At 39.3% G+C, this 72089-nt stretch overlaps 2 protein-coding genes across 5 annotated transcripts; one reads left to right on the top strand and one right to left on the bottom strand.

Moving 5' to 3' along the window:
• Window positions 1-44150: 44150 nt before the first annotated feature.
• LOC108669083 (zinc finger protein 865) lies at window positions 44151-57823 on the top strand. 2 transcript variants are annotated; one of them, XM_018156366.2, is made up of 4 exons: window positions 44151-45258; window positions 48543-49552; window positions 49754-49864; window positions 50049-57823. In XM_018156366.2, exons 1-4 carry the CDS (start codon window positions 45228-45230, stop codon window positions 52011-52013), a joined length of 3117 nt encoding a protein of 1038 aa, XP_018011855.1. In that variant the 5' UTR covers window positions 44151-45227; the 3' UTR covers window positions 52014-57823. The 2 variants fall into 2 exon arrangements, with proteins under 2 accessions (XP_018011855.1, XP_047740905.1); XM_047884949.1 differs by having other exon boundaries at window positions 49754-49885.
• Window positions 57824-58844: 1021 nt separating this feature from the next.
• LOC108669084 (actin-related protein 2-like) lies at window positions 58845-71002 on the bottom strand. 3 transcript variants are annotated; one of them, XM_018156369.2, is made up of 9 exons: window positions 70815-71002; window positions 66578-66688; window positions 66140-66154; window positions 62593-62808; window positions 62172-62332; window positions 61520-61739; window positions 60714-60947; window positions 60228-60452; window positions 58845-60180 (listed from the first exon to the last, which is right to left on the bottom strand). In XM_018156369.2, the coding sequence occupies exons 1-8, from the start codon at window positions 70860-70862 to the stop codon at window positions 60255-60257; spliced, it is 1203 nt and encodes a 400-aa protein (XP_018011858.1). In that variant the 5' UTR covers window positions 70863-71002; the 3' UTR covers window positions 58845-60180; window positions 60228-60254. The 3 variants fall into 3 exon arrangements, with proteins under 3 accessions (XP_018011858.1, XP_018011857.1, XP_018011859.1); XM_018156368.2 differs by lacking the exon at window positions 66140-66154 and adding an exon at window positions 64902-64919; XM_018156370.2 differs by lacking the exon at window positions 66140-66154 and having other exon boundaries at window positions 70815-71001.
• Window positions 71003-72089: the final 1087 nt, after the last annotated feature.

Here is a 72089-nt window from a genome sequence, read left to right as displayed (position 1 = left end):
TGACGCAGGATATTCAGTGAACGCTGACGAGCTCGCCAACTCCTGACGCCACTTGTTTCTCAGGGGTAATGTCAAACTTTTTCGCGTACACATACACATCAAACTTTTCGCGTAGGTGAACTTTTTCGCGTATGTGATACTCATCAAATGGGTATTGTACTTACGTTCTATGAGATTGAAAGTCGAGAGTCAAAATAATTCGAAAAGACATGAGATAAATGCTAACGGCGAAATCGGGACACTTTTATTGGTACACTTTTGTCTAATTTTCAGCAAGCAGCTAGTGACACTTAATTTCGAGGTTTCCTAACTCATTTATTCAACAAGTTTCAGAGTTTTTCATATAATTAATAATAATTTCATTTCTCTTATACCGTAATTTCTTTCGTAAATGTTCAAATTTTGGATTGTCGGTGGGCTTGTGAAAATATTGGGTGCCGTTGAGAACGTGAAAGGGATACTGCTCGATCTTAGATACATGTTGATCCTCATCTCAAAAGGTATAGAATAAAGTAAGTTTCTAGTAGGCGTTGCCAATACTTGCAAATCGCGATAATCCACACACAGCTTGGAGGTCAATTTTTGGTAGGTCTGTGTCCGTCCCTCGCATTTTTTTCATCAATCGCCTTCGCGTTCCAGTCCAAGCCAGTATGTTAAGCTCGTAGGTTCAGCAGACCTGAATCTACACGTGCCAGAGCACAAGGGCAAGCTTGTATATGCCATTCCCGAGTCTGTCTCTGTCTCTTCTACAGAAACTCTATACCTGCGCTGGCCTCACGAAAATGCTTTCCAATTTTACGGGGATTGTCTCCATGGCCTTAAAGAAAGACGTTCACATGCTGAGCAAACACTTAGCTCGGTCGATCCGTAGACCTCCTGCATTGATAGTCAAGCCAGGCCATATCCATCGGATTCATTGCAATGCGCACTCAGCCCGCCTCTATACTCCTCCCTCTCTGTACATAACTGCAAATCTTTCGTGGGTTTCATCCGGCGAATGTCAGCTTTTGAGAGGCCATCGATTAACCAAACGACATTTAAACGAGTAGGTGTCGTGGCATACGCGCTTCACACCGCTTTAGAGAGTAGTTCTTGCGCCGAGGCCGTAAACGTGCACCAAACGCGTCGATCTTACATGATAAAAATAGCAATTCTGTGTGTGGTCCTTGGGTGAATTTCATCATCATCGTGTAAACCAAGTGAAATTATTCAGTTTTTGCTAGATTGCCTTGCTTGACATCAAACTCAAGGGAATTATATTAATTTGTAAGCAAAAATTACTTGCGCTAGACCGTTGTAATTTTGATGTGAACAAAATCAAATGGACCTTAAAATTTCAGTTCTCACTCTATAAGTAGTCCTACGAGTCTGAAACACGTTAGATAGAAAATTAATTAATCTTTTTGAAATACACGTTTCTGATAACTTCAACTCCGTAACGTATTTACACAAGTTAAATAACGTGGCTTTTGTTTTCAAGTTTTTCTTCCAGATTGATTATCTGAGCGTTCATAAATGAATTGTTTACGAACTAAAATGCATTAGTTAAAACGTATCTTTAAATTACGATTCCCAACTCATTTCATTTAAAGTATTTTCTTCTTTATTTATGAAGATTTAGGTTTTCGTTATCGTTGCTTAGTTACCTGTTACCTGTAATGTATGTACATGGATTACCTAGTAATACTTTAGTTCATTGAATATCATCAACGCATATAATCAATGTCATGTTTCCATGCTATAAATCGATCTGCAGTGGATGAATTTAAGTTTCAGAAAATTTTTCGCATGGAAATGAATTCGTGTTATCGCCTCTTCGACGGCAGAAATGGACGTTAAGTGTCATTGTTCATAGAAACTGCGCACGCAAAATAAGAGTCAATAGATTTTCAATAAAAGAATGGATATATATGAATAACTCTTACCTTGAGGCTTGAAGTCAAATCTATACAGTAAGCGTGTATTTTTACAGTAAATCGAGAACGCTACAAGGCTTCTCAGATGCCAATACTTGAGCGCAGAACAAATATGTTTATATATGAACTTAAGACAAATAAAATTGATCAAGTTATCGTCCTATGTTTAGATTGAACAACAGGTTGGGCCCGTTCACGAATGAATTTACAGTTTCATTTGATCGTAATTGACTTGCGTAATTGACTGCCTTCCTAACCATGAGTTACTACACCTTGTACGTAGGAAAGTATTATTTTTCCTACTTAATGACTGGCTTTCTTTCCCTATCAGGGAGAGTGATCTCTTCAAGACTGAAGTTGGGGCGAGTAATTAGTAAGCAGACTTATGAGTGTTAGTATGTCATTTGCTTCATCTTGACGTCGAAATCATCCTCCATTGACAATTCTATTCCGCTTAAAGCATTCGTCCCATTGTTATTTTATACAAGTTCTACAAGTATGAAGCGACAAAAATGGGCAAAAAATATCCACAATTGTGTCTCAAAGACGTTGATTAACACTCAAGTTGCTGCGATGGTTAACATAAGCAACTGCGCTAACCATCGCATCTAAGAAGTTCCACAAATATGTCGTGCCATTATTATGCTCTCTGGAATTGTGCTGAAGTATTGTTAATATGACGGTAGGAAAGAGTACATTTTTATGAAACTTCTATCGCGGTTTAGCTATTGCGTCAATGTACAGAATTGATATGAATCGACTACGTCTCCTCGTTTTCGTGGGAATAGCAATGACGTTGGCAATGATCGGTTGCTTTCAAATTTTTTTAGAGTAGATCAGGCTGGCGGTTAAATAGCGGTCTTTTATTGAGTCCTGGTGATCATTGAAGCACAGCTAGGATGGGCTCTTCGAATAGCTTTGTTGAGTTTGTTTGGGGAATCGTTGATGAAGCTGAACTGCCTAGCTGGCAAGCCTTGGAAATGGTGCAAGCGAGACACAATTGCCTGGGTCAGGACAAGATCTAAGGTTTCACTGAGCCTCTATTGTTTGCAATCAATCCCGACTGCTCAGAGCTGAAAACCAGTTCTGTTTGATAATTAACTATGACACGACTAGCTAACTAGAACGTGGCGGGTGGATGGCGAAACTGACAGCCAAGACTAATATCACCTGCCTATATAAATTTCTAGTACGCACTAATTAGTTCGACACGGCTACTTCTTTGTTCCTTAGCCTAAGCCTTCCTTAGTTTTCATCCGTTAAAGAATCTACTTCTAACATGAAATGGCAAATCTGCTTACATTCTGAGTAGATTACAAACTTCTTGACAACACTCTTCGATATACTGTTTTGGGATGTTCAATTCGTGGAATTTTGAAATATGATAGAAAATACAAAATTAAAAAAATCAATGATTCAGAAAATGTTTTCGAAATCTAATTTTTTTATTTCTAAATATCCTTATTCTCTCTCTCAAGTTTGTGACTTCATAGCTCCGTTTGCGGCTCTCAAATTCTCGCGTTAAGTAATAAAATATCATATAGCGGGTTCGATTCATGCAAGCAGATGCTCCAGGTAACTTTATTTGAAGAATGCATGATCGATCGAAACCAAGTAGCAACTAACGTACCCAGCTCATTTATAACGCGTATCAGGTACTAAGTCAATACCTCGTGATATATAACTCATTAAATCCGCCTTCAAACATATCTTTACTACGCAACGCAACGGACATCGTATCAGAATTGTTTTTCACAACCTAGTTTGAACAGACAGAAAACAATTAAAACTGTCCTTTTTAGCCACAAAAATATTATAAATTACTATAATTTTCGCTCTGCGTTGCTCGGGATAGAGTATCATAATGAACATTAAAATAGTAAATCGAAACTAGTAACGAGCATCTATAGGTTCCTGCAGGAATTATGATTTTGATTGAAAAAATCTACTCACCATAGATCTGGACAGTTCAATTAAAATATACATAATACATTCCGGATACAATTCACGTAAACACTTCAAATTTTAAGTTCAATTGGTTCCCGCAGATTGAAATAAAAAAAATCACTTATTTTTGTGCACCGGTTCGCCAATCTTTGGAGCAGATCGAGATCGTTTGACGGCGCTGAAGATGCGCTTGATCCCTCGATGGAGTCCGGGTGACGGTGCACTATTTCGAGCTTGGCAGAAGGTCCGCGCGGTGGACCAATTGTGGCGGCTGAGCTCATGAAGCGTGGGCTTCAGTTCGAGGCAATCGAGGTGCGGGTGGCCGTGAGGAAGCATAAGTTTAGGCATCATTTATCCGGGATTCTAAGTAGCAGAGTTCATAGATTTGAGTGCAAATCTGATGGTAGTCTTAAAATGTTTACAACAACCTTGGATCTCATCTAATTTAATATAGAAATGAGGAGAGTGCATTTTGTACTATGCAAGGATCATTTCTTTACTATAATTTGAAAGAAAATGAAGGCAACTAGCACGTCGGGAGCAATATTCAAGATGTATGAACTCTTAGCAATAAAGGTGCTTGTAATATTAAGAAATATTTCCATTTGATAGGCTGTTATTTATTGCGACAGCTTCTATGAATGAAAATTTCCATAAAACTTTCAGGGTTGCAGTAAATGGTACATTAAGCAGTGAGAGAGGAAGCCTTGAACATAAAGCATGATAGACACCAGTAAGAATTATCTGTATCATCATATCATGAACATATATAAAGGAAGTATAACAGATTAGTGACATATTACATGGTGTGCAAGAATAATAATCGGAGGAGGAAGACGTCCTGCAAGTCTGCCGCAACGAGAGCACGGAGGCCTGCTGTCAGCCTGCTCTGCATGGAGCAAAAGGAGCGAGCAAGAGAGAGAGAGAGAGAGGGTGGGTGTCTCCGTTAGTCCACACAAGGGCGCGGGGCCGTGGAGGGCACGGGTCATCACCCCCAGCGTGGCCGCCCAGCCGTTGCTCGGGACCTCAGCGAGAAAGTCGCCACTTGAAGACAAAGGAAGCTACATATAGGGAGAGAGGGTGCGGCGGCGAGCAGGCCGGCATAGCCATGAGTGTAGTAGGTAAGTAGGATCAGGCAACACGAGAGCAAGAGAGAGAGGCAGGCCGAGCCATGCAGGCCCCTGCAACACGTAGGGCGGTGCTGCTAGATCCCCTCCTCCTTCTATGCCCGCTAAAAAAAATAAATACCAACCATGACTCGGAGCCAGCCACTCGATCTAAGGCGGGCGCAAAACATTCCCCGAGCAACACAAAGGAATCCAACTAATAGCTGCTAAAATATGTTGCATGCATAACGGGCCGAGCATCGTTTGCCGGGAATAGCATTCGTAGCGACCTCATAATGCGTTCTCAGTTGTGCGTAATTATGCACCTTGCTGTCTTCTTCAGAACGTCTCCCGCTTTAGGCCTTGAAAGTTGCCTAACACATGGGCCAGCTACCGTACCTTATCTCGATGTAGTCCACACTTGTGCGTCGTTTTCTCTAGTAAAAATGAGCAGCCGTATAAACTCTTAGAGTATTCCAGGCCAGAGCTGTGAAGCTTGCAAGTCCAGCAAGATCGATCTACATCATTTAGAAAAGATATGAAGAAAAGAGGCCTGTGCTGGCTAAAGTCGCCAGAGGTTGACAGGGTCAAGTCAAACGGCTTTTGGGCCTGATTACGATTCCACGCAGCGCCATATTCTCTTTGATGTCTAGTCAGCGAGCTTTACGATCCACCTGAATGTTAACGGCCACATAAAATGCCAGATTTGTGGTTCATCGATAGCAATTTGAGCTTATTCCGTTTAGAATGAACAGCATGTGAAGAGGTGTGATCCTTTCCCGTTTTAAAAGATGTTGTGGGTGGACGCGGGAGCGCATGGCTTAGGCCGAAGCTTTCTGAGACGCAACGCTGCTATATGCAACTGGTGATGTTTTGTGGTAGCCTGCGGGTTAGGCCCATTCTCTAATAAGCAAAAAATAAATAGATCAACAGTTCCAACTCCGCCGTTCTTCGAGTAGTATGATGGAAATATTTCTTTAGATTTGCCAAATAATTCCAAGCATTTATTCATGTTATCATTTATTAATGCCCTCTATGCTCACTTACAAATTTTACTTCACTGCCGAATAGAAGTTTGCGTAAGGAAAAATACTTTCGGTATTGCGCCGATGCGACTCGAATCATGAAGACGTGATTTGCTTGTCCACCGAGCTGGTCAAATGCCACCGCATGGGAGATCTCTTGCACAGCGGCAGTGCATCCGGTATAAATCAGAGCTATTCTGCAATACTGGTTTGGACGAGGCCACGCCTAGGAGATGTTGCTGGTGATGCCAAGGCTCTGAGATATGGGAAAGGGTTCGTCAGATCGGCCCGTCTTGCGGCCTAAAGTGAATACTTTATCTACTGAGAATAGCATCACTCTTGAACACACGCCTACATCGGCTTCACGATTTTAACTTTTTTGCAGCCAGAGACGTCAAACTTTAGTTAAGTGTACATTTTCCGACTCGAGGATGTGATTTTCAGAGACGAAACATTGAGCAACCTTTATAATTATCTCATTAGGCCACATTTTTAAATAGTGTAACTCATTGAATCGAGGTTATATCGAGGTTGCTGCGTGCGACGGCAACGCTGAAGAGTGTTGCCATCATTGCAAAGGTTCCTTTGTCTCAAGCAAGCCACCAGCACGCCGTTTCCCTTATCACCCCAGCCGCCGCTGCCGCCGCTGCGTGAGGGTGGCTGTTTCTGCCCTTCTTCTTACCTACTTCTCTAATAGCTGGTGGCTTAATCTCCGTTTCTGTCCAGCTTCTATGTATTCCGGGAAATAGTACGCTCTTTTACTCCTCTTTATACGTCTTTTTAACTCCTTATTTTAAAAATAGAGCAAGGTGAAAATTATTAAATTTCCGGCTTGCTCACTAAATTCGAGATATTCGTATAATTGTGCGTCAAAAGTTTTTGGTCTATTGCATTTGAGTCACTTTATAATCTCTACATTCTGAGAATTGAATGCCAAAAGGTAAAAATTGCAATTTTAAAACTTTTATTCCCGCGAATTATCATTATTAGAATTAATGACATTTTTTATCCTCATTTGCCTAATCCAAAACGAATTATTCTCTTAGACATTGTTGCATGAATCACTACCCGGGTTTGAATACTGAAAAATGCGACATCTCATTATTCAAGGCTGAGAATTGTCATGCACTGTGTTGGCCTCACCTGTAATCATGCAACACATTGAACCGAAGCGACTGATAAAAAAGAGATCGCTGTCCAAATCTGACAGATTTCATAACAGCGGTCGCCAGTTTTAATACGATCGAACTGAAGATTGAAGAAAACCATCAGATGATAACTACTATGTTTCACGCACAGCTAGCGATAAATTAAGCTGCGGACTGAATACATGAGAGCAGGAAGGTTGGCTAGCTAGTTAAATGTTTACATGTAGGCGTCGTAAAGCTTGCGTGTGCGTGTCAATGTTGCTCTGCCGCGTGTGTGTGACTGTGCGTGCGTGAGTGCGTTAGTGTCATGATGTTGCTCGAGTTTGGTGGAGGATGGCGGGTTGGGTTTAGTGTGTACTAGGCTCTCATGCAGTGTGGTGCGGCGCATGCCTGCACTCTGCCTTCACTCATGAGCCGATTGCACGTTTTGCTCCCACGTTTCGTGCTCCTTTCGTTATCCTTTGAAGAAACAACACCTAACTGATTGAGAGACCAATTATATGACATCTGGCGTAATGATGATTAGTAGAAAAGCAATTGTTAAAGAGTGATATAATTAAGTTGTTGCAGCGTGACACATACCTGCAATGTGACCCTGTGTGTTTTAGTTGTTAAGAAATCATGCATGAACCTTGTGAACTCTAGTCTAGGAACTGTTGCGTTCTTCTCATCACGGACTAAGTTTAGTTGTGCTTCGAAGTTCGATGAACCCCATTGGTGATATTGATAATTTCGAGCCACCGTGAATTTTCTTCAGTGTGCCAGGAATGCTTAAAAAACCGAAGGGTTTGTACCTAGTCGATTTTGTTGATATTGAGTGAATCTTCCTGGTTTACTAGGTTGTTGGCGTTTGCGTCATAATGTACCTACAATTTACAAAATCGGTCAGTATGCCTAGCTATATGCGTTCCGCTTGCGTATTAAAACATCAAGATATGGCCTAAAGTTTTTCCTGCTATGCGTTAGTAATTTCAGTGGAGAAATTTTTATTTTGAAGCTTGTGAACGGTCTAAAGCCGATTTGTGCTCCTTCAATTTCCGAGTGGTCGTGGGTTATCTGGCAAATGCAAGTATTTTTTTTAATATGTGATGGTAGTTTTGTGCTCTATCTCTTGTGCTTTCTGAACTATTTAATTAAGTATATCTTTCTCTGCATTTTATTCCATCAGAGATTTTCACTTGCTGCATTAATTTTTCGAGGGGCTGTTTCCACGAGCCTAACTAGTTTCGAGCCTATCTAGTTTCCACGAAACACTCGAATGTCAAGTTAATGCTGTTAATCGGTCGTGTGACTGTGTGAGTGCTGTAGCCGCGGGGAATACCTAAATTCACTATTGAGAGTCGTTGCAATTTTTAGATTTAGACTTCCGATAATATTAACTGAATTTTACCTTGATCGACTAACTTTTTGAAGTCACGTCACCTCGGTGGCTCAGTTCTCTGGCCCTGTCTTGGTCGTCAGTGGACGGTCAAATCAAGACCGCCTTTGCCCTTGGCGCTCATCTTTGGTCACGCACTCACGCTCTAAAACCTAACTGCCCAATGCCAAAATAATGGCTGAACGATACGTATTAATTTCTTCTGCACTTAAATTTGGTAGAATACTGGTGCTTAATTAGGCTATGCCATTTTCCACCATTAAAAAAACAACAACCGTGAATTGTGATGTGCTCGTCTACAAGCTAGATCGTGAATTGATACAATATTCAGAAACGTTAACCGAGGAATAAAATTTATTCTTCATTTAGCAACAATATACCTGAGAATATTCGTGTTATGTTCTTACTAAAACTCTCGTAATTAGATAGGGCATTGACTGTTTTCTGGCGCTGCACGCGAACGGCAGCAAGTCAGCAACGGTAGCCATCTAAGTCGATAATTTGCTCTCTACCACCTTGAATTTAGTCTCTAATAGTTTTCTAGCATCTATTTTAAACATAATTTTTAAAATCATCGCGCCAAAGTTCCCCTATCTATTACTCGTCTCCTTTCCCGTTCTCGACCAAATTATCGCAATTGCAATAACCTGCTCAGCCACTGACACGTCTAAGTCGGTAGCGATGCCGCGGTGGTTTCTGACCAAATCAAGTGAGAAGACTGGGGAGGCGGCCAAGCGTCTAAGCTGCGTTCTGATCTCCGTTTTTTAACCGTACGATATTGCTTTTTAAGGTACAGAATTCAACTCGTTGCTCTGAGCACTACGCAATATTGTATATGCAATTAAGTTTCGGAGAGAGGGATTCTTTTGCTTAAAACTAGGCTGTATGCGCTCTGTAAAGAAATATATACTCTATTTCATCAGTCGCACTCTACTTTGTATCGTAGGCAAACTTCGAGAATATGCAAAATCATTCAAATTCTCTGTCTTTCATTATGTCTTGAACTCAGCATCCTCTTTTTTTAGTAATAGTAATTCATTAACTCATTGAACTGAACTAAAAATGTAATCTGTTCGTTACAAACACGTAACAGATGTCTTATCCTTGACGAATATTGATTGCATTCCGAATTTCACATTTTGAGCGAAAATTTCATTTATATTAGGAAATAAATTCACAGTAAATTTTCGACCTTGAAACTCTTCCAAATTGACGGTGAATCGAATGAAATCTAAAAAAATATCATTCTTCACACAAAATAAATGTGACATTTAATTTTTTTATTTAAATTCAATTTAAATGCTATGATCAGGATATTCTTATGATTTTTATTTCGTTCTTGTCAATAAAAATTCCTATTAGTTTATCATTGAACAGAGAATCTGATTTATTGCAGATTTAGTAACGTCTCATTGGCCATTATTTTTTATGTAAAAACGAGGCGTGGATAAATCGTTTTTTGTTTGCGATCTTGCGACAACAACCATTTTTATTTTAGATGAAATAACCGACCGACCGGGGCGATTTTTTTATTTGATAACGGGTTAAGAAGGATAATTAATGTGGATTTAATGGCATGCCAAAAATTGTTACTAATGTTAGGGCCAAGAATTGTTGTTATTGTTGATGCAATACCGGGCCAAGAATCTTCGTTATGGTGATGGACTAACGGGCCAAAAATCGTCGTTATTGTTGATGCAATAACGGGCCAAGAATCGTCGTTATTGTGATGGACTAACGGGCCAAGAATCCTCTTAATTGTGATGCACTAACAGGCCAAGAATCATCATTACTGTAGATACACTAACGGGCCAAGAATAATCATTTCTGTAGATGCACTAACGGACCGAGAATCGTCATTACTGCAGATGCACTGACGGACCGGGAATCATCATTACTGTAGAATGTAGATGCACTAACGAGCCGAGAATCATTACTGTCGATGCACTAACGGGCCAAGAATCGTCATTATGGGGATGCACTAACGGGCCGAGAATCATTACTGTTGATGCACTATTGGGCCAAGAATCGTCATTATGGGGATGCACTAACGGGCCGAGAATCGCCTCTCTGTCGCCAGCTTGGCCAGTAAACAGTGAAAAAAATTCCTGCCACTCCTAAAATCCCCCCCACGCGGACGTGGGCACGGGGACGTGTCAAGGTGGGGGGGAAGGGGCCGCCCACTCATTGACAGATGCAGCATTATTTTTTATGAATTACTCCATTCCATGATTTCCCTTATACTTTGATGCTCCTTGATGTTCCTTAAGCTCCCAATTTAGAAGTTACTAGCTAAGGTAATTTTAAATAGGGATTACACAAATCTGTGAGAGCAATTGCACTGATCGAGTTTAGTTCATCCGTCCGTGTTAGAACTTTATTCGTCAGACACTTTTTATCTATTAGATTTCAATCAAATATAAATAAAAACTATTTTACATTGAAACTTTAAATTGAAATAGGGAGGGATGTGACGTTGTTAGCTGAAAATACGATGTGGTGGATTAATAATCGTATTTAATTTGTAATCTCCTACACGAGTAGTGCTTAGTCGTGCATTTTTTAATACATTGACAGACATTCTCTGAATAAATATGTTTATTCGCACCACATGCAATGTCGCATGACTTGGAAGATGCCGCGTCGCGTCTCGAGGCTCGGGCGGCTGGCGCGCTAAGGGATTTCAACTGGATGCAGGAAACACATGGTCGGCCTAAGGCGGCCTATACTGCCGCCTCGCTGGCCTCTTTTTGTGTAGGCGCGAGATCTGGTCTCAGCCAGAGCACGGCAAGCCGAGGGTCGCGACTGCCTGGTTTGATTTCGTCATCACGTCACTTATTAAGAAGAATAAATAGTTTGGTTCTTACGGATCTTATTAAAATTATTTGGCATTTTGGGAAACTTTCCTTTCATGAACCTATAGGGCGTGGCATGAGCAGCTGACATTAAATGTGATTACTGAAGCTCGTCCTCGATCGGCAGGTAAAAATTCCTGCATTTTTACAAGATTTCAGGTTACAGTTTAATTCAATCGCCTCACTTCTCCATCTTTGAGTGATTTTGCGTACCTACATAATTGTCTGCGTGGCAATGGAATCTTTTAGAATGAACGTAGCAATTTTTTCAAATCCATTAAAGAAGTGTTTTCATTTCTTGAGGAAAATTTTCATGAAATTTAAACATTGAGACCTAAGGCGTCTAAAGTTTTTCATTCAAAATAGTGTTTTTACATTTAATCATTGCATTAAAGCTGAATATCATGTTGAACCTACAACACATGAGATATTAATCTATTCGATGTGCATGAAAAATTACCATAATTCTAAAAAACGCAATCAAAGATCGAGATTGACTCACAGTCAAATTAAAAATTGACACGTCTAGACCACATACGTTGTGCCACAGTATTTTCACGTTCTCAATTACAACAAATACATATTGCTATGATCAGAACTTTTTTACGCGTGTTATGTGCCCCATCACTGTTCAGTATTCACGCTCGCACAAAGCCTGGCAAAAATATAATAAATAAGCATGAGATATGCCTATGGGGACTTCAATCGCAGTGTTGACGTTGTAGTTGAAGCCTAAGCTTGCATTGGACTGCGTCATGCGGCGCAGGCTTTCAATGAACTATTGATTTGCATACGGCAGGCATTTGCCGGAGAAACAATGAACTCTTAGGCGGCGTCCGTCGTCCATGCGCAATAATCGCGGACTGCGGAACCGTTCGAGCGTAGCGCTTCATGACCTCCATTATGTCTTCATTAGGGCTCTACCCGTCATATTCTTCACTTTTTATTCATCTTGGAGTTCTTTCTCGCTGTAAGAGCTCTACACGTCATGTATATTCTGTACGTATTCATTATTCATCTGTTTTTTTTTCTGGTGTGGTTATGTTTTCCATAGGATACTCATCATATATAACGACACCGTGCACCGCATTCCGGTATCATGTCAAGAACCAGTTCCCAATAAATAGTGCAGTATTTATTTTCTGTATTTTCCTTGATTTTTTTTGGTCATTCTATACTGCACGAGGTCAAGAACTTTTACCATTGATCTAGTCTTATGTCAAAATCAAACACATTTTTTGATATAATCAAGAACAATTCATTGAAAATTCTTCTTTTCTTCAAATTGCGTCAATCTGTAGCTAGGATCCGTGTGATTGCAATGTGGGTACACTAAATGAATGAATTATTACACTAAATACTCTGAATGAATTATGTATATATACTGATTTATTATGTATACAGCATTCGTTTATATTGCGTATTCTGCTGCATCCTATTTAGAGATCCCTAGAATTATGATACCCTGAAATGTATACCTCCTAAAAGCTAACAGAATTTCATAGAATTAGTTCCAATCTTATCAATGTATCCATTAGAGAATACAGTATGTTGGCAATTTACATGGACACTTTTTTTAACTTTTGGCGCTGTGTCGCGATTTTAACCGTTATTAATAGTGTCAGGGGTGCTTTCAAAGATATTTCTGTTTAAATGACTTCGTTTGATTTAGGAACTCTTCTCGACATTATAACGTCATTATTCTCATAGCTTTGACGATATAAGCGCCACTTGCAACATTAATTGCTCTTATTCCTTGACACTACAAAGCGATCGAGGAGAGGCCTGCTGCTTGTCTCCGGCGAACCGTCCAGTTCTGCATGGGTAGGAGGTAGCAGGAGGGGAGGGGGGGTAGTGAGGAGGGTAGGAGGGTCTGACCCGATCTCTGATCCTTTGTTGAAGAGAGGGCAGCAATGACCCGCACCCCCACCTCCCTCCCCTCCCTCCCTGCCTGCCTACTCATCCCCCCTCCCCCACCGCCGCTGCCGGGGCTTGCAATCCTACAGCGAATGAGATTTGGTATCACAGCCCTCGCTGCACCGATTTATTTTTGCCTACCTTTGAATGCCGCACTCGCCGTCATTATTATCTAATTTTTCTTCAGTGATAAAATAATTAGTATATACCTAGTTACATGATATGCTTGTCATTCTTTTATAATATTACAACTCGTTCTTTTGGCTGTAACACAGCGTAGCGAACTTTAATTTTTTACTGAAATAAAATATGTGAAACGTAATATTCATTTTTATCGTTGGCGGAAATCATGATTGAAAAAGAGGGAAATTTACCTGGTAAGAAATTGATATCCAGTGCCGGTTAGGCGGTTACACTTTTTGCGGCGCTTTATTTACATTCATTCACGTTAGTAGAATTTCGCTCAATTGATCATAACTTAATAACTTTATAGTTGATAAGTTATACTTATTAAGTTATACTTATTAGATCTATTTAGTTATACCTCGGACCTGACACATTAGCATATCACGGCATTAAATGGGTGATGGGCTGATGGCTGAACTTGCTCCTGAATTTTGAGCATTTAGCTTCTGCACATGATACGTTATGAATGATCTCTATAAAGTAATTCAGGAATCATTTTCCTACCATGGAATTTACGACCCTAAAAAGATATATATAATAATTTTCATTCAATGTTACTCAATACCGTGATGGATTTTCAGAATTACTTTCCTTTCACGGTACTTTCTACTCTAAAAATACTTCTAGAATCACTTTCTCCCAATGGCACTTTTATAGGGTACTTATATAAGTGGGGCCGTAGGGTTCGCTATCGCCTATGCTGCATCTTTAACTGATAAAGCTTATCTCGATGCAGCACAATTAGCGACAGCTTGAGCCGTGCCGTCATCACCGTGCTGATAAGGGCGCTTCTTGAACGCTTATATGCACGCACTCAAGACAATGGTACCAAGATAGCCTTGCTTCGTGATAAACTTTCCTCTTGGATGCTGTTATCATGAAGTTTATACTCTTTGTGAAATGAATTCGCTCCTGATTAAATCAATCTAAGGTACATAAAGATTTTTGGAATATAAAATTGACGTTCAGTGTAAGCATGTCAACGTTAAATATCTCCTATTTTTTCTAGTTCTTAACGAGCTGTTTTATACTGTTTTGCGTCTCTCAAGTTGGTATATTATTTTATCCATAGTGTTTTGTTAAGTCCTCGCAAATCTAAATCAGGGCCTTTTCATCATTTGACTTAAGTACAGGGTTATTCTAAATGATGGACCCAATTCAATAAATTCGTATTTATTTAAGTATAAACTCAAAATTAATTATTTATATACCAATGGAAATAGAAACCTCCAATTTTTTAACCTATTCAAACGCGAAATTTGGCGGCGGCGGCAGCGGTAGTTGCAGAAAACTTTTTGTATTGGATACTTCATGAGCATATTGGATAGGTCGCCTACGAAATGAATATATACGTAGCTCCACACTTATTTATGGCCACCACCTGATCTCACCCCTTGTGACTAATTCTCATGAGGTTATGTCAAGGAAGCTGTTTTTGTCCTGCATCTACCAGCAACTTTGATCTGAAAACCCGTATCACTGCTACGGGGCACTCAGTAACAGAAGATATGCTTTCTCTTGTGTGGGACGAGTTTGGCTACCGTTTAGATGTTTGCCATGCAGCACAAGGGGGGCATATTGAACATTTATAAATATGTATAAAAAATTTGAATCTTTCTTTTTGCATAGGTGTATAAATTATTCATTTTGAATTTATAATTAAATAAATACGATTTTATTAAATTGCGTCCATCATTTAGATTAACCCTGTATAATCGGCGATGTCTGCGGATATAATTTAAGTCATTTCTCAGTTTTACTTGAGAAGGGATCTGAATGTTCTTTCATTATCGATGTTACTGCATATAGTTGAAAGAACAATATAGTATATGAGCTCCCGCTTCTGTTGATGTATCATTATTTGTTTAAAATAATAAATTGACAAACCTTAATGTTAACATCGTTGGTCGATTGAATTATGAAGAAATTATCTCCCTGTAAGGCCAGTTTTTTCACGAGTTTTGAGTTCGTTAATAAATCCATCACAAGCGAGCTGTATGGTTGACAAAGAAGGCAAACGCGTTTTCACTAGGATTAAACCAATTAAAAAAAATCTGCATGCTTCCGATTTGAGTATGTTGCCCATTAATTTATAACTCTTGCCATTCATTTTCTTGCAAGTTTTTGCGATTATTTAGGCCTGCTTATGCCTATGAATGTGCTGGTATGCTCGAGCACTGTGCTGCTGTCTCGTGCATGAAGTACAAAAGGTTTTGGGCAGTGTTTTGTGCCTGGCGTCAATGGAAAGCCCTTTAAAAGAGAACGCTTGGTGTGCAATTTGTAGCCATTAGGCCTATGGCCAGTGACGGGCCTATCCATTCTCTCTTTTTCTCGCTTTCGGCCTACCAAGGGCTTGCGCAAAAACAGCCGTATCCCTGCTACCGCTATTGCTAATTTATGCACCAAGGCCCATGGCCCATGAAACCTTCTTCCTCCGGCAGGCCATGCAAGGAAGGAAGCCTCAACTTCGCAAGCACTCAATGCTTTGTATTAATGCACGATGCTAGCAGGTACCTTCGAGTCCAGGCCTAAAAAACTCAGCCTATTATGGCACAGGAATGTAGCAAGCAACCGCCTGCTCGCTTGTTTTGCGTGCCACTATGCTTATGGTCTCGAAAATTTTCTACATCCGTTTCCGTTAGAGCTTTCAGGTCGGGCATTTCCGACGGTTTCAACGTGTGTCCGTCAGTCCGAAATGTCATTCTATTCACGTACATATATTACTGATGAGCAGGTATGTACGTATATAACCATGATCACTTGAAGCGTTGGTGGACCAAAATATGATTCCATTTATGGACTTGTATTTCCGGTGCGGAAGAATCTATTCTTTCAGAAAGAAAAGATTTTGCTGACCTGATATAGTCGTTAATTGAAAATACGTAGTTGGATTTGAATGACTACTTTGATGTATGTTTGAGCATTCAATTTCCGGACTAAACAGTGTTTAATATTCTGAAGATTTTTATTTAGGTTTCTATTTTCAAGTAATGATTAAAAGCTTGATATTTTAATCGAAACTTCCAAATGCGAAGCTAAAAACCATTTATCAATAGAGTTCTTGGGTTTGGTATTCTACTCACATCGTTCTCTAGCTGTCATCGGTGTGCGCCACGGCAATAGATTTGATACCAAGCCGAAGACAAGCCGTTATGAAATCATCAGATGATGTAAAAACCGCCCACATTATCTGCACCTATTTCTAAATATTGTGTGAGAGAAATGTGTTAGTGGGGGATAGTGTCACACAGTTGGGAGAGTTTTGTAATAGCTGTTACAGCCTTAAGAGCGGCGTGCACAAGCAGCTGTTAACAACTATAACTGTAGAACAAGCTGCTGCGTTCATTGCTACTCCGAGTCTGCCTGTGTCCAGCAGGTGCGTTATTGTTTCATTTACGGGTAGTTTTTAAACATTTCTGACGCCCATATTAATATTTTTCGAATAATAGCTGATTCTGGACGAAAATATGTTGGTGGAATTGACTGTCAGCAGGGCTACCCGGATATGGTTTATGTATGTACTTCTGCTCACACAAAGTTAGGTGTTATCTACACCACGAGCTGTGTGCCTGGTTTTCCTAGCTTGGCACTAAGTTTTATACGAAGCACTGATATGTGCTATCTGCAATCTAGCTTGTACCGGTTGTGCACGTGTTGATGCCAGTTTAACGTTCACTAGTGCGTTCCTTGTAGAATATTAATATCAAGCTGTGCATTTGAAATTTTAAACATCTGAACATCCGTCTCCAAATTCTATATGTTTTCAGTCCATTTTATTTCACGTGCAAGTCGGCTGTGCATGCACAGCACTGCATTACAAGCGCGAGCCTGCTGTGCTCCACCTCCATGCATGGCAGTGCAGTAAACGACGAGCCAGCTGTGCTCCACCTGCATGCACAGCAGTGCAAGTACCAGTCGGCTGTGCATCTCCAGCATGCACGACACAGCAGTACTAGTGAGCTGTGCACAGCTTGCATGCACAGCAGTACTAGTGAGCTGTGCACAGCTTGCATGCTCAGCAGTANTAAGTGAGAGGTGCACAGCTTGCATGCACAGCAGTACTAGTGAGCTGTGCACAGCTTGCATGCACAGCAGTACTAGTGAGCTGTGCACAGCTTGCATGCACAGCAGTATACGACCCGGCCGTGCAAGCGTCATTGTCGTTGCGAGGCTCTGCCATGGTTCCTAAAAAGCCTAACGGGCGGGCGGCTCTATTCAAATTAGGCCTCGCGCACCAACCTACCGTGGCCGTCTGATTGAAATCGTGGCCTGTGCTTTTTTGCTGGGAACATTTTTGGGATATTTTTTTCTGTCATTGAGGGAAGCTGGTGCGGTGCGCCTTTCAATATATTTTTTTACACTCCTTTTATTTGCTTGCAATGAAATTAGAAGTCCTGATGCCAGCGCACTCACAATGAGCGATTTGCATGTTCGCTCCTTCATGTAAAAAGTGGCCTTTGCTGCTCCTGCCTTTCAATTATGCCAGTTTTTTCTAGATTTTGTACTCTTCAAACGGGTAGTACTGTCCTATAAAGTTTTTTCTGTATGCCCATACTTGAAAAACGCCTGCACAGAATAGGTGGCTTAATTCATAAGCTTGTCAACTATTCCCGGCATTTATATATATTAACACCAGTTTTTCTTTCTTTTAAAATTCATGCAACTTATTAAGTCAGTCTCATTTCCTTTAAATTTAGCTTTGTTTCCAGTCATCTGATTGTCTAACTGTAACATAAATTTGTTTGATTGCCGATTTTGTAGTGAACATAACGATATTTGTACTGAAGTTGAGAGTAATTTAAATTTATAAAATAGTTTAATTCCAAAATATTTTATAAATAATACGTTTAAATTTCTTAATAATAATGTTCATGGAATTTTTTTTAGAATATTTAAATAAGAGTATCTGAAGAATTATCTCGTGGTAAATGCCACGGTACATGGGCAATCATAGGTCTTGAATATTGTTATCAACAGCGGAGATCTTGTAGTAATAAATTATTAACCATCATCGATTCTTGTACTCAAGAACTCTCTCAAGAGCTTTCAATTTTCTAGTCTCCGTGTTCGTAGTTACCATGGGCCGGATTATCAAAACTTCGTAATTTTTTGTACTTACGACAAAAAAGTTCTGTGGTACGTAAATACACCCTAATTTTGGAATTATCAAAACTTTCGTACGCAAGTCTTAGCTAAAAGCCTAAATTTCTCTCCCGCGCAAATTTTTCCCGCGCAAATGTTTTGATAATACCACCGCTAGTATTACGTTGTCATAGCAACGCCACTCGTAAGTCGATTTTGCGTACTTACGAAGTTTTGATAATGCGAACCCATGACTGCAATCGCCAGTTTGTCAGGTTATGCTTAGCAGCACGACCTTCATGCTGACTGACAGATCGAGTTGAGATCTCGTTATTTTTTCGTGCTATCTTCACATTCACCTGAACCCAATTAGCGGTGATTAAGTTAACTATGTATGTATGTAAAATATTAAACGTTAACCATAATAGCCATGACTACAGTCGCTCTTCTTCTCCAATGACCTCAGATGTGGTTGTACATTTTTGACATTTGCATCTTATCTGCTGTCTATCTTATCTTTGCAACGTACAAACGCATAAACCTTTTTTCTCTCAGATATAAAATATAAAAATGTTTGTATTCTTCTTTTATTCTATTAATTGAGCTCGCCGAGTCCCACTGATTCCCATGTGGGGTTATTGCATGATGCCGGATCTTTCCACCTCCTTTTATGAGAACCTTATACCTGCTTTAGAAATAAAGAAATTAACAATGGAATGTTTAAATGAACTATAGAATGTTTAAGCAACAAATTCTGTCAAAATAAATAAAAAGAATGTTGCAGCGCAGGATAGCCGCAATTTTTTCGCGAAATTTGTTCAAGTAATCACTACGCCAATTTTTTGTATTAAATATTTTTTAGGATACAGCCAAACAATGAAGATAACTTTCCATCTTAATATTCCAAAAGCTTGCTACATTTACTCTGCTTTTCGACACAGATATTTTTCATCAGTTAGCAACTAACATTAATATGTCGTTGCTTAATACGTTGCTTTTCATAATGCTTGAATAAGACACTGAGAATTAAGTTTTAAGAAGCTTATTTTACTTCCTTGAAATGCCGATAAGGCTGCTGCCCTGGGTACGTGGATCTCGTCAAATATAATATTTGCAGCGTGTTAAGTATTCGTACACATACTTTAGTTTCGAATGCTTGTATATACAGCTTTGCACGTGTGTGTACTCGTGCATATGCATGATTGTGCTCATACTATACAAATGTCGCGTGTTTCTTGTGCTAGTGTCGTTAGTTTGGTAAGCCCATCCACTCGTGATAACACTCGTATTCGTATTCTACTATCCCTAACCAAATTTTAAACGACATGGACAAAAAAGGCTGCACTAGCGAGCATACGACCAGTGAATGCCCACCCTGCATTGGATGATCTCAGGACAAAAGTCTTGCTCTCGAGTGCACGCCATGCAGGTCAGGCACGCGTCACACTTGCGCCGCGTAACGTGACCTCTGAGGTCAGGTAGCACTCGTGGTGGCGGTGCATTGCTTGCCCTCCCCGCCGCTTCCTTGTACCCGCCACGCGAGCCGCCGGTCGTACCCATGATACTTTGTTGCCGAGGCGACGCACGTGCATTGTCATGCTAACGTGGAACGTGCGTCTTGTGTGCACTTCCTAAACCCTTTATATCAAATACTGCATAGGTAGTGTGGAACTGATCGTTAACCCTTTATCTGGGTGTATGGGATGTATAGGTCTTTTCCTTAACCCTTTAATATGTGTATTCCAAGGCTGTGCTATGCGAAAATTCATCGCCGGACGAGGTCATTGATGATCGCGTGCAAAGGAGTAGTTCAAAGTAGAACGAACGTTAAGATAAGAATAAATGGAGTATTGGTTTTCTCACTGCCCCCATTTTCAACAGCTGTGACCTTTTAATTAAAAAGCTTGACACAAACCCGATCCAGTAAAGAGCTTTTCAACATGATTCTGCACACCACTTAACCATGATTCAACCTGCTAAACTCAGTCGCACACAAATCCTCGCCCTATGGTTCGGGTATGGCCGAAGCACCTTGTTATTTATTTACCACAACCAAGGACTGTTAGCTTATTTTCTATGCAAGTGCTGCCTGCGCCTAGGCTGACAACTAAAGGCTAGTCGGAAAGGTTAGAAGGGTTTACGACGTCTTCTTCCTTGGACAATCGCTATCCAGTGGCGACTTCATTTCGTTGTGGTGATTGCGGTATAAATATTCAATTGAGTGCAATACAAGGAGGCCACGGGTTTGGATTTCAATGCGTACGTCGACCTGCGCGGAATCTAAACAGGATTTTGTCTCCTTGCTGGTAGAATAAGAAATGTAGTGTGTATACTTAAACTTCATTGAAATATGCGTAAATGTAAGTAATCATTTCAAATCTGGTAAGTTTCGACATTTCGTTATATTTAAATTTCTATTAGGCTAGGGGATTCTTATACGAGTATTCGATTCTATGCATTGACAGGCCTACCCACGTTCACTGTATATATACGTACTCAGTTATTGAGGCATATAGCGGGTGGGGCTTAGCAGGATTTGACACTCAGAAAATAAATGTATGCTTAGACAAAGTGTATACGGTGGTATATACGTATTCAAACATGCTGCTAAGAAGGTGCATTTAAAAGATCCTATTGCGTTTTAACCATTTCTTCTTATGGTAAATTTCGTTACTATAGACCTTTCGAAGCGATAAACATTTAGGACAAACGATGTATCTGTAGACAAAGACTTGAAGTTTAGTTTTTGAATGGTAATATATTTTCTTTAAACGAAAGGCAAAGCTTCTTAATTCTTTTCAGTGTGTTTATCTGATTGTATTAAATTGAGTATTTAATACTACCATGCCAAATGTTTGCATTTCAATTTTGATGAATTATCGACAGGTTTTTCGGTGTCGTTCTTTGTCTGATTTCATATACCTTCAAAGAAAATGGCGTAGAAAAATTGCCAAAATTTTATAAACTACTTATCTTGGCGAATTTCACAGCAATCATTCTCAATATGATTAGTTAATTTCATGGGAAATTATGGAATCTATGCTTCGCAAGGCTGTACCTCCGTATACGCTGTTTAAACTGAGGCACGGCATCGCGAGGTGTCGAGCTTGGCACTGCGTGGCAGTGCTTTGCTCTGGCACGCACATCGTCGCGGCGTTACATCGTCTGTGTTGCCGCTACTCTTCGCCTTATTTCGTACGTGCCGCTGCTACTCTTCGCCTTGATATCGCCTGTATAGCAGTCACTATTTGCCTAATACTGCCTGTGTTGTTGCTACTCTTCGCCTGGTATCGTCTCATTCGCCTGTATAGCAGCTACTGTTTGCCTGATAACTATCGTTAGCTGTGAGATGAACAGCGTTATACCGTTTTAATTAGTTGCAAATAATACTCGTTATCTGTATATTTGCGGAAGCTGTCAACCTTTATTGGCCTATCATTAGTTTTATCTTGGGGTTTTTCGAACGTGAATCGGCAATACCTATCGTATTGAAATAACAACAAGAACCGAAACAAGAGATTTTTTTAGATGAATCTTGAATCAATTCCGAATCAGGAGTTGGATTATATTTATTTAATTTTCCATAATATGACTTTACAATATAAACGTTTTAAATTCAATCTAAATTAAAGAATTGCTTATGTTATAACTTGTAAGGTGAAGACTATGTGTGGACTTTCAAAGGGATTTCTGTAAGTAAACAATTTCGTCTGACAATCGCTGTGATAGCTGTAAATGCAAGATTTGGGTGGTAATAAGAAGGGTGTGGGCATTAGGAAAAGAGTAGGCGGCTTGTACCCTCATAGGCAATGAGGGAATGAGAGGGCGCTGCCGTAAGGCAGAGGGCAGCCGGGGGGGGGGGTGTGCATCGCTATTTCCTTAGACGGCCCTCGCCTCTCTGATCGCTTGTTGTCTCATGAAATGGCTTCACTGCCTCGTGAGCCGGCTCCTTCGCTTCACGAGACCTTGTCGTCGCCTCTCGAGACGTGCCACGTACGTCGCCTCAACGGCCTCACGTGACGTGCCTTTGCCGCCTCATTGGCAAGTTATTAATTTGTTGTAACGGAGACCGACTTTTTCAAATTAAACGTCTTTAATTCGCCGTTTATTGTTCCTGACGCGCTTCAAACTGATGAAAGTTTTCCGTGTGGTGCAGGGTTGCAATAGAAGGTCTTTTTGAAAATTTGTTTCTTTTGGAATGAAAAATAATGTAGAATTCTTTTTTGCAGCTGCAATCAATGAGTAAATATGATAAACCAACACATACGCGTCCATCATTTAAGATCCATTTCTGTTACTTTTAAACTGTATTGCTAGATGTTAATCATCAATTTAACGAGGTTATGAACGTACAAGTCTGCGATATAATAAAAGGATCATAAATCGTTTCGCATTACGTGGCACTCATTGCTTGACCTGGTGTGGTCGGGCGGCTAGCTGAGCTCATCGAAGCCTGCGAAGTATCGTAATCAGTGCGGTATTTTTTGCACTCGCACAAACTTAAAGTGAACTTCGAGCGTAAAAACGAGCGTGGGAACAGGTCGGCCTAGACGGCGCTCATTTGGGGAGGGATGGGGAAATTACCTTGGAGGGAATTTGCGGGGGGAGTGGGACGTTACGTGGGGTTGTTGGATCACTCAAAGGGTGAGGGGTTGGGTGCTGAAAATCGCTCAAGGTAATGGATAGTGAGAGATGTTGGTGATACAGACTCTCTCTATCGAAATCTTGACTGAGTTTTAACCACAAAAGCTTCTATTTTCCGTTCAAGTTCTATTACGCTGGCGTCATCAATATAATATAACTGTCACGGACTTTATCACAGTTACTTTCACTTCAGTGCGGTGTAGAGCTGTTATTTATTGTAATTAATATTGTAATTTATTGTGATGAGTAGCGTGCTGCACGTTGGTGTGTTCTTAATATATAACTATCACCGGTGTTGCATGATGCTTACATGGAGATAACACTCGTCGGTGTTGCATGATGGTTACATGGAGATGACACTCGCCAGTGTTGCATGATGGTTACATGGAGATAACACTCATCGGTGCTGCATGATGGTTACATGGAGATAACACTCATCGGTGCTGCATGATGGTTACATGGAGATAACACTCGTCGGTGTTGCATGATGGTTACACCGAGATAACACTCGCCAGTGTTGCATGATGGGTACTTGGAGATAACACTCGTCGGTGTTGCATGATGGTTACATGCAACACTCGTCGGTGTTACATGACAGTTACATGGAGATAACACTGGTTGCTGCACGAGTGTTACATGGAGATAACACTCGTCGTTGCTGCAGGGTGCAAGTGTCGAGATAATGTATTCTATAGGCAATAAGCGAGTCAGAGCAGAGCAGCCGGGCACCCATGCTTCCATTGTTCATACCGTACAGCCGCCATAAGGTACAGTGCAACCCGTCTTGCATGCTCCTGCATTGCTCAAGCCTTGCCCAAGTTTTCTCCGTGTAGGGGGCTTGCCATACCCCTTAAATGGCTTCACTTTAGCCGCTTTCGTGATGAATAAAAAAATCCTCCGACCAGAATTCAACCGTGATAGTCGAAATTGTATTTACAGTTTGTACCGTCGTATTTTCCTTGCACGCGCAAAAAAATTAAATCGTATGATTAGTAGTTTCTTGAAGTCGACATTAAGCTTTCATTAAAATGTTATGTGAAGATTTAGAGTTAAAGAATGATAATTCATTGACGGTTCTCAGCGAACATTCCAGTTGTAGAGTATAAATCCAGTTGTAGAGTATAAATCCAGTTGTAGAGTATAAATCCAGTTGTAGAGTATAAATTTAGTTGTAGAGTATAAATCCAGTTGTAGAGTATAAAATATTCTTAAGAAACCTACGCTTACAAGTGAGATGCAGCCACTTTACTGTACCAGCGGTTATATCAGCACCGAGGAATGTACAGTGCAGTGTAGCTGCAATATGACTGTACAGACCGCAGCTATCATATCAGTCAGTACCCAGGGGGAATAGCAACTTGCCTGTACAAACCGCTGTTGTCATGTGAGTACTCTGAAGGTACAGCAACGTGACTGTACAAACAGTAGTTGTCGTGTGAGTACTCTGAGGGAATTGCAACGTGACTGTACAAACCGCAGTTGTCATGTTAGCGTTCAGAGGGTACAACAGCAGCGACGTTCATATGCAGGTCAAAAGTCATGCAGTACGTATCTGAGCTGCGTGTGCAGCTACAGATGGTATAGTTATTGCAGAGACTGCTTAGCCTGAAGCTTAACTGCCTCAGCCTCCTACTGCTAATGTTGTATTTGAGGTTTGTTCTCTCTGCATCTATCATTCATCTTAGGCTCGTTCACGAAGCCTTTTAATTCCTCTCCTTTTCAGTATCCTTCGGGCGATTAAATTCTAATGTATATGACGTTTCTATGTATTGGTGGTAATGTTTTTTTCTGTTGTATCAGAATTATCATGCTCTATCATGCTCTATCATGCTGTTGTATCTTGCTGCTGGCGCCTAAAACTCTAAAGGTTTCACACCAAATTTGCTTCACAAATTAGCATTAACTAGCAAAGGCTGCAAACGGTTATTTCACGCACTACGTACTTCCAATCTCGCATTCTGCATTCCTTATATGGCTGCTCTGAGTGTCTTGCCATGATTTCATTATCGTTCTCTACGAGTCTTAAGCAGCTCTCATGTATAGTTTGTTCCACTTCAGAATACGAAACGACTTGTTATATTTTATTGATCATCAGGTCTCGGTGATCACTCTCGTTGGAATTAATTGATGATTCCTGGTAAATAGATTTGTGTGTTGGAACGGCTTTGAAAAATATTACCTAGTGTCGATAGCCTTTTTCTCTTCAATACAGTTCCCTCGGCATTTATCCACTTTTCTTCGGTGCGCCCTGTCTATTTTTGCCTTTATCCACTTTTCTTCGGTGCGCCCTGTTCTTTTCCTCATCCCATGTTCGTGTGACTCCCTCCCACGCACTCCCTGGCCCTCATCGCGGCGGCTGTTCTCATGGTGTCGTTGGCCGTGCCAAATGCGTGGCACTTTTAGGCCGTGCCATTGTGTGTGTGTCGCTCTCTCGGTCCTCACAAAAATGCCCATGAAAATACCCACGAAATTAGTTGCAAAAATGCTCCGGCTTGGCAGAGCTTGCTGGGTGAGCGTTTGCCGGCCTCCTCTTCTTGTTTTTTTGTTCTCTATTGATTTTTTTAACCCTATTAAGTTTTAGTCTTATTTTTTAAGTCTTCTGTTGAATTTTGGTTACCCGTATATTTTACCTGGGCTTTCTAAGCTTTATCTTCTCTTCGTTCGTCATTTAAATTCCATTTTCATTTAATAGTATGCTGAATTTGAGTTCTTAACTTTAATAAAATGCCTCCTTTAGTGTTCAGGAAAGTGGTATAGTTCGTGCTACACCTCCTCCTGTTGTTGTTGCACTTTATTAATGCGATGAAAGGCATGACTCGGAATAAGCTGGGATCAATGTATGGGTTTATACTTGGTGCCCACGTTGTCCTTCATCTCCTTCATGCCTTTACTTTAAACTGGCATTTCTAGATGCCGGACGTACGTTTCTGGTGCTTTATGTAGACATGGTTGCGGGCTATTAATTTGTAATAAATTAATTGTTGGCATGATGTTAATTGATAGAGGAGTCATGAGATGAATATTATGCTCCGCGTTGAAGACTGAATTCATCTGCATCGTTAGTCCGGTAACGGTTATGTTAATTCTAGAAATTTTGTTTTTGCTCTGCAGAACGCTCCAACTGAAGTACGATATCGTCTGGACGTTTATATAGTTTTTCTTTGTGCATGGAGTCGAGCACCGACTATGATCACGTGTTTAAAAGCAAATGACTTCCCATTTACCTAATACACTTTATGAATTTAATTGAAAGTTAATATAGCCTTTTTGCGATTCATAATGACACATAAGGGATCATCTTTATCTTATAAAGAAATACCCATAGAAAGCAGACAGTAGTAGTTGAGTATAACCTCTTTTTAAATATTTTATTGATTTCTTATTAAATTTGCATGAAATAAAGCGATCATGTGTAATATAGCACTACACATTCTCACTCGAAGTTTCGATCCAAGGCATTAATGAAATCAAAGGACAATGTGCACCGTGAGTTTTTCCTCGCGTTATAGTGCTCTCCCATCAAGATTTCTCATGTTATCAGCATCTGTATATAATCTGTTGAAATATAGGCTGTGGTATAACCCTTATCCATTCATGTTTGAATAATTCATTGCCTAGCAGGAAAATATAAAAAATGATGAACGAATATTGTGAACGGACAGAAGGGGGTTAAAACGCAGACGTTTGGTGGCTGGCAGACTGTCTGACGGTTAGGTCGAGGCAGGCAGCTAGACCGTCTACTGCACTCAACCCAGACACAAAGATGCTCAGTATAGGCGGTTGTATGAAGCTAGACAGTGCTTGGTGAACTCACTCAACCTATCTGCACAGGTTTATTCTTGTTTTCACCGGCTGTAGCTCATTTCTTTACCCTCTAAACACTGAAGCATTTAATTAATGAACCACATTAAAAATGTATCCCTCGTTTGAACTCGATTGGAATGAAAACCGATGTTTAATATGTATTTAAAAAGTTAATGATATATGACGCACATGTTATCACGGTCGTGGCTTGTGTCTAGCCTCAGGCCGCTCGTCTTACATCGTCCGTATAAACGACACCAAATCGTCTCCATTACGTCTGTCCCGCTCCAGTTTGCAATCATAATATCTTATCTATTGGCTAAAGTGCATGGAAATCATTGCTTGTAACTGCAATCGCATTTTGATGATTTGAACTTCAGTAATAAATAAATTAAATAATATAAGTTAATTTTTTTAGTTAACTTACTATAACTTATTAAGTTCTAAATTCTCTTATGGTTTTATGATTATTTTTCTCGTAGCCTGCGTATTTATGTCATCTTTCGAATAAAAAACAACAACAACATCTTACCCTAGCTAACACTAATGTACAAAGACAAATTTATGACTTGATTCTCATAGAAGTTTTGAACTGTATAGGTTTCACGTTGTCTTTTCTTATTGCTAGTTCTTGTATAAAGTCCCTAGCTCATTAGCGTTCAGTTCAACGGATCACCCGTCGGCTTATTATAGATATTTCGCCACAAGATTGTCTGGAGGCTGAGGTTTACGTCTTAGACATGGCAGAGACTGCGACGTCTGTAGGCCTACCGAGGAAGCGAGGGCTCAGCGTGTAGGCCTATATAGTCGTGTGTGCAATCACGACGCACTCTTACGTGTAGGCCTAGAGTGGTGCGTGCAATCACGACGCACTCTTACGTGTAGGCCTAGTGTGGTGCGTGCAATCACGACGCACTCTTACGTGTAGGCCTAGAGTGGTGCGTGCAATCACGACGCACTCTTACGTGTAGGCCTAGAGTGGTGCGTGCAATCACGACGCACTCTTACGTGTAGGCCTAGAGTGGTGCGTGCAATCACGACGCACTCTTACGTGTAGCTCTAGATTGGTGCGTGCAATCACGATGTACTCTTACATGTAGGACTATTAATCATCGTCACTCACACGTACGCATTAGCCTGGCCTGGAGTGATGTGTGCTTTATTAACACGCGTACGTGTCGGTCAACCCCACACCTTTAGAACTATATATCTCGTTTGCATGCTCAAAGTTGAAGCGTGTATGTAACGAACACCACGGGGCCGAAGCTTCAAACAACAGATTTTTATCGACAGAAAATTTATTTTTTGAACAACAAAAAATTTATCCCGGACTCACTGTTTGAATATGCCCTTCATTGTTTTTTGCTTCGACGCAGAACATCCATAGATTAGTGTTAATTTCCGGCAATAAAGCTCTTTGCATGTATATTGAATATATTTTAACCCATTCGTTTTGTGACATTTCTGATTAGCGGACTTATGTTCTCTCTTCGTCCGTTGAAAGTTCATCGTTTTAGTTAAGGGACGAAATCGTAAATGCATCAGTAAAGTAATGGAACTTTTCCAATTACCAGAGCGTGCCAAGTCTTCCCGTTTTTTTCGGTCAAGTCTTTTTCCCTCGATCTGTCTTGCGTGTTCGAGCCTTAGGCCTGAGCAGCGAGCACGTGTTCACGTCTCCCTCTCGAATCGCACTAATACAGGGAGATAAAAAATAAAACTTTCCTACTCTCTGCCTTACCGCGTGATCGCGGTCAGCTAGAAAAACTTAAATTTGAAAATCTAAATTGATGCCTTGCATATGATATTTAATGACTTAATACAGATGACTATTTTCACGTGTTCACTGTATACAGGGCTTCAATGTTCGTTATTATTCGTATTGATTTTTCAAATTAGTACGTAATGATTACAATAATTTTCAATTTTAATTATTGATGATGATAATTAAAATAAATATTAATTGAGTATTTTAGGATATCGATTTTTAACTCGTAGTAATTAAGGAAGTAATTATCTCGTAATATTGCGGCGAGATCGAGGCTTTTCTGCATGACTTGCATGGGCTGATGCAGGCGCGGTGGGGTCGGCAGGCTTCCTCAATAGGATGCCAGTTGAGAAGAGCATGAGTGCCCCTTGAGTTGAGGGTTCCTTGCATGGCAGGGTTGCTAGAGGGGGCCGCAGGCCTTGCAGGAAATGCTGAAATATGAATATGCTTTCAATTTGAATGCAACTTTTTCGTACCATTCGAACGTCAAATGTTGAAAATCGCGCTCTAACAATTATTAAATCTTTTCAATGAATTTAATGTCATGTCAATCCCTAGCCTCGTAATGTTATCAATGCTTGATGAAGATACTTTTCAAATGTTAATTCGCGCACGTCTCTTGATGAATTTATTTTTTTTTTTGCACAAGTTTCAGTAGAGATATCAACCGGTTATAAATTCCTTGAAAGGGTATGAAGCTATGGAGAATTCTAACGGTGGAAAATTTCCCCCAAAGTATGTACAACGACGGCTTTAATTCAGTAGTCCTCCCAGATTGCGGTCGCGATGAGGTTCAGCTAAACGTATAGAATGTTCCATTTCAATAGTGTACAAGTCAAATTGACAAGTGTCAGTTTAGGCTGATTTCCCATTCTGCGCATTACTATTTTTCGTCTTTAATGAAGCCCTGTATAGTTATATGCTCCAAGGGCCACGCTAAGAACAAAAATAATTCACACCAAATCAGAATGCTTTGCTCAAGAGTCTAACAAACTTCGATGTAGTAGGAGTGACTCAGTCATATTACTGCTCGGTGTGCATCGCAATCTGTGTGGCTTGTTGAACAGGAACTGGCTATGCGGCGAGCCTATTGCTGGTGTATACCCAGTGCCCTCGTATACCCTCGCTCACATAGCGCCCTCTGTTGCACTCTCGTCGAGGGAAGGCTTAACTACTGTGAGGGGAGGGAAGAGAGGGCAGAAGGAGGGGGATGTCTGGTGGCTATAGCTGCCGCCGCTGGCTGCTGCTGCTGTGCTCATGTCACAGGCCTGCGTGTTTCACGTTAAGCTTGTCAGTTTTTTATAAGCATGGGTATTGCTGTGAGCGGACTGAAAACTGGTGTGCACTATTGTTGTGAGTGCTCAATGACACTTAACTAGAAACTATAAAATGTGAAAGGAACTTCAAGATTTAAATTATACCATAGAATGAATCTTAATCGTTTATTCATATTTTGAGTTTGGATTCTCAAATTTTCATCAATCTTATCACTACTTAGTTGGCCTGTTGCTCTATTTCACGTTTAAAAAGTGTCATGCATAACAGATGAAGAATTAGAAAAAATATAAGGTGGAGGATTATGCAATCCTTAATCAGATTTTGAATATTAGGATCTTTATTTACATCAGAATTTGCTCACCACCTTAAGCAGGTTTCAAATCGGTAAAGCCATCTGCACTTGCTTCCACGTCACAACAGCGCAGTAAACTCTACGGCCCCGCGTCTCCACATTCCACTATCGTGTGTTGCAGCGCTAACGTATCTCGGTCTCACCGTGATGATAAAAATTCCCTACCTCAGTATTAAAAAAAGTCGCCAGTTTTGAAACTCTGAAGTAACACCTTCAATATCAGGTTTTTCTTAAACTCCGGATTTACTTAGCTTTTCCTGTTTTATTATAGCAACGTAGCAGGTTAAATCGGCACTTTTCGAGTGGTTGTACGTACGCATTATGCATTTGTTTACACGACAGGTTAACCTGCTAGGGCAGATTAATCAGGCGTCACTAAGGAACTGATTATTTAAATGGCGACACCTGGAGGCAAATGCGTGGCGTTTAAATACAATTTTTTAAATCTCCAACTGCGACTAAATTGCAGCAATGACCGCAGCTGGGAGGGCTGGATGGCATTCCCGATAAAGTATTTGATAAGAATTTGGGATTTAATTTGATAAAATAAAGTATTTGGCAGTATTTGATAAAGTGACATTTCGAAAAAGTAATCACTCTAATAAAATACATATTTAAATTAAATATTAAAAATATTACATATTTAAATTAAAAAAAAGGGGCTTCAAATCATTGACAGGGTAAAACGTAGATTTTTTAATTAGTACATATTTTTTTTATTTGAAAATCATATTTTTGAAAGCTTGTCGTCCATTGCCAATCTTATATTCGGATTTCATGAAAGCTTTACTTTTTGACGCATTTGTTGAATTAAGCTTTATATAAATTGAAGATAATTTAAATAATGGAAAACAATCAAGCTTGAATATAAGATTTATTGACTTAAATTAGTCTACTGCTCCTGTAAAATCCACTCGAAAGTTTCATATTCAAATATAGTTCAATTATATCATATGATTTTTCTATAAACAGTGTAAAGCTTTGCATCTTTGGTTTTATTTCAAACCAAGTGTATAATTAAATCAGAATGCAAGCTTTCAATTCATAATTTATCTACAGAGTCTATAAGCTAAGCTAGTTGGCTATTGCAATTTGCCTGTAATTCCATTCCATTCCATGAGTGCCCCGGCCTTTCCGCAAATTAAACATAGTACATATGCGATAGAGTGTGACGGAATTAACGCTAGTCCCACACATGAGTGCCCGGCCTTTGTTTCAGGGTGGCGGTAATTTGCAAGAGACTCTCCAAGCCGAGCGTAATGTAAGGTGTTACAACGCCAAACAGGTTACCGACATCCTTGTTTTCTTTTCATCGAGACCTCTTAATAAATAAAGCTGCGCTCAATGGAACAACAATGAACACAAATGCTGTCGTGAAACGCTTCACTGATGCCGCTTTTGTGGAGACTTCTATAGGCTCAATGAACGCAGGCCTATAGGCGCTTGTTTAAAAAAATGAGTCGTCAGGTGGTGGTTTTGTGGCAATACTGACTGTTGCTTATAGACCTCCCTTACATTTTCAGAGATGCCTTCAGTTTTTGTTATGTATGATGTTTTTATTCGTTATGGTATGACACAATTCATGCTGTTGTTGCTGCCAATTGTTTTTTTAGGTAATTCTGTTCATCGTGCAAATTCTTAATATTTTGACAACCATTTAATGTATTAGAAGGAAATGTGCATTCTATCATTTATATGCCCAAAATTTTATTATTTTTTTTGTAATTTTTCGGAAAATTTTTATGCTACCGTTTCATAAATTGTGGATGAAATGAAGAATTCTTTTAGTTTTGATTTATAATCAAATTTCATATGCTGCAAATTTATTATGTGGCACATTCTTTAACAAACAAAGCGTGTTGTATATGAAGGTCGTTTGCTCAGCAAGTGTACGGATGTTCCATGTTTACAACTTTACATAATTTTTACGGATGTTTCGCATCGTGATGTTGCACAGGTGTTAGCAACTTACCTTTATCGAGCTTAGTGAGTTTCGCATATAGTTAAATTCTGTCTTTATATTTGTTTCACTGCTGGTTCCAACAGAAAAATCATGCTCGATTTTCATTGAACCTCATCACATATATTTGTGTCTTCTGTCTCGAAAAGTGGTCAAGAAAATCAAAGAGTATTTAAAAAATTCTATGCTTGGTGTGAGATAAGTATTATCAAGAGTTCATTGATATTGCAACGAAATAATTGAACGCTATTTAAAATGATGCTAATGTTTCGACTTTTCAATGCGGAGCGCTTTACTGAAAAGTTAGGAATACTCTAAATAACTCTAAATTATAGTTACGTGCTCGGCGCCAAATATGTCATAGTTTTTAACCGATGCGTCGTTGAATTGATAACCGTACATTGATAAGCATAAAAATTACTCTCTTTTTCATAATATAATATTGAATTCTTATGATTTTCTCAGCGTATTATCGTTATATCTGGTCATGCGCAAACGATGCAAAAATTGGCGATTGCGAGATGATTTTTAAAACTTTCGTGACGACATTAAGTTCCTGCGTCACAACTGTCCTAGCATAAGTAAACTTGAGTTTTGCGATTAAAAAAGTGAGTGAAGCACGGCACATATGAAGGTGTTGTTGTGACGACCTATCCCGTGACGATGTACGTGACAGAGATTACGTCTGTTGCTGCACGTGCGTGCATGTAATGCGTCTCTGTCCCGCTCCGCCCACCTATTGATTATGAAGGAGCATATGGCGACTGTCTACTTACTTAGTACCTGTACGTGGTACAGGTTATGCTTAGACCTGCTTATGTCTATTAAGGGGCAGAATGCAGAAAGCTTTTCATCCACAACCAGGCGATCTACATACGTACATACCTGTAGCCTTCATGTTGCAACTGAAAGTATCATTCATACGTTCAGAGCTTGCATACCTTTATACGCTGTGCAAGCATGCTAAGACCTCGTTCTATCATGCTTACTCCTAAAACTAGCATGCTTATTCCCGGAGCTAAATTGCTTTCGTCCCTGAAAATGCTATCATTCTTACGCCGCGTTTTGTATTCAATACCCTATTCCTATATGCAGTTGTCTGCAATATACGTAGATCAACATCTATAGATCCGTAAGATGTTTTACATCGCTTCCACAACATAGAAGCTACTAGATAGATTATCACAACAATATAAGCTTGAAAATAGTTAGAACATTCCTACCCATAGGTAGTACGTATAACGTATCAGTTTTTAATTGTTGCTCCCCTATGCCGTGTAACTTACTTGAGCTCTGCTTAGCCAAGCTAGGCTTCTGCCGAGCTCACTTGATCCATGGCGCGCACCAGATGCTAAGCAGGAAATGCGTTCGTATGAGTTGAGATGCTTTTCTGTTGCTTCTTCCTTACTTTCCTATTGAATATATTAATTTTTGTGGCATTATAATGCATGGATTGATCGTTCAAAGCGCGATTAAGTTTCACCGGGATATTATTTATACATTTGATTAGTCTCTTTGATATATGTTGAAATTAAATTATGACATTCTGCTTCTTCATTGAATTTTGGGTTGATTTTCGAATATTTTTGGTTTCGTCATATGAAATTTAATTTAATGAATTGAAATCTAAATTTAAAGATGAAACGTGGGCAATAACGCTCGTCAGAAATTTGAAATAATAGCGAACATTTTATACATAGTGGGAGTTACTTACCAGCTTTCAGTTAATTGAAACCTGTTTTCAAACTTTTTCTTTGTAAACTGCCCACTTGAACAAGGCATGTAAAAGTTCTCGTGCGCGTGCAAATGGTACAGGTGTGCAGAGTGTGGCCACTTTTAAATGAGTCGATACAAAACTGGATTCGTCTCATGTGATTATTTGTAAGAGAAATTTGAATGTATTGAGCTCTGTTAGACACAGGTGTCAGTGCAGGTGTTCTGAATAGATCGTAAAACAAGATTTTCCAGAGCCTGTCCAATTTTCGACTCCTCTGGCTTATTAATGCGCCATCTGCCATGAGCAATCATAGTTCAATATAGCAGATAGATTTGAACTCGAAACTGATTTGGTGTTTTGAAATATTGAGAGAAGAGTCTAAACAAATAAGTGGTAAATATTTTACATCCTGCCGAACTGTACAACCCTAGTATTGATGGGCTTGTTGAAATTGGTATTTATTAATGGCAGATTGAATTTGTTGTATACTGATGTTTCTGTACTCATGGGGCATGAGGTGAGAGAGGAGGGTTGCGAATGGAGTCATCATAGCACTTCATTTTTCCTAGTCTTATGCGCAAAAACCGTGTTTCAATTTGTTTGCTTTATCAATAAGGCTGATATAGTCCGTGATGAAGGAGTACTTGTCACGACAAAAGTCTTTTTTTTTCTAACATTCATTTATTGACGTTGTTATCATTGGCTAAAAAACACGAATTCGTTTGATAAATCGCTTGTACTTATTTCTACAGTATGTTTGTTTCTCCTCGTGTTTTTTCGGCTTGTCGATTGCGCACACATTTTATTTTAAAATTTAAGTCTTTTATAACCTAAAGTAACTGAATATTTATACCAATGCATTTTGTATAAAGGTTTATTGCACTGTTGACTTTTTCACTTGAAGTGTGTTTGGTCTGAAGAGCTCACCAATAAAAAGACCTGTGATGTTCGTTGTTAGTGTAACTTGCTACAAACATTTCTTTGGTCGAGTATATATTGCACTCTTTGTGAATTTGATTTCTGCCAGGTTATAAATGCTATTTTTCGAATTAGAATAGATGATGCGAATGAAGAGAAAAATTTACATTCGTTCCATGATAACACCTCATCCAGAAATTCTGCTTGGCTAGTTGATATATACGATTAAATTCGCTTTATTAGTTTCGATCGGTATTAATTCCATTAATTCTGAAGTCTAAATGTGCTTCTTGTTCAATATTTTTGCACTGAAAATACGTATTCGAAGATAGGAAGCCACTATCATAACAATTTTTTATTTCAGAAACATTAACAGACCAGTAAAAACCTTCTTACTAGAATCATCAAGTATTAAATAACAACAGACGGTTTTTTTTAGTGAACTTCCTTGTAAAGCAATATTACGAACTTTCTGCATCTTTTCGGGTGAATGAACCTGTGTTTCGTTTATGTTATAGAAGCATCGGAGGGTATATCTTCTGGCGAGTGAACGAACACTTCTTTACTAGAATTTAGTGCTCTAATGTTTATACTTTTTGTGCTTGAGTAATTTGAGTCTATTAGATTGGTATATTAGTTCGACCCAAAGATATTATCTTTGATTAACGCCTTCTCGTTTCGTGACAACGCGTAAAAAAAGCTAAGAAATTGCTAACTTCAACTACTGTGCATAGAGATAGATAGGCTCGTCGTCTTATCTATAAACTCGGTTTGCCCGGATATTACTCATCGCTTAATTTGAGTCCTGTCATTGGTCTTCTGTTCAACCATAGGTCATTTTGGTCATGAAGCTATCAGTAATGTATGTGCCTGCATCGCTGCTCTAGTCATTCCAGCGCTGAGCTTTGAACAACAGACTTTTTTCAACGTTCTTATGTCGCGTGTTGCAGATCAGTCTTGATAGGCACCTCTATTCAGCAATTGGCTTTTTTATCCCAATGTACTTCCATCATCACAATCATCTTGGTGATGTATCAATTGTAATGTCCATTTATGTACCTACGCGAAAAAATAAGCAAATATTTATGATCAGAACACTACATTTTAGCAGCAAAACTTATAATTTACGACTTATTTATTGTGTTGTATTTGAACAAGGAACAGCAGCGTTTCAATGTGTATAATGTTATTTGAGCAATTGAAAATTATATATTGACTATTTTAATGCCTGGTTCTTTCTTGTGTCATCAGATAGAAAATAAATCGAAGATAAAGAAATACCCTATCGTTCAAACATCGTTCAGAATTACCACTCCAACTACCTCTTGACGCTCATAACAAGGACATCATTTTAGATTTGCACAAAATACAAAAATTATCCGCTTCCACGATCGCACAATAATGAGAGATTACAACACTATGAAAAGAACAAGCTTGATCTGATGGAGAGCCATGCACGTACGTCTCGCTCCAAGTCTAAGCGCTAATTTAGGCCCCTTAAATAAAAATACTTTAGGATTAGATCGTACAACGCTATTAGAGAAACACCATGTAATACCATAATTCATAACAGCACCGCATAATAGATATGTAAATAACTGGTAACATTACTACACTAGCTTCTCCTAACTGTGCCAAAACATCATCGAACAACATTAGCGCATGTATAAGCTTATACCGACACGAGAAGAACCCGCCTAAGAGAACAAAGAACTACGTCGGACAACCGCATGCGAACATTAGCTTGTAAGAGGCCGAGAAGAACACGGCAGCCCGAGCGACAAGCAAGGCAGCGGAAGTGAAGCCGCCTAGCAAGCTTATGGACGCTGACGCCGTTGCTGCAAGCTACACGCGTCTGCCGACCAGCGCTCCCTCCCTCTCTTCTCATGCTTCAAAATTCAGAAGCATGCATGGGATTGAACCGGAAAACAGTATCACACTAACACAGCCGCCGGCATCCTCCCTTGTTGACTAGCCATGGACGCCTAACTCTTTCCCTCCCTACCCTCTCTTTCCTTCCCGCCTCCTACCTCCTGACTCCTTACCCCACCTATGCTCTAATGTCGCCCTATATCAAGTCACTTCTTTTGACAGTACCGCCACCGATGAATGCATCATTGGTATACCTTACGACCGTCGTCTTGTGTAAATGAATGTCGATATATAAGCTTACATTGAAGATACTTCAATTGAATATTGGCGATGTCGCTGATGTGCTTCCGTAGAGCAATAAATCCGCCTGCGGACAGCAGTGTCTATCGATATATTGTTAGAGCTGTGCGCTTGCTTATCGCTCGCTGTAACTGCTATTCCTGTGAACGCGTCAGTCAATACGTGGACAAACGAACAGCCTCCTCCCCTCACTCGATGCAATAACAGCGCTCACGACACGTGTCGCCAATTCACTTTTTGGGCACGAAGCTCAAGCCGCCAATTTCACGGTGGTTTCAAGAAGCGTTTTCACTTGTTTAAAATTAATCTCATTCGTTGATGTTGTCACCGGATGTTTTTTGTGGGATTTTATGATTTAGTTGTATTTTTATTTACTTCTTCTGCGGGTAACATCTTAACTAAAATAGTCAGAGTCGGTAGATGATTATCTGAGTATTTCGGGGAAATCCCTGTACTTATATTTTGCTGTGAGGCTTTCGCCGCTATTTTTTTGTTAATCTAGTTTGCAATGTAATTTATGGTGTCACTTGTGCCACACATGCACATTGCACAAGTAATATCACACACATGAAAATAAGCATACGCGAATACTATCAGCTTTTCAATTGTTTTACAGAAGTTTGCATGAATGAATGCGCTAGCTGCAGCGCACTCAATGCCCTATTTCATGCAGCAACTGAATTAATTGGACTGCGTACTGTGGTGTCGAAGATGTCTGGATGCATTTAATGATTTTCAACGACAACCTCGCATGTTAATTGTACATTCATTCATACACAACGAAGCAAAGTCAAGTTGTAACTTGCTAGATTGAGTGCTATGCTCGTAGGTACTTATGTATCTGTTGTCACTTTGTTTTACCTAAAATTCATTTGATATCGTGTATGCAATCATGAGGCATTGACTGTCGTGCTTGCAGTGCCTTTACGCAAGCAAGCATTGACTACAATGCTCGTGTTAATGCATCGACTAAAGTTCACACAGTGCATTGACTGGCATGTATGCAAATGCATGCTTGGGAACAGGGGTAGCTTATCTCAGATACCGCAGTGCCCGCTGATAACGACCTGACTTGACTTCGTTGTTCGGGCTTCGTGTCTACGCTGTTATTACTCATTCCAACTTATCGCTTGTCATGCAATATTAATGAGCTCTTAACCATCACCTGCTCCTTGATACATACCTGCCATTTTGAATAGCCGTTTCACTCCTTTTGATTATTCTTTGCTTTGTAATGATTGGCGGCTCTTTTGTGCGCGTTTTCTTTATGAAAACATCAGCTGCATTAAAAGAAAACGGGATCAATGTTTGTGAATTTGTGTCTCCATGTACCCGATCACACGGGGGTTCGATCAAAACCTGTGTTGTGTGCTAGTGATGAACTCGTTTGTTTTTGGTGTGACGTCACCAGCAGTCGTCTAAAGCTTCATTGAACCATGTCAGTTTATTTCTGGCAAGACAACGAGGATTTAAAGGATTTAACCGCATTATATTATTAACAATCAAGAATCCACTATGGTATGATTTCTGGTAAAGCGAAAGCTAAACGCTTATTCAACCTGAGATATTGTACAGATATTTTATTGTAATTTATTGTAGTTGTTAATTTCCCGTTCTTGTAATATTGTAGAATGACGCCTTTCTAGGCCAGTTCTAATCGCGTATGAACCTGTCGATTCACTTACGTCGATCAAGATTGACCATCGTCATATATTTTTAATGGCCAAGTAATATATTATTGTTATCAATTCTTTTGTTAGAGATGCCCTTTTGAATTCAAATTTTTTGTCATCGAATAGGATTTTATTAATGTGCAACCATTTGTTCCCGTTGCCCTGTTACGGAATATATCTAATTTTCCATAATTTTTGCGTTTGTCTCAATATTTGTATATTATATATTTACCATGTTTTATGAAGTTTTGCACTTTATTTCGAGCTTAATATCATTCGTGTACAATAAGTTCTGCTATAATCTATAAAGTTTACTGCTCCCCCGAAAGTTCTTAACGAGCCCAGTCAGTACGCTCAGGCTCGTTTTATAATGCATGGTCATATCTTGATTTAAGCCTTCAGATAATTGCGACGAGGTTGCCTACAACTGCTCGGTAGTTTCATCCAGGCAGGCTTTTCGTGCCTCGAAGGTCAATTGAACGCGATCATGCACTAGCGCTCACTGCCAGCCTTATCTGCTCATCAAAGAGTTCTAACTCTGAGTGAATTGCTCAAGGGCCTCCATAATTGGCTGGATACAAAGCGCATCGCACTGAGCCACCGCCAAGTCTAAAAATGAGCCAGTGTTCGTTAACAGTCGTCTAAGTGTTAACGGGTGGATGGATAGATTGATAGTTATGTTCACTCAGAGGGAAAGCTAGAGTAGGATGAAAAAGTTTGGTGAGATTACTTACTGCATGTCTTTGTTAACAATAGAAAGTTGTTACTCTAAGCCTGATCAAGCCACCGATGGCAACAGCTCTGACGAAAGATTGTCCAAATCAATCCGCCTGTCCAGCCTCGTAGGTGGTTGTCTCCTGGTCTTCCTGTTTACCACCCAAAGTGTCATCTCTGCAAGCGCCGCAGAGTGTGAAGATGCGAAGACTTCGAGAGCCGAACATTTCTTGCTTTGCTCGATCTCTAGTCTCTCTCACTCGCCGGCAGCCGTTCTTATTTATACAAGCTCTGAACCGTCGCTGCATTCTTCTCCACAGAAAAGTCGAGAGTGCCAGCAAAAACAAGCCTATGGTCGACAGAGTTTCATGTAAGTGAAATAGTCGGATTATCCGAAGCGTGACCGCCGACATGCAGGGAATCATAGCTCGTTCCCAAGATTTCTAGCTATTGTTTCTTGGCCTGTGACCGCGCGATGCCTTTTGCAGTTAAGCAATACTAGCAATCTTTTAATACTCTCATTCCTTCCTCGATGTTCTTGCTGAAACGCTGTGATAAATAATTAACAATTTCTTTAACGTTAACAGTCATTCGCTCTTGAGTAAGAAACTAGGTGTGTGAAATTTACTTTTTGACTTTAAAATTGGCTGCAGTTTGTAATGTATTTTTGTCTATCCTATGAAAGCAGAGACGTCGAACAGAGCTTTTTTTTAGATAATACAAAATCGGATGAAAAAGTTTCCTTGTATGCATGCATGCTTTTCATGAGATTTATACTTGAATAATTCATACATAAAATGATATTCATAGTACCGTCACATGCTGGTGAGTATGACAACTTATAGTAAGACATAAAATAGTGTCGTGGGTCGCTCGACCGTAGGTTAGTCATACACCGGTCCTCCCCCGCCCACTTTCTTGCTCTGAACCTAATTGGTGACTCACATCAAGCCCGGCTGCCAGAGCCTCACAACTTACCGTCACAATGCCGCTCAAGTTGGGCTTACTAACGGGTTTTGTTCTTTATTGTGAACGTTTTGTTTATTACTGGCCTTGTGATCTTGACGCTAGTCACGTGTATGTGTAGAGAGAATTATTTTTCCTCGTGTAGATGACGTGTAATGTTGACGACCCGGATGTTGTTTAAAGGATGTTCAATGAAGTCCGCTAATAACCCCGGCCTTCAAATTCGACTGTAATTTTATGAATATTTGATATTTTCTGGATTGATAACAATTTAATCTTTTTAAAATAATTTATGTTTTCATGTATAATCTTCTGTCTTCGTGTATGAACTATAACAGTATCTATGAATATCCGTCCATATTAATGTTTCTATCAAAAGGATAGCAGCCGTTATCAAGATTGCTTCTTGAACGTAGCACATGTAGGTACCGCACTTGGAACTGTTTTTAAAAAGTTGAAAGTATCACGAAACGCTAAATTATTTTTTGTGTACATGTACCTAACCACCATTCTCTCAATTCTTTCATTTAGATCCCTTTTCTAATGTTTTCAACGTCGTTCAATTAATGTGCTTTACATCCTGGTCGTTCTGCCTTTTTTCACACGGACCCTGAGTTGTTCTCTTCATTGTCTGAGTTTGTCCTTCCATTGTCAGTATATTCAAAATTCGTCTGTTCTAGTATTTGAATATATTTATCCCAGTGTTTCCGCCGTTCACTTTTTCCTCTGTTTTAGTTTGTCCGTCCTTAGTTCGTACGTCCGCCTGTTAGAGTTTCCATAGTTCGACCGCTTTTTGTTTGTTTAAGTTTATTCATCCATAGCTTGCCACCCTCTGCCTCTTTTTCTGGCCGAGTCTATCCATCCATAGGTCGTACGTCCATTATCCGTTTGTTAAAATTTGTCTATCCATATTCCATCCGCCGTCGTGCGTGCGAGTGACTAATGTTCTCAGTTGGCCCGTCGGTCGCGTCCTGCGAACGCGCCTCTCGAGGCATCAAAATTAACTGCCCTCGAAGGGTAATTTGCCATTGTGTAACGGTTCATAAATTGCTGTGTAACAAGGTATCTTGGGAAGAGTCCACCGATATAAGTGCTCCACTCGCGCTTTCTCCCGACCCTATTTATTTTCAATTGAGTGAGATTTTTTCAGTCGTGAAATATAATGTTACATTTTAATGGGAAATTTCTTGATTGATCTAGTCTCTAGTGAGTTTCTACAGAGTATTTTAATGTATTTGATGCGTTCAACGTTTCCTCTTTTTTAATCTAAAGTATTGATGTCTTAATAATAATTTTGGACCCCAAATCGATTAAGGATCCAGTTTTTGACAACGAATATTTTTCAAAGTTAACGCTATAATGAACCGAGATTATTGGTTTACCAGAGCAAATAAATTATTAAGATTAGCCTGTTGACTTGGCCTTCGAATAGGAATTTTTTCACTTATGCGATTTGCAAATCGACTTTTATATAAGATTTTTGGACTGTATGTCGTTAGCCAGATCTGCAGTATAATAAGGGTGACTTGTTGCCAGTGGCAAGACGTTCGAAATACCATGAATTTAATGGACCATGTACACGTACAGAATCATAAATTATGGTGACTATTTTATATTATGTATTAATAACCACAGAAAAATTAAAGAATGACGGTATTTCAATACTTTCTACAATTTGCAAACTAAGGTTTGGTTCATAGTCGAATCGCGATCAAAATACTAGTCATGTTTTAAAAATGATAATAAAACATTTTGTGAAAATAACGGTACTTTCGTTTTTTTATGATGCGTATATGGTGAACTTGAACGGTTGGAAAGTTGATCGCGAGCAGGTTCATACCGCAGTTCCAATCTATATCCAGACTCGCTACATAATAAGGACTATGTTGGTAACAAGTTGTGGATGATAGTGTATGTAGAGGGCGGGATGATGGAGCCGGACCTGGAGGGTAGGAGATGATGGCGCATCATCACACTGCATGTTAATAGTGTGCTTATTTATAGAATAAAATTTAATTTTATACATTGTAAAATCGCGAAAAAAATTCGATTGCTCTAGTTATGGTGTGGCTGGTGGGAGTGGGCTATAGCTACGTAAGTGGCGGGGAGTGTGTAGTTAGCGTACGTAGGAAGGTTGGCTCTAGCTTTGGCCGTGGCGGGAAACGGACGCTGTCGCTTCAGAACAAAGAAGGGGGTCGAGAGTTGTGACGACAGCAGCGTTGCTTATCCCCTATCCCCCTGTTCTCCGTCACCCCCTGGCTTTGCAACAGCTAACTACTACTAATGCTTCCCTCCGACATGCCGCTCACCCTCTACTCCTCTCGCCCCTCCCTGCACCCCTCTCTGTCTCGTACTCTAGCCTATAGTTCCCGAGTCAACATCAATCGCTCTGATTATTCATATCGGAATCCTATTCATCTCAAATACTGTTTTTATTGCTAAATATAGCTATAAACGGCAAAGAATATGAATTCCATAGTTGCGGTTAATCATTGTAGTTCCATTAAACTCTCAATTCTGAAGCTATTTATTACCTTTTCATAAATACGTCACAATGCAGACTTCAAGACCTGCGAAAGATGTTACCGGCGATCTCCATGGTTCACTTTTTGGTCACTGGATCTGATTACACTTATGTGTGTAAATTATGATGATACTTGTAGATGACGATGATAGACGCGATTATGATACTCATAGGTGACGAATGAATGGAATGGAAATGGCATAGATGACGACGACGTTGACAAGTTATGATGGTAGTTTTCGCTGATGACGATACGTATAGGTGATGGTGATATGCATACGAGACGACGATAGGCACCCGCTGCTGGTTTCGGGTTCTTTGTTTTTGGACAGCGCGGCTGGGAAAAGTTCTCATGCAGTTCTCGGCTGTGTACCGCGTTCGATTGTCCCGGCGTTCTCAAACCCTTGCATTGATTGCGTGCTTGACTACTGAGCGAGTTGTGCTTGAATGCTTGCCTGCATGTCTGTTTGTTTGCATGGTTTTCCTGCCAGCATCCTTGGTCAATGCTGGGCTGCATAATATTCTGTTACCTTGGTTAACTTCCTGACTGTTTTTTGTATGCTTGCTTGTGGTCTGCTTGCATTCCAATATGTACGCGGTTTGCCTGTGATGCGCTGTTTGCTTGCATGCTTGCTTGTGTGTCGGTCCATGCATGTGTGCATAGCTGAGGACGGGATTGATTCCAGTACGCTCAGTGGATGACCGCCTGATACTGAAGAGCAATGATTTGGTCGAAGTTGGTATGGCTGTATTGTGGTCAATTCAGTTATAAGACTTTATAATAAAAATATTTGTTGTACATGTTTTTTAATTACTTATTTCAGTGTTTAAAGTAACTAATCAATTTAATGCACTCTTTTTTTTCAGACACTTTCAATTCCAAACTGTCGCTGAGTTGGCGATCTAAAGTAACTAATGTGACTACTAATACACAGCACCATACACTCCTAGTTATTTACTAGGTCCGTGTCTCAACTGAACACGAGTGAACTATAGTTCGTAGAACACGAATGGGCTGATATTTCGTACAGCACACGAATATACTGTTGAGGCACGGATGAAAAATATACCTTATGAAATAAAATAGTGAAATTATTATTAATTATTGAAAACAAAATACATTAGGAGGATTACATTGAATTTTTTAACATGTGCATTATGCTTTGTTGGTAACAATAAACTGGCAGTCAGTCGCATCCTATGCTACAACAACTGGACAAAATTGTCGGTTCTGGAGGTGTCAGTGATATTGATGGCTTGATCTCGACCATTCCCGTCATTTATTGATCTGCGATCATAACTTGAAGTGATGGTCGAATAACCTGAAAAAATTGCAGCACGTGACAGAAATAATCATACCTTAGAAATAACAGCTTCAACAGTCTTCATGAATTAATAAATTCATGCTACGTTTGAAGAGTTGAAGGATGTTTATAGTAAAAGAGCCTGGTGAAAATTCCGTTCCTGTGGTGCTATATAATTTTCGTCGACAATTCTGGTGCTTCGCCTTGTACCTTATCTGTCTTGTGTGTCTTCCTAGATTTGAAAATCTCTAGAAATTTTCATCAATCATCGCTTTCTTTTTCTTCTTGCCATTCATTGGATGACATAAGTAGAGTTTCTCTCAGTTGAGCAGAAGGAAAATTCCTGTGTTCGAAAATAGCACAAATCACGGAATTCTACTCACGTTTTACCGCGCTGAGCGTTTGTCTTGCTGCTACTCGGGAGACTAACAGTTTTTGTGGGAATAATTGAACAGTTTTATATTATCCAAGCCCTACATTGAAGCCTTACAGAACAACAGAAAATTTACAGCAACGAACTCGTTTGGCGGGAAGACAGCGTGATGCGGGCGGTGGAGGTAACGCAAGGAGCCTCGCTTCCACTCACGCCTCCGCCCCAGTTGTGGGTGTAAAGGGTTGTAAATTCCCCTCACCGCCGCCTCCCCAGTTGCGGGTGTGAGGACTTCGTTCTTTAATTCCTCTCATCCTCCTCCTGCCCTTTATCAACTGCTCGCCTCCCACCACTCCCCCCCCCTTCTCCCCCGCGCCTCCACGACGTCGTCTCTCTTGAAGGCTCCTCCCTTCGCTAGAACCCGGTGACCCCCACTGTCTCCGACACCCCCTCCCTCACCCCTAACCCCCTGCACCCTCTCCTCTCCCCGGCATGGCCAGAGTGACATGTGTAGGCAAGAGGGAGAGGCCACCTACGGTGAGTTCATTTAAACAGATTATAGTAGCTTTTTACACTCCAAATGTTGTTGTGTTTGTTCTTATAGTTCTGATTTTACTTACATATTTGCAATGGAATTTTTTTATACATTCCTTTACATTTTGAAAATGGCCTTATGTGATTTTCACTGCTTTTTTATGGACAGACAAACAAATGTGTTTTTTTATTAAATAAAATTCTAAATAAAAGTCTAGAAAATTGTCAAGTCTTGGTAAGTTTTATATATCGCTCATAATGTTTCATTTTATTTTGAAGGCTTCTCACTTTCGAACGGCTAAACTTAGCTAATCTATTCCATGACCATCTTTTTGTAATAATCAAAACACGATGCAGAAAAGGCTTATTAAATGCTGAATGACTAAGATTTATCGTGAAGTATAAGCTGTTGTTTCATAACATAGTTGTATCCTGTACAAAGCATTGAATCTAAGAAAACTATTCTGTTTTTGATGAGATCTTGAATTCAATCCCTGAAATTTTGTGAACGTTTAAGAGGCGCTGGCGAAAAATACATTCCTCTTCTTCAACATAAAGGCCATTCAAAGAGTGCATAAAACAACGTTTCTACCTCTCGTGACCGTTCAAATGAAGTTCCTGAAAAGAGAAGCGTGCTCTTTAATAGAGAGGCACTCGTGAAGTGCCAATATGCGAGCACGTGGTGCCACTGCCCCACGCCCTTGGCCCTGAGGGACGCGAACTCGACTGCCAGAAGCACGATGAGTGCCGGCTTTGCTCATCCCGATACATTGTCCGCTATTTTTATTGTCCCTTATCGTATTAGTTTGAATCCGTAGAATATCCTTGAATTATTTCATTATCGCAGGTTGATGTGGGATAATTACGAGCAACAACATTTGCTATTGTTACATTTGACTTCTGTAATGACTTTCGCTAACTTTGGTCGAATTCAAAAAAGTATTCATTTAAATCGTGCAAACGTTATCATTACGGTTAAATCTAGTCCTTGTATCTTTTCCTTCTGAGGATTTCTCTTACAAAATCACAAGCAAATATAATGTATTCAAATGAAAATATACCAGATGTGATTTAATAATTCATGTATCTGTTTTTTCATTATACTTATCACACAAACGCGGCAACTGAAGCCTTCAATCTCGAGGCTCGGAAATGCCAAGTAAAAACGCATGCTAGCATTCGACGTCACGCCGCATCTTAAGCCTGTCCAGTTACGAGAACTTCTGATACGAATTTCGTTGGAATGTCCATTTACCATTTCCATTAGAGATATTGTTTTCGCGATTGTTGAAGTTTTACATTTTAATTCCCTGAGCCTCATTGAGCTCTTTAGATTTCATGTCACTTTTTCACATTGCTAGTATTTCTAAACCGATTCTTAGATGTTAAATTCATCGCAGCTTTTTCTTTTAGATTTCTTGCAATTATTGCCAATTGAACAAAAATTTTTCAATGCATGGGCCTATTCGGCAAATGAATATCGAAACGAAGCCTTCAATGGCCACAGACACTGTGATCATTGGGCCAACCATTCCACGGCGAAGGAAAGGATTGATAAAAATGACAACTGTAATCGATAATAATTAATAGACTTCGAGTCGAAAAGTATTAACCAGTATTTTTTAATCTCCAAATCACTTTTAAAACTTTTATCAAGTCTCACTTTCGCAGTCTTTCGTAGACTAATAATTTCGGAGCCTTTTTGAAAAGTGTAAATAACAATAAATTTAGCATTCGCGATAGTGAAGAATTTAACCAAAGAATATTGAACAAAAGCACAACAAAATAAACGAAGATCAATCATGTATATCATAATTCGCAATTGTCAAATGTGAAACCTGAAATGTGTGAAATGTGTCAAATTGAAACCTAAACGAGAAACAACGAGGATCCTATTGTTATCCCGCACAACAAATGCAACCGTTGTAATGAGACAACACGATAAGTGTTTTCCATAGATCAAATTGAGTGTTCCTTTATAATATTAACAAAAAGTATCTCTTTTTAGCGGATTTTCTCATTTATGGGAAAAATGCCCTATTGTGCTCGTCATGTCCGTCGGTCCGTCTGTCTGTCCGTCCGTCTGTCTGTCCGTCCGCCTGTCTGTCTGTCCGCGACTTCACGTTTTCGTCGACGAGTAAATGCGCTCTCTGTCACTCACTGCAGTGCGTACTGAGTTATATTTTTTTTATAATGCATTCAACTCCCTATTTTCCTTGTGGGATCACTGGGATGATTGCATTTGATTATTAAACAAGCCAAAACAAAATAAATAACCTGCTTAACAATTTTCGTGGACAGCACATGAAGGCTTGGTTTACACTCGTCCAGCCTAATGTTGCATGCCTTCATAACTCTTTATCATACCCGAGGGTACATTTAATCGTGTATGTTCCCAGTAAAGTCATGATGCAAATGTATGTCCAGACTCAGGGCCAATGGACTAGCCTAATTTTAGACAAGTCCTTTATCTCCGAAGCAGGCGCGTGAGCTGCATAAGTTGCCTTGTAAAATAGAACAAATTTACTCAGTTACATGATCGTTCAATAATATGAGTCGATGACCTCGTCGTTGTGTCTCAATTTGAATAATATATTCTCGGAATTAGAGGCTTGGAGTAGGATTATGAGTCAGATCCGTTTCATTTGTGCTGCCTAATAGACGCCTGTCGTCGATAGGGAACTAACAATTCGCATACGTGAGCGTCTCCCATAGAAATACGAGAGGAAGGTTGGTTTTGATGAAATATCATACCGGTACGTTTTTGTATGGGTGTTTTGTCTAATGGAGTGACAGATATTCATGCGTTTGGGCTTCAATATCAAAGTGTTTACGGAAACGTGTCAAGTATATACGTAATGTGAGCGCCATAGTGTTAATTTTTAAGGCAAAACATCAACAAAAATTAGTGCTTTGCATCCTTCTTTGTCGCTAATCATGTGTTCGTTTAGCAAGCACTTCTCGGCAGTGCAAATTGTTTATACGCTTTTAATCACGATTTACTTGTTGACATATGAGCGCGAGGTTTGGTGCTATGTATCCAACTTGATTTAACTATCTTTTCAGTTCATATATATCCTGTCCTGCTTCTGATATTAGAGTCCTAAATCATATTGGCGATGCAATTCCCGCCGTTATATCAACAGTTTGGAATGGTATAACTCTCAGCCTGTTTTACCGATAACAACCTCAGAGTTCATGTTTAAATCCAAGTGTTCTTTTTTGCTATAATGTGCTGCTCAATGCTGCTGGAAACACTCATTAATTTGGTGTTGTTGTTGTTGCAGCTGTGCTGATGATGGGATCAGATCAGTACTGCCTCAAGTGGAACTATCACTGGGCGAACTTGGTTGGCGTCTTCAATTCCCTGCTGGAGACCGAGACGTTCGTGGACGTGACGATATCGTGCGAGGGGCGCCGTGTGAAGGCACATCGCCTGGTGCTGTCGGCATGCTCGCCTTATTTCACGCAGCTCCTCGTCGACAACCCCGACAGGCATCCCGTCATCATCCTCAAAGGGATCAAGTATGATCACCTTAAGGCCATCATCCACTTCATTTACAATGGCGAGGTGGCCGTGGATCAGAAAGAATTGCCTGTTCTCATCTCCATTGCTCGTGAGTTGCAAATACGTGGTCTGGCGGATAAAAGGCTGCAGGAAACGCAGCTGCAGTTAGCCGCGGCCCGGTCATTCTCGAAAATTCAAGAAAATGAATCAAGCATCTCAAATTCTGTTGAAAATATTATTCCCATTCCTTCTACTGAAGTTGAATCTACTGCTCTTGCCACCAAAAGTAATGGGAACTCCTCGCAAGACCCCGGTGAGTCTCCTGCAAGCTTCAGCTGCACCCCGACTATCAGTAACAGTCGCAGCGTCAGCGTGCCGGAGAATGAACATAAAAGTGATGATGAGGAAGAGGCCTCAAGAACTGCCAGTTCTGACATGGCATCCGCCAAAACTGAACCATTGTCCATGACTGCCATGGACCAGCCAACTGATCTCACTAGTAATGGTAAGCAACGCTGCAATGCCTCTTCCTCAGCTCCACCCAACATGCCTCCCCCATCCCCTTGTGCAGCATTCGTGGGTGCCTCGGCGGCTTCTCTATCCCCCAGATCCTCCCTCCAAGTAGACTCGTGTTCTCCCACTCCCAAGAGGCGAAGATTGTCTGATGGGGAAGGTCATCAAAACGGCACTAACAGTCCGTCGAAGAGCCAAATGAGGGAAGATGAGCTCTCAGGAAACGACGAACCTGACGTACGGTCCAGGACTCCAGACACTCATGACCGCAGTGAGGTGAGAAACGTTCACTTCCAGTGTTTTACATCCGATGCCTGAGTATTCATTACCTGCAATTATGACACTATCTGTTATTTTATATTATCGGGTCGACTGACTTATCGTGCTGCTGAATACCGATTTTAATTTTTCCCAATCGTTCACTTATTCGAGGTGCCATTCCAGCAAAAAAATTTAATCCTGACTTTTGTGTACCAGGAACCACTGGAGCTGACAGTCACCGTCAATCGCGATAGTCATGAGCAGCGTCGTCAGTCTCCCGTCAACGCTTCTGTCAGGACAAGAGAAGTTAACAGATCGCCCTCTGCAGTGAGTCACATCAATATAAATGTAAGCGTTTTTAATTGTAGTTATGTTCACTAATATGTAAATTAGAAAGAAAACTATGAATTGATGTTTTGAATTGAATCTTTTTTATGGTTTAAGAGAATCATAAAAACAAGAACACTAGAATCCAAATGAAGAGAATTACAATTTACAAATTTTTCACCAGAAAATGCGTTTGTCCGACGGGCTCCTGAAGGAGGACGGCGGTGACTGCGTGTCTTGCGCTCCTTCCTCCTGCTCTCCTCCTGTGCGACCTCCCTCAGGCCTCTCCGTCACCCCGTTACCTCACGCTTCGCCTCTGCACCCCAGCACTCCCGCACCCATGAGTCGGCATCAGCTCACCTTCATCCAGAGGGCGCTAGCCATGGGTTACCCACCGCTGCCCTATTTCGGGGCAGGTCTTGATGCCCCAGCCTCACTGCCACCCGGCGTGCCGGGCCTCTCCAACCAAACCAAAGACCTACTGCAGTTTCTGGACCTTGTCAAGTCCCTTGGCAACTCTGACTCTGCGTTACCTGCGGGTATTGCTCCCTCATTTACAATGCCTGGCATGGTTGGAGCTGCCCCTGTGGGCGTCGTCTCCCCCGCGAAGGACGGAGAAGCTGAATACACGTGTCATATCTGCGCGCGCATCATGCCTTCCCAACAGTTCCTAGAGGAACACATAAAAATCCACGAAGAAGAAAAGCCGTACAAATGCGACCACTGTGGCCAAAGGTATAAGTACCAATCCGCCTTCCAGCGGCACCAGGAGCAGAACCACACTGCCAAGCTACCGGGCGAGAAGCCTTATCGCTGTACCGTTTGCGGCCAATGTTTCAAGTATCACAAGAGTTTCTTGAAACACAGATCCAACCACGATGTCCTCGATCATATAATGAAGAACGAGTCGTCCGACGAGTCCAAGTCGTCCCTGCCGCCCGCATACATACAGTGTCTCCTGAATTCCCGTCTCGGTGGGCCACCATTGTCCTCGAACGTTCAGGCTCGAGGTGGCCTTGCGTTGGACAGTCGAGTTCCCCTGTCTTTCAAAGAGGAATTGGTGGATGTGGATGACTCTATTGGGGACCAGCCTCCTTCCACTCCGAGTGCCTCCATTCCCGAGAACGGGGAAGTTAAAGATGAAGACGAAGAAATGGAGGACGAGAGTTGTACATGGAAATTTATACACTGTCTCAAGTGCAAAGCTACTTTCCGCGATGTGGCAAACTTTGACGCACATTGCCGCTTGTTATCATCGGAGTGTTCACATGAAAACATGAGAGAGGTGTCGGTTCCTGGCGGAGAAAACTCCAACCTATCCAATCCTCACAGCGGGTCATCCTCACCACCTGCCTCCCCTCACCGGTCTCCTGGCTGGCCTCCATCTCTGAACTCACGATCCCCTCTTGCTGGGGCTGCAGCTTCGTCGCCGCAGCTACACGCTTCCATGCTGAGTCCCTCCTGTGCAACGACGGCCTCTTCATCTTCGTCTCTGTACTCTCCGTTCACGTCCATCAACTTCACGTCACTTTCAAATGCAAATAAAGTGACGATGTCACCGACCGTAATGGCTATGTCCAGCGCCGCGTCCTCACTGCCCATTATTGTCAGCGCCTCAGCCAGCGTCTGTCCTGCGAGCGTGTGTGCGACCACCCTTGGTGGCAGCGTGAGTGGCGTCCTTTCTGGAGCAGGTGCGTCCGCGAGCAGCAACAGCAGTGGCGCTAAGCTCCTAGAAGACTCTATTCCTCCGTCGTCAGGAGGCGGACTGTCGTTCGAAGAGGAGCGGCCGTTCAAATGTCCATACTGCACCAAAGGCTTTAAAGGCCGCGAGAATCTCAAGCTTCATATCCGCACCCACACGGGGGAGAAACCGTATAACTGCGGCGTATGTGGCAAAGCTTTCGGTGGGCGCTCGGACATGAATAGGCATCTACGGATCCATACCGGGGAAAAGCCTTATCCCTGCAAGGTGTGTGGCAAGAAGTTTGCAAGAGCCGACTATTTATCAAAGCACATCACGACTCATCTGGGCATACCATTCGCTAAACCTGTGCACAGTCTGCAACAAAGTTTACAGAATTTAGAAACCGTTCGAAATTATCAAAGTATGCAAAACTTAAGTGAAGCTAATAACGTTCAAACAAATTGAACTCTGCAAAAACATTATGTATTATAATCCAACAACCATTTCATGTGTGTTTGCTGAGTGTTATCATTATCATTATAGTGTATACGGCAGTTCCAGAGGCACTTCACGTCATGTATCTCCAGTTTTCCCCGAGACACTTCCCAGCTACAATTAATTATGTGTCCTGATACCCAACGTGCGTCAGTTGTTGTCTCGCTGTGTTTTTTGGACGCTTCTGTGTTCGAGTTTCATGACTCATCGTCCGCGTTGAACTGGAAGGTCTCACGTCAGATGCTGGGTGTCTAGTTTCTGTAGTAGGTTTAACGAACCTCTGTGTTGTTGTGGACTAAGACTGTGTTATTGCATGGCGATTATTATTGAGCGATCTGATCACTCCCTTTCTTCGTAAGCTCTTCCTATTTTTTCTTTTCTACTTCTTATTCTCCAGCATCTGCTTTCGACTGCCTATACGTACTTCTTATAAATGATTGTCCAAGTAGTTTCACTTTTCTGAGCTTCGTTCTATCCTCATTAGCAAATCGAAAATAACAGGAACTAATGGCAACTATGAAATGTCTGACGATGAATGTTCTCTCGATCACAGCATAATAAAATGTCTAATAGATCACAGAGAAAACATTCGCTTCGCAGCTTTTTAAACGCCAACACTTTAATATTGTCTTTTAAAGTCTACAGAGTTTTGTTAATAGCTAGCATCAAGAACTAAAACTCCTTATAAAATTTCAACTCGTTACTAGTAATGGACTGCATTTGCTATCCATTTCCCGGAGGTGTATATTAGGTCATGATGCTTTCATTTTTAAAAATTCTCTTAGGACTGCAACCGCCAGCTTGCACCTTTGCTATTCTTGTGACTCTGTATACCAAAGGCCTTACTTCCTATCGACTTGATGATCTTTGCACTGACGAGCTGCGCATTACCAACGTCAGGTTCAGACGATTATGTTAAGCTTAGGTATGAAACTCTTCAGCTCTTAAGAGAGTTTTTAAATTTTATTAATATTATACTTCAGTCCGCGTGACTTTAAAGTTCTAGAGGTTCTTAAGAAACGCATCCTGTACATCACACTTATTCGTATGTTTTAAGTATTCACTTGGGACGTTCGTAAATATTTTAAAATATATCATGCTCTCCAATCCTGTGTACGTCATAGCTGTCCACCACAAACGAGAACCGCTTGTCTTCTGCTGCAAGCCTTGAACTGAAATGCCACCAAGCTCGTTCACTGTCAATTTTTTATATTAAATAAATTACCTAGGTTTTTTAATGCCCACAGAAGATATGGACTTAGTGATAGCTTTACTGTTTTATGTCACTGTAAATCAGAAATTGCAAACTAAATTGCTTCTATCAACACAACAATGCTCAGCATTAAAAAGGCCTCTTGCTACTTACTTCTTAGCTCTTATCAGAAATTAAAATTCGCGTTCGAGCTTGGTTGGATCAATGTCTTGGTTTTGTAAAGGCATAGCTTATCCGTGGCTATTATTAACTCTGGAGACAGCATTATTTCCGTGGCATCATCACCAGCAAATGAAATGTTTCATCAGCATTAATTTGTCTCCCCACCGCTGCAGCTTAGTGTTCTTCAGATCCCTGACGAATTTTAACGTGTATACACCACTAGACTTTCCTGGCGGCGTGTTCCACTTCCTACAGAATGTTATTTAATTACTCACATAGATTTCTAGGTGACGTTCAGCTCAACAGACTCGTCCCCACCAACTGATGACAGCAAACCCAACTTTTCTATGACTTATCAGTTGTTGACCTTACTTATGATCTAAGGGTCCTGAGGAACTACGCTATTTCGTAATGTTTTTATCGTCCTTATGATTATAGTGATTGTTGCAAAGAAGTATGGTTATGACATGAATAGTATGATTAAATGTTAATACTTGTGCGAAACTTCATGAGCTCACGAAATCGTTGTTTCAAGGCTCATATTGTTGTCGAAAATTATGAATCTGGTGAATAATTTTCTAAATTTTGAACGATTCATTCCCTGTCATGAACAGCGTTTGTCGAGGCTAACTCCTGAAATCGATCGATCTTCATCCCATGCAATGAATTGACCTGATGAGAAATTTTTGGGCAGCACGATTCATGTTTATTATCTCATTTATTTCGCTCTCACTACATTCGTGCTATTAGTTACGTAGAAAATTAGATTTTGGACCGAAATTTATGAAAATTTTTCATAGTTTATAGTTCTGTGAAAAAGGAAGTATTTTGTAAAAATGTTGAATGTTTTGCAAAAAGCTGATGATTAACCTCCGCTCTGTGTCCATGTTGATCAAAATTGGTTACGAAATACAAATGTGCTAATAGTTTTAGTAAGTTGACACTGGTGCGATGTTATGGAACATGTCAATTATGTGCCAGGAAAAATCCTTCAACTGAATATTGTATGTGTTTTGCAAAACAACGCGCATTGTTGATATTGTTCCCTCATGCGCATCACCTTCATAATATTTATGGATCTTACTCGTGCGTGCTCAAGTATTAGTTCGTTTCAAATTTGTATTACCCTGCATTGTTATTTTCGGTTTCCTCGCTTGAATGATCCACCAGATAATTGTTCCAGGCGGTGATAGGATAAGGAAATGAACGCTAGTGACGGCTGACATGGTCGCCTGTCTTGTGACGTTTGTTAAACCGGAAATACAAATAATTTTATAATCTATGTGATGCATGGCTATCTTGCACGCGTTTGGAAGTATAAATATCGTGTGGTTCATTTCTCAGTCATGAAGAATCGCGTTGCAAATCTCTTTACATTCAAGACTCAGTTTATTGAGAGAAAAACACATATCTTAATATATGAATTATTTTCAGATTAATTACGGAGCAGATAAGTTTTGATTGACCTTTCAATTGTTCGAGAATGTGTTACGGCAAAGTATAGGTATCAATGTGTACGCTCTCCTACGTAAACCTCCATGCTGCCGGAAGGATCCCAACAATATCCTAAGGTTTCAATGAACGCGTATCTTCTTTTTTTTTCATTTTTATCGCACGTTGGTTGTAGGCGTTTGTGTTTATTAGTCCTGTAGCACATGAATGTTTTGAATATTTTATTCTACTTAAGAAGTCTTGAGAACTGCTCGGTGAGTCAGAGCGTCTGTTAAGGAGCTCTTTTCTTAGCATATCTCGCCCGCCTCTCCATTAGCAATGTATTATCGTTTAGGTCTCTGAGTACAAAGGTTCATCAGCTCCATATACGCCATAAGATCCTATATATATTTTTGTTCTCCTGTATGAATGTTACGAGTCACAGATGGGAGGGTATGTCAAGGATCGATGATAATCCTCAATTTGTTTGCCTGTGTTCGATTTATCAATTATCCGTTTCTTCTTGTGAATATTCATTACTGAATGACATATGACTTTTCGAAAATATGTACATTTAATTCTAACATTTTGCTATTAAGTATTCACTCTCCACTGTATAGATTGATCCCCTGAAATTAATTAAAAAACAGTTTAAATCTTATTCGCAGCATAGTTTCAGTGAACGTTGTAGACAGCTTCTCCCTTCAACACATGGCAGAAGGGAGAAGCTGTCCCGAGTCATTCATTTGCCAAGATTTTATTCCTTTGACGAGAGAGCTCATTGGTTTACCTTCTTATAAACCTTGTAAATTTTGAGTGAGAACTCAGCAACAAAGTGTTTGTCCCAATGCTGTTTCTAATTTTTTTGTCTCGCATCAACATGGACGTAGATGTGTGTATGTGTATGGTGTGTATGATACCGTGAATTTACTTGAGTATTCAAGAAATGGTGCTATTCTTCGTTGTTTAATCTAACGACATTAAATTTCAACGATGCTAAAAGGAGATAGCAGAATAATTGCCAAATCTTGCTGTGAACTTTTGAAACAAAACTTTAGTGAACTTTTCTACTTAATATCAGTTTTTATTTTAGGTATTTGCTATTGTGAATTATGCGCGCGACTTTAATAGTTCTGTTTCGATTTAAGGTTCACTCAAAGCCTAGTTAGCGTAGTTTGTGGCCCACGTATTTATTGTTTCAATTTCTGCATCTGCTCAAATGATGCTTGAAACGTTGACGCAATATTTTCTTTAGCACCAAATTTTATCATTAATATGTCGCTCGTGAATGGCTCACTCGTGATGAATAACTTCCTCTACTCTTCTGAGTGTCAGCAAACACAATTTTTGTGAAGAACTCGACAAATTAATTCGTGGAACATTCGTAACAACCTTAAAGAAATTTTTCTGTTCATCTGTTACGAATTTGTTTTTTTTTTGTGTTCCAGACTCATTTTTGTGTTCCAGACTCATTAAATCAGTGGAAGTAGTATCAGTCATCCTTGTAATTTAGCATATCCAATTTTGAAGCTCTGGCATGCGGATTTATTTTTAAAATTATAATTATTTATTTATAAATTATAATTAATTGTTCATGAGATGTTATTTGGCGCTGTAAAAATGAGGAATAGAAAGAGCGCGCAGGCCATCACGAGCGACGTTGATGGCACACAAGCAACTTAAGGCCGTTTATCTCATAGAAAACTTGAATCTGTAGTGTTGGCTGAAAAATTTTTATACGTTAGTTAATTATGTCACAGTTGATGGGAGTGATTTTAAGAATAAGCCGTGTTGTATTCCAAAGTTATTAGGAGGTCGACATGTTTTACTTTTGATACTTTTGAGCGATAGGAACAATTTTTCATAAATTCTTTACTATATTGTTAGCCATGCGTATGGTATCGTTGTTGCTCCTATATTATTTGGGGCTGGGAAATATTATTTTGAAACTCTGTAGTAAATTCGTTGTTGGACTTATAATGCTTGTATTAATTCACCAATTTAAAGTTATTTGAAATATATTTCTAAACATGGCTCTGCGAAGCTAGTTGAATGTATCCGAGTTGTACAGACAGCAAGGATGTACAACACGGAAACATTTTATTTACAAATATTTTAAATTGGTTTCACTCCAACGTTGAACATGGGAGGTTTCTTGAAGATTGGTAATTATTACTGTGAGCCATCATCATGATGGATAAATTTATCCGCTAAATCATGGTAATCAGCACTGGGATGTGTGGGTAATATTGTTATTCATCACAGCGTCTAGCGTGTGAATAGAAATATTGCTACAATACTTGCAGTGATGGCAAACACGAGGTGAAATATCCGTGCATTTGATCTTGTTCTTGTAATTTCGCATTTCTCTGGCACAAATTTTCCCCGATTTAATGTTCTCCTATTGCTTCTCAGTTATTAATTATGGCGAATTCATAAAATAATTATGGAAAAGAAAGAGTACCTTTCACTCAGAATATTGGAAAACATGTATCTTGTACTCACATTGCTTTTGCTGAGCTGAAGAGAGCAATTTCCTTGAGACTGTCAATCGTTTGAATGAATGTGCGATTTCTTAACGTGAAGAGAACACAGCATTCGGTAAGTCCGACGGGCGCGAACGCAGCAAAGCAATTCCAAAACTTGCATTGGTTCTCTTTACTCGTAGCCTGACTTTGTATTATGTTAAATTTATTGTGAGTAAACTTTGTTCCCCGAGAGATTAGGATACCGTTTCTTGGGTAACATAGAATTATTGAGGCAGTAAATTGTGTTGCTGAATTTCGGTTGCGGGGAGTTCTTCCTTCAAGGTGGCGGAAAACAGGTCCTGTGCTACCGCCCTTTTAAGTTAATAAGATTGACCAAAGTTTAAATTATGTTGTTGATCTTTCTATCTTTTTTTTTCTATTTATACTTTGTGAATGGAAGTGACCCCTTTTTTAGCAGATTTGACTTGATAAAAAATGAGCTAATTGTTTTGTTTTTCTTTACCACTTTAGATACTTCATTGAAATTTCTTGATTTTTTGATTCTACGCTAAAATAGGGGAATAAAGAGTGGACGAGGAAAGAAGAAGCAGGTGTTATTAATAATATTGAAGAAACTTAACTTATAACATCAACTATAATTTTGTGCAAGCAATCACTTCACCTGCAGACTAAAGTTTTAGGAAGCAACCGAATCACGAGAATAATGCACTCAACTTGAAAACAACTTAAATTGAAGAAATCATGGGCATGTATAAAAATTAAGTCACTAGACTCTAGAAGCGCTAGGGCATTGGATCTCCATAGGCTGTTAGAAGACGGCACGAGTCATATTAAAAAACTTAATCATAAAAATGGTGGTTTTTCAAATTAAATAAATTAACTCTTACTTTTACCTTATCTTGGATATGGTAAAACTTCAGCCTAATGCGAGCCTGCTATAAATAAGGAAAAATTTATATAAAATGTCTGATTAGCAAATTTTAACGAGAACATAAATTCAGATAGAGGATATTTCTAATTCTTAAGTAAATTTTGAAATGAAAAACGGGAGCAGAGAAGATACGAAAAACTTCGCTAGTTCTCGCTCTGTGCACGAGTGGATTCGCTAGGAGGCGCAATGTCGCATTACATAAGTCACAGAAAAAGGTTAACTAGAGCATATGTTTGACGGAACCATTGATTAATTCATGATGGATTTGACGAGGTGAGGATTAGTGTGCGATCGAAATAACGTGTTAGACGCTAGCAGAGACCACATCCTGCCTAACTACATTGATTCATAGAAACAGATACTATCGTATTACAAATAATATTTAGAACAATAACTTTTGACAAAGCATTATTTTCATTCTAATTTTTTATAATGAAATATTTGCCCGTGAAATTTTCCAAAAATTCATGAAAATAAATAGAAGCGCAGTGACAAAAAATTTCTGCAAAGCAAATATACTCGAGATTTTTCTTTCTACGTCTACCCATTAAAGTATAGGTAATGCGTTGCAAGGCAACATAACCTTCAACAACCAACTTTGGCACGAGACTATGTACACAATACAAATATTGGAATGTCCGAACAAGAAACAAAATGTTTTGAAAATTACCTGCGTAAGAAAACAACAAAATTAATCATGATATAACAAATGAATTTCAAACCGCATTGATTGCAAATATTTCGACTGAATCGAAACGAAACGGAAAATATGCAAACAAAAATAACAGACATTTTATGTCAAGTAATTCAACACTGCATTTTAAAAAACCGGACTTCTCACAATAAATAAATAAGTACGTGTCTCTTCTTCAGCAATCGATCGTATTCGTACGGCAGTAACATTCCATGTAATTAATTTAGATTCTATAAAATTGATAATCATGACAAAGATTACAGAATTCGATGTTTTTACTAATTCGGGTTAATTGTCGGGGAGCAACATCGACACCTATAAACTAATTTTGAATACACCGCATCAAATTTGAGGTTCTTCTCATCTCAATTTCTGTTCCCGATATTTTACGCAACTATCGCAGAGTGTGCCTCGTAATCATAATTTATCATGCAAAAGAACTAGAACTTTTTCACGGTACCCAAAAAATGTTAGAAATACATTCTTACGGCCTAATCTATATCATTTCTCAAAATCTTGCAAGGAGTAAAATTAATTTAACGACATTACAAAGGATATACTCGCCCATAATCTTGTAAATCTAATCAACACTAAACAAATATGTAGTGAGCTTTTTCCACCCTTCATAATGCTTCGATATTCCATTTTCAGCTGGCACCTTAAACCACTTCATTAATCCATCTTCCTTCACGACTTTATTTCAGTTAAATACCTACTCTTATTACAAGTTCCCTTAGTACGGCTTCAATATTCTACCTTCCATAAGTACCAGATCACCTTCCTTATTATGCCTGCGATCAATTTCGTATAGATTTAATGACCCTACTATATACGTCCAAATCCTCATCCAGTTGAAGCGTCCTCACTCGTAAACTCACTCAAACCATCTCTAAACCCAGACAAACGAGGGTCACACTGTCCAAATAGTGCAATACTATCCGTATGTAACACTGATACCTCAATTTTCCGGGCAAAACTAGGTCAGGTTGATTCTGACATAAGCTAGAAGGGCATCGATATTTCGACAAAATCTCTAAATCGTCCAAGTGTAGTATCACTGCATCACTGCTCTTCCTAAAGATCCGCCGCCGCCCACGTCTACGAAGTTCCCTCCGGCACTGCACCACTTCCTCACCCTCTAAGAGGCGCTCCCCGTTTACGAAGTTCCCCCAGGCACTGCATCACTGCCCACCTCCAGCACTGCATCACAGTCCCCCCCGGCCTGCAACACAGCCCCCCCAGCACTGCATCACTGCCCGCCCCCAGCACTGCACTACTGTCTTGCCCTTGTCTACGAAGTTCCCCCGGGCATGAGCTTGACCATGGCCGCCTGGACGCCCTTCTCGAGGTATTCTTCCCTGGAGATCCAGAAGTTCTCGCGGTCCTTCATGACGTCGGCCAGGACGGCGCCGCCGATGAAGACCATGTCCTTGCGTCGAGGCGGGTCTTCGATTCTGATCTTCAGCTTCGAGAGTCGCTCCACGTCGCCCTGTAGCAGTTACAACGTTAATAGTATAGGTATAATGTTCGCCATGAGGGTATAAAATATCGTATTAATATTTAATATTCAGCATCAGGGCGTAAATTTATCACATTGATAGGTATGTAAAATACAGCGTTAAAGAAAACAGGCATTAAAATATGATATTCAGCGTTAGCGCATTAATATATGATTTTCATCGTTAGGGTGAATGAGATACGCAGAAAATAAAGATACATCGAGTGTGCAGTACAACTTGTAAATTCACACCTTGAGAACGCGTTCAAGATGAAGTTGCTTGAGCTCCCTCTCGAGTCTGGATGGCAGTCCAGGGTACATGGTAGAGCCGCCAGAGAGCACAATGTGCTTGTAGAGCTCAGGTCTGATGTCAATATCGCAGCGCTGGATGGTGTCAAAAAGCAGCTCCGCGATGCCCTGGCCCTCCACGTTGATCAAGTGAGGCTGGAACAGCGCCTCTGGGGCCTCGAAACGCTCGCCACCCACCTCATTAATTATCATCTCATTAGTAATGGGCTTCTCGAGTGCAAATTTTATTCAAGCATTAAAAATTTATCTTGTTAACAATCAGCATAATTTATAGATACATATAAGAGGTCTACTGAATTTACATTCATGGTACACTCGTGCTCCCGCTGCTATATACATCCACCATTACATGCATCGTTCAAGCAGAGATATAAGCATTATACCGGTACCCATCTTATATACAAGCATTACTATACCCATCTTAACACCATGTTTAGCCCCAATATGCAACAACTCACTAGTGGATGTTTTTTTTTGTAGAAATAGTATCACTAGTGAATTTTTTTTCCCGTAGAAATAGTATACCTACTATCTCGTTTTACATACTGCGTCCAGTTGTCAGCTGAGAATTCAATACCAGCTGAATGCATAACATATCTAGATGAATGTTTGGACATCAGTAAATTGAGGCTTTCAAATAAAATTAAAATTAAAAAAAAAAACTACAATAGAGAGACCATACACGCAGAAAACTATAAAACTGCCGAAAATGAGACTAAAAACAAATTAAAGTATATTCAAACACCCACCTTGATTACTCTGCCGTCCGGCAGCTGGTAGTTTTCCACGAGTACGGTAGTTTCGTTGGCAAGTTTCTGTTCCTGCTCGATGTTGTAGCCGATATAGCAGAGCTTCTCCTTCATCATGCGCACGGTCTCGAAGTCAGCGGAGTGATTGAAGGCATAGCCACGCAGCAGCAACAGCTTGATGAGGTACGTCGTGATGTTGCGTCCTGCTATGTCCAAACGCCTGCAAGACCAGCCAATGTTTTCATTGATATGCGCCACATAATATATTTTCATTATGTTGTCTAAATCTCGTCAGTTCAGATAGCTAGAGAATATCCCTCGGAATAGATGTAAAGCAATAGGGCAATCGTCGTGACCGCGGTAGAGAAAAGAACATCTAAATATTTACATCGTATGAAATGCGTATAACAAACCTCATGGTGTGTGCTGCAGGTTTGATAACACACGTTTAGTCTGTGAATGGGTTGAGAACACTTAAAATATATCTAGAGTAGGTTATATAACACCCATTATTTTTGAATAATGCTAAATTACACTCATTGTCAGTAAGATATAGTGGAGAATATCCAACATGTTTAAAGGATCCTGCACATGATCTAAGAAGCGACAAGAGCATTTACTGAGCACAAGGGCAGGTTGAAATAATACTCACCTTATCTGAGGCAGAGTGTAGCCTTCATAGACCGGACACACGTGCGTCACGCCATCCCCAGAATCAACCACCACGCCAGACTGAAGACCTTGTGCATACAGTGTCAACACCGCCTGTATGGCCACGAACGCTCCAGCAAATCCATACTTCTCAAACATCACCTGCAAGAAGAAATAAATCATAATCATACTTCTCAATTAACTGGGAGATGACATAAATAGTAACCATATTTCTACCCAGATTAGAGGTTTTAAGATAACCGTTGCGAAACAATTACATTGTAAAAATTTTTCCTCATAACTAATCACTAAAATGTGACAACAAATTGTTCAAAATATAAACATATGGCACCTTATATGCATATAAACAATATATGTACACTTCATTCACTATATGAAGAGTCCTTTTGCACGAGTCGCACCTCCAGCATCCTCTCCCTGTTCTTCAAGGGGTTCATAGGGGGCTCGGTGAGCATGATTTTGCACTCTCTGGGGTCGATGTTGAGCTTCTCATTGCCGAAGGTGTAGTCCCAGATATGGCACATGTCATCCCAGTTCTTGACAATGCCATTCTCCATAGGGTAAGTGACCTCAAGCATTGAACGGAGCTTGCTGGCATCATCTCCTACCATCAGGTCCTGGCAAGGTCAGGAGGTATAGAGGAAGAGAGCAAATGATGTTAATTTTTTGGGAATAATGAACATCATAATCAAGGTAGGAAAAGTATTGAGAAGAAAATTGAAAATTTTTTCCATATGTGCAGTTGGCTACAATAAAGCAATTCAACAATTTTTGGAAATAAAAATTTAGAGTAGTAAAATTTCATTAAATTTCCAATTAAAAATAATGAAAGTTATAAATGACAGGCTGAGTGTAATGAAATCAGTGAGATCTATAGAAGAAATAAGGGGTAATTTTCTAGTACACAAACTTCAACAGAACAATTAACAATTATTCAAGTCAAATGAAACCTCAGTTGTTAAATCTGACATGCAGTACATCTGTAGAACAGGGTCAAAGGCAGTTGAAGGCAAAGGCAGGGTCAAAGGCATTCCCATTCTCCATTATAAACATGTACCTAATTATTAGCATGTCTTCTTAAGGAATAAGGGAATTTTATGGTTACTACATTTCATACATACTGCTTTGTATCAAGTATCATCTCCATATTTATAAAGATTTTTACTGATTCTTGATTAGTTCCAAAATATTTTTTTAGCACTGGTATACAGTACATCTTACACAGTTATACTACATGAAACACAATGCCAATTTTGAAAGTTAAATTTAATAAAGATATTTGGCCTTACTTCTATGCATCTCAAATATATTTTACATTCTCTAATTGGAAATTTTCACTTTTAAAAAATACTAATATTTTTTTAGAGAAGGTAGTAATATAGAACTGGTAAAAAGTTTTTAAATTTAATGAAAATTTAAGAAAGTTCTTGGTTGATGTCAAATGAAATATGTAACTAGAAAAGACATTTAAAGAGGAAATTGTTTAAATTAATCATATTGATTGATTTCAGAAAATAAACATCATACAGGGTATCCATCTAAATGATGGATCAATTTAATAAATTTGTATTTATTCAAGTATAAATTCAAAAGGAATAATTTATACACCAATGGAAAGAGATAGATACATCATTTTTTACATAGCGATAAATGTGCAATATATCCCCCCAGCGCTGCACAGCAAACATCTAAATGGCAGCCAAACTTGTCCCACACACGAGAAAGCATATCTTCTGTTACTGAGGGCACCATAGCAGATACACGGATCTTCAGATCAACCAGTGTTGATGGTAGATGCAGGACAAAAACAGCTTCCTTGACATAACCCCATGAGAAATACCTCACATGGGGTGAGATCAGGTGGTGGCTAAAAGTGTAGAGCCAGATCTTCATTTCCTATGTGTCCTATCCATTAGGCAGGATGCAATGCTCAATACAGTACCTATATCTGCAACTATTGCCACCATTGTCGCCCAATTCTGATTTTGAATATGCTCATAAATAGATTTTTTTTCTATTGGTGTATAAATTATTCATTTTGAATTTATACTAAAATTAATATGAAGTTATAAAATTGTGTCAATCATTCAGACCAAACAAGAACAAGTAGCTAGAATATGTAGAAGGCAGTCAAATTAGAAAATTGCTGAAATGAAGACGAACATAACAAAAAACCAAATAACTGCCTATGTCTAATAAGTATAAAATGCTCCACAATTGATATTCTTTAATCCAACATTCTGGGTAACAGAGAAGTACCAAAGCCTAACATTCATGTTTCACAAAATCAATAGAATCAAGCGAGTTCCAGAATGTTCAAGAAATATTTAGGAATGTTGTGATTAAAATTACTATTGATGCTGGAGTGCAATTCAGTTCTATTTAGAGATATAATCCTCATAAGGGTTCTGGAAACTAGGTTAAACACATGAACTATTTCAGAATTTAAAAAAATTAACAAAATACTTTTCAATTTTTCAGGCATTAAGTAGTTAGAACATTTTTCACATACTATGTTGGAAGCAAGGAAAACGAAAAGGAACTAAAACATTTGCAGATGTTTGGTAATTCAAGTAATAATGTAATTTATTTTTCAATCTCCCTCTACTGCTGGCAGGTTTAGCTAACACAACCTTAAGCTTACATTCAAGTTAAAAACTAATCAAATGATGCAGGTTTATTATTCATGGGTTGGAAGGAAATTACTCACAGGGAAATGGGCCCACTCCTCAAGCCGCAAAAATACAATGATATACTTAAAAATTTGTCACCAAAGCATTGCCTATAAAAGAGGTAAACTTCAAACTCCAATTCAAAGATACTGAGGCATATACATGCTACAGTAAATATCACTTCAGATCACACACAAATAAAATGGTAGCAATGCATTTTTGTGAGACTGACGGCTACCTCCCTTGCTTAAACAATAAGAATCTCAAGAAAATATTATTCATTTAACTGAATAATTACAGTTGATCCACATGAGAAATGGCAGTTCAAGCATCTCAACAATGACAGGGAAGTTCCCAGTACCATGGCACAAATGATCTCAGTGAATGGATGGAAGCAGTGTCACATTTATCTATTCATAATTAATTTTAGTGCAATTACATCAAATTTAAACGAGAGGCAATTCACCTTCAGGTTATGATTAGTAGAAGACAGTTAATTTCTTAGCAGAATCAGAGGAAAATACTAAACATTATTGAAACAATATTGGTAAAATTTCATATTGTAAAAACACAATTGTTTTTGATAATGTTAATTGAAACCTGATAACAAATTTGAAATTTTGACTAACAAATTGCAAATTAAAAGATGAGTTGCTCATGAGCAAAAGCATCTTCAGGCTCTGTAGTTTGTGTATGCCAGTCACATTCAAGCTGGGATGACATGCAGCACTCAGTTAAATGGGCTTTCAATACACTTATTGGCTGCCTAATTAGCCTCTGTAGACTCTCAGATAATGTTTCTAAAAGAGTATATATATGGCAGTAAAGAAGAGAATGATAACAAGTTTAATTCTCTTATTCATATGTGGTTTTTCAGTCATTATTCTTGTATTTCAGGTCACATTTTGATGGGAAAAAACCTAATTCTTAGCATTAGATTTATTTAATGCTTAGCACCAAAAATTCCCTCAGAAGGAAATGGAACACATCTGAGAAATCCATCATTGAATGAAGATCTGAAACCATTGCATTCCAGGTTGGTAGTGACCTGCTTGCACCAGAGTTAATTAGGGTCATAGGATTAGAACGTAAGGGAGAAAATAACCATTTCAAATATTATTCATTTTCATCAAATGAGCCAGAACAGATAATTGCAAATAATTGCTGCATTTCACCACACAGCTTTCAAAATGGAAAAACATCCAAGAGGTTTAGTGACAGTAGGGCCAATTCATTTAATCACACATAATCAAATACCTGGAGAATAAGCTCTTACATCTACGTAGAGTTCCTGCAGAGTAGAACACATTACCTTGTTAGAAACCATTTCAGTTTAGGAATAGAAGTACTAGAAGTATCTATGCAACTAAATATAAGAACACTATCAATATAGATAATGTTCATCACTTTTTACAAATAAGTAACACTTGTTATACAATAAAGACATTGCTGAGAAGCTACTTTTAAATACAACTAGCTATGTTGATTCTGTCAATTGTTGATTTTTTATAGTTTTTAGTATTTTGGAAGGCAGATTGTACTCCTTGGCTTCACGCTTATAGAATGTTCAAAAAATGTAGAATAATTCATTCATGAAAAATTAAGAATCAGCATTCTTACAGACCTCATGTGATTAAACTTATAAGACAAATACTAAACAATGCTTGAAAAAATTACTACAAAGCAATGAACATAAAGATGACATCATTCTTACCTTCACTTCAATGTCACCAATTTTATTTGTTGCTCTGATTATGGGACGACCAACCATTGATGGGAAGATGTGAGAAGGGAAGTTGCAGCCAGCAAAACCAACTTTGACAAACTGAAAAGTAGAACCAGAACTTTTTAGCGCACTTTCTCATTTATGGAAAAAAGCGCTACCTATTGTGCTCGTCATGTCCGTCCGTCTGTCTGTCTGTCCATCTGTCTGTGACTACATGTTTTTGTTGATGAGAAAATGCGCGCTTTGTCACTCACTGCAGTAAATACTGAGTTATATTTTTATAGCATTATGTAAGAGAAAAAATTATTGATGATGCATAAATAAATGACCAGTAATTAACAATTTCATGGCTAATTAAAAATAATATATAGCATTGAATATGAAACTATTTTATACAATAAATAATTTGTGGATATTTAATATGTTATATTCAATATCTCTCACAAATATTTTAAACATTATGATCATTTTAGACATTTACTGTGTTTTTTGCATAATTGGTTCTTAGAATCTAAAAAATTCTTTACAAGCTACCATCAATCAAGCATGAAAAATATCTATATTACAATATACTTTCAAAGCCATTAGTGAATAGACATTTTTGTAATCTACGGAGCCACAAGATTCAAATTCATCATGAATATAACATTTTAGCTCAAATTTTCAGTAATAAAAGGCACTGCCCAATTGGTCAAACTTTTGAATTCAAACTTGATAGAAAACTCTAACTTGACTAGAGAGTAAGTTGTTTTAAACCAAGGCAGGGTGATGATCTTTATTTTTGTGGTTCCATAGATAAAAGAAGATGATTTCCCACAAAGTGAGTGAAGAAAGATATTATCCTTTCTTTTATTATATAATATTATATAACCTTGAATAAGAAGATAATTTTTGAATATGCTTGTCAAATTTTCTTTATATTTGTGGTTCCATAATAAAAGAAGATGATTTCCCACAAATTGAGTGAAGAAAGATGTTACCCTTTCTTTTATTATATAATATTATATAACCTTGAATAAAAAAAATAATTTTTGAATATGCTGTCAAATTTTATGGCTCTGCTACTACAAAGTGGCATTGTGGCAATGGGTATCTAATAAGAGCCACAATTATTAATGGAGGGCAACAAAATATATTTACTTCATAGCATTTTCATACAAAAGATATTAGTTTAAACCTTGAGCAGATGAGGAGATTATAAATGAACTAATTAAAAAAATCTTTTGTTTGATACTTTTACACTATCTACGTAACTTGGAAGCAAGGTGGCCAAAATAGGAGTGCATTGCATTTGGTATGGGAGTGGGACACTCTGCCCTCTGGACAAGTGCAGTACAGCGCTCCAGCATCCAAATCACTGCCATTTCCTCAACTATTAGCACTCTTGTAAACTTGTAGTGCCCTTGAATTGCAAACCCCTCCTCTCCTATCCTGGCATCCTAGCAGGCAGTGTGGAATTCCAAAGGGGTAATATATTAACTGGTAAACATAGCAAATCAGAAAGCAGGACCCAAAAATCTGGAATGTCCAGCACACTTCCACTTTCAGTCCATCATCATCACTGATGAGTCTCTGCAATATGCCACAGCTGTTTCATTGAAAAAAAACAGCACTTGCATCATCACAGTAACAAGAATCCAATCAATGCTTGAACGCGTCCAATATAACAGTCATAAGAATCCAATCAATGCTTGAACGCGTCCAACGAACTGTCACAGGGATCCAATCATTGCTAGAACGTGTGCAACATCACAGCCACTGAAATCCAATCAGCGATAGAAAGCTAGAAGGGACCGCCTCAAATGCACACAATGTTGACGCACTGATGCTAACTTAATGCCTAATGCTACAATTCTTATTTCAAGAGCGTAATGCAATAGTGTAGTTATGTCATTATTGATGGAAATTGCAAAGAATGACATTTTTGCTATGTACACTCACTCACAAATACATGAAAAACTGCCTACGATTCAATCGACAAATACAAAACTGACCACTGATGCAATAAGCAGAGACATGGAAACTCCTACCATTACGATCAGGATTACCAACTTAACGAAAAACATAAACAAAGAAGGTAGAAGGCCGCAGGGACACCAACCATCAATATACTCATTTGAAAAAATGATATTACAAATTTATCAGTAACTGGCATTCAACAGAATGGTTTAATAACCTTCGTAAATCGTAAATGTTATACATGCAGAATCAATCGTGTGCAACAGCCAAAGTGGTGGGAACGATGGTTAGTGTTTACTGTTTACTTGTTAGTTCTCGTTAAGCAATCGGTGTGTGAGGTAACTGAATTAACTGCAGATAAAACTCCTGAACTTGGAGACAATAATTGAGTGAAAACTTTACGTGATATATTGTGAGCCTTCTAAAGTTTTCATAATGAAGAAATCACAAGGTTCACAGAATCTAAAGGTTTGAATGCTAAATTTTTGACTTTCGAGTACTCTATTGACTATTGAGTCTATTCTAGTCAGTCAACTGTGAAGTGTCATGTTGTTTGTTGTGCATTGCCTTTTCTTCGAGAAGTTTCTCCAACTGCCGATGAGTTTCTCCTCAATTTGAAAGCTGAGGTAACGAATAGGTGCCATAAATGTTGTTTATATTTAATTTGAAACTATTATGTTGGGAGTAAATAGTATTTCCTTCTATAGATCCATCCCTCTTGCTCATAGTGGCAAAGCAGAGAGTTTTCTAGACTCTTCCTCAAGTTCATTTTTGAGTCCTATAAGTTAAGTAGACCAGTAAAGTATCATGGATACCAGCATTATCATGCATAAGAAATTGGTTTAAATCTTGAGTAAATGAGGAAATTAAAAATGAACTGATTCTAAACTAGCTCTGGTTTGCCACTTTGATCTTGCATGGGACCTTCTCTGTGTTGCCTGACTTGACGTTCATACAATCATAGCTACCGTAACCAAAGCCGATTTCTGACGGCCTGCAAACCTGTTTCTAGTTGCCTGGAACGTTTTTTTAAGGCGGAACACTTTTTCTATGTGAACCACGAATTTTAGAATTCCAGCCTGCTAGCATGTGGAGTGCTATGGTTGTCTGGGACTCCAAATGAACTAGCCTAGTTGAAGAGTCTAATAAAAAGTTTCTTTGACACTATGTGTTTGGGGGCCACAAGATTTGTGTCATACCACTGTGCAGATAGTGGATGAATATTGCAAGATCTTTGGCGACGCTTCAGCATAGTGACAAAGCAGAGAGTTTTTTAGACTCTCCCTCAAGTTCATTTTTGAGTCCTATAAGTAGACAAGTAAAGCATAGTGGCAAAGCAGAGAGTTTTTTAGACTCTCCCTCAAGTTCATTTTTGAGTCTTATTAGTAGACCAGTAAAGTATCATGGATACCAGCATTATCATACTTGAGAAATTAGTTTAAATCTTGAGCAAATGAGGAAATTAAAAATGAACTGATTCTAAAAAAGCTCTGGTTTGCCACTATGCGCTTCAGTAGCAAAATTTACGCCTTCAGAAGATCTTGCCGACACATTTAGATTGAAATTCTTGCATTTAATATATTTTTCAGTCTTTGGCCAACTTTTTAGAAAAAAGTAAGGTTTCCGGAACGTTGGATGGATCGGGATGCAGTAAAGTTTGTCTGGAAATTGGTTGCGATGAGTTCCTGCCAAAAAAAAAAATGCAAACAAAATGTAGTTTTGGTCACATTAGAGCGGTCAGACTGCATCATCACAACATCACATGTTCATTTGACACTTGCTGTACAATCGGACTGTTTTTAGGGTAAAATTAGTTATTTGGGGTAACACATGCATGCAACCTTGCAAATAAGTATGTGGCTTGTAAATAGTTTTTCATTACTCAGCATAAATGGCTTTTCATTAAAAATTACCCGGCAACGCATCTTGAAAATGGTTGGCGACCCTTTGGGCTTGAAAACCCATATATTGGCAAATGGCGATGCTGCTTCCACCTTCTGCACCCTGGGTGTCATAAGAAGAAATTTCCAATCTCAGTCATTTTTCATTCATTTACAGGTTGCTTCTGCCTATTTTTCCATTTTGGAAAATTTTGGTGACAGGCTGAGTGTGGTAATACTATCCTCGATTGAAGTTGCCAGCCTCTAGGACGTCCAATAGAATGCCATAATGATAATAAGCTAGCTGATTTGCAGTCATCATGACTCATGAGTCATGCAATGTCATGTGAACAGCTTAGCAGATCACAAAAATATATTAGACTCACCCCTGTTCCATTATCGCAAACCACAATTTTCCTCCCTTGAGCATCCATTAGAAATAATTTCGAATAATTTTAGTCTAGTACCGCGAGCACACCTCAAATGTAAAAGATATTCGTTATTACTCAATACTCAGCAGTCAGCACGGCGACTTTTGGGTGTGTTTACATTGGAGATAAGGCCCACAAGAATCCGATTCCGTTTACGGCGTTTCGATTTAACACTGTCCTGGCAGTTTTCGCTTTCGATTTAATTTAACACTGTCCTTCTAATTAAGAAAATTGTATCAAATTATCCATGACTACATTATATAAAAAATCCAAAATATAGGATAAAGTTTCAATTAGTATAAATAATTTTCTAAAATCGCGTAATTATTCTTTCGACGTCTCAGCTGATTTAGTGTAACACGATTAACCTTTTATACCATTTACCTCAAAACGTCTAAATTTGTACCTCAGGATCTCTCACACATTGTTTTGACGAATAATTAATACCACCTAGTTATTATGAATATTACACTTCTCCCACTAAGCGTATCATGCTCCAATCAGCAATTTATTATTATTATTACCTATTATTATAATAATCATTATTATTATAAATTACTAATATAACTTATTATTATTCATTTTATTGTTATCACTATTATTATTATTAATATTATCATTTATTATTATTACTATTACTATCATTACGGCTAAGGTCCAGTGGTTAAAGTTCAGAGTACCAAGATTGGAACAGAGAGGTTTCGACCTTAGCTCTGCGAGCCAGTTTATGGTCAGAATCGGCGAGGTGGCCGGACGGTTAAGCAAATAAAATTTGAAACAGTGAGTTGTGAGTTCGAGCCCGCAACAAGCTGTGGATTGTCTGCGCTGTTAATATACAGCGACAGGCCTATGGCCTAACAAACTTTGAAGCCGCTATATTATTATATTTTTAATTTCAATCCTCTCCAAACCAAATTCAAAAGCATGTTGGATCATACAACTGAATGAAATGCACGACACTGCTCTGACTCATACAACTTCACTAAATACACGACACTGCACTGCTTCAAACAACAGCTGAATGAAATGCACGACACTGCTCTGACTAATACAACTTCATTAAATACGCGGCACTGCACTGCTTCATACAACTTCATGAAATACGCGACACTGCACTGCTTCATACAACTGAATGAAATACACGACACTGCACTGCTTCATAAAACTGAATGAAATACACGACACTGCACTGCCTCATACAACTGAATGAAATACACGACACTGCACTGC

Source organism: Hyalella azteca, unplaced genomic scaffold (assembly GCF_000764305.2).
Source record: "Hyalella azteca isolate HAZT.00-mixed unplaced genomic scaffold, Hazt_2.0.2 contig16588, whole genome shotgun sequence".
In the NCBI taxonomy this organism is placed as follows: Eukaryota; Metazoa; Arthropoda; class Malacostraca; order Amphipoda; family Hyalellidae; genus Hyalella; species Hyalella azteca.
Note: the sequence above shows the minus strand (reverse complement) of the source record. Positions and strands in the feature narration are given on the sequence as shown.

What these genes read in the sequence shown, in the direction of transcription:
- LOC108669083 (XM_047884949.1), top strand. Translation starts at nt 45,228, where the DNA reads ATGTGTAGGCAAGAGGGAGAGGCCACCTACG. An exon ending in AGAGGGAGAGGCCACCTACG is followed by an intron (nt 45,259 to 48,542) that starts GTGAGTTCATTT and finishes TTGTTGTTGCAG; the next exon opens with CTGTGCTGATGATGGGATCA. An exon ending in ACACTCATGACCGCAGTGAG is followed by an intron (nt 49,553 to 49,753) that starts GTGAGAAACGTT and finishes TTTGTGTACCAG; the next exon opens with GAACCACTGGAGCTGACAGT.
- LOC108669084 (XM_018156368.2), bottom strand. Translation starts at nt 70,862, where the DNA reads ATGGATGCTCAAGGGAGGAAAATTGTGGTTTGCGATAATGGAACAGGG. An exon ending in ACAGGGAGAGGATGCTGGAG is followed by an intron (nt 62,333 to 62,592) that starts GTGCGACTCGTG and finishes TTCTTCTTGCAG; the next exon opens with GTGATGTTTGAGAAGTATGG. An exon ending in ATCTTGAACGCGTTCTCAAG is followed by an intron (nt 60,453 to 60,713) that starts GTGTGAATTTAC and finishes TAACTGCTACAG; the next exon opens with GGCGACGTGGAGCGACTCTC.